This window comes from Oryza glaberrima, chromosome 5 (assembly GCF_000147395.1).
Source record: "Oryza glaberrima chromosome 5, OglaRS2, whole genome shotgun sequence".
Classification (NCBI taxonomy): Eukaryota; Viridiplantae; Streptophyta; class Magnoliopsida; order Poales; family Poaceae; genus Oryza; species Oryza glaberrima.
The window spans coordinates 14,148,053-14,209,000 of record NC_068330.1 but is presented as its reverse complement, the minus strand read 5'-3'; the positions used below and the strand labels follow the sequence as shown (position 1 = coordinate 14,209,000).

Below are 60,948 nucleotides of genomic sequence, written 5' to 3'. Positions count from 1 at the left end.
TGTAAGTCTTCCTGTACACAGCTTCAACCATCCTGTCAGCCACTTTGCTCAAATACGGATAAATTTGCTTTGCAGAGAATCCATCTTAGGAACGAGGCGAAGACTACGACTCTTGAGAGACTAGTTCCCCATCTTGGAACCCTTGAGGCCACCCGAAACCAGCTGCATGAAACTAAAGAGCTCGCCAGGAAGACTGAACATGATTTGAGAGACCGAATCACCGAGCTTCAAGATTCCAACTTTGAGCTGAATGGTTAGTCAAAAGGTAATTCTAATCCTTGTCTCACTTATTTATGCTGCTATCCTTGTGATATCAACCAACAAGAAGCGATACAGTGCAAGCCGCCAAGATATCTGAACTGGAAAAACGGATCCAAGCTCTGGAGAAAGAAAAGGTCGAATTGGCAAAACAAAGTGACTCGGCTCTGAAAGACATCGAAGGTACTGGTAACTAATACTTCAAAACACCACTCTCATCTTCATGTCTAGTCATTGATATAGATTTATTTGTGTAGACCGCAAGATCAAATCCCAAGCTCAATTCGACGTCTTAGTTAACAAAATCAAGAAGCTTGAAGGAGCCAGAGATGAAGTCGCCAATGCCACTACACCACTTGTCCAAGCCATGTTCTTCAATAACAATGGTCCGAGTGCATTTGATGCTTCCGAAATCTTCGACAAGCTGAGAATTGCTCCGGATACATATTTTAAGAATATCAAGGAAGCTGGAAGTATGGGAGCGAGCTTGGCATTGGCAATGACCAAGTCCTTGTACCCGAAGATTGACATTGACGCCGTTGATGGCTTTGCAGACGGGACAAGCGAAGAAGCCGCTCTCGACCTCATCAATGATACGCAGAAAGCTGCTGATAAGATAGCCGTTGATGTAGTTGAGAGATTCCAGGACAACGACCTCCGGCCGACTGGATCTAATGACTCTGATGATGAAAAAACTGATACCGATTGATGTTGTATTATAACAATGATGATGATGATGATGATGATGATGATGATGATGATGATGGGGGCACAATTTGTACAATACTGATGAATTTATGTTGTGCTTGATCTTTAAACATAGCTCCTGATTTCTTAAAAGCTTTTGTCAAACCTTATTGAGCCTAAAACCCGCAAAAGTTGTTAAAAAACTTTCAGTGCTCATTGACCAAGCCAAAAAATCAAACAGGGCAATGATAAATCAGGTAAGCAAATTGAATTGATAAAAATCACACTCCATTATTATTATAGTAGTCCCCGACTGATAACTCAAGGAAAAACTTGACGTTAGCAGTCAAAGAGGGAAATACAAAAGTAATGCCTAAGCATAAAAACGACGAAGATGTTCAATATTCCAAGAGTTGTCGATATGAGTACCGTCTTCTCGCTTGAGTCGGTAAGAACCTGGCCGAGTGACTTTGGAAATTATGAACGGTCCTTCCCACAAGGGAGATAACTTATGCCGATCCCGTGTAGTCTGAATTTTTCTCAGAACCAGGTCACCGACTAAAAAAGCTTGTGATCAAACATTGCGATTGTGATAACGGCACATCCCTTGCAAATACTGAGCCGACTGTATTAAGGCTGCTTCACGGGCTTCTTCTAGTCGGTTAAGGTCATCTACTCGGTCTTCTCCGTAGCGCTCCTCGCTGAAGTTATGAAATCGTAAAGATTCAAATTCCACCTCACTTGGCAACATTGCTTCCGCTCCATAGACCAGGAAAAACGGCGACTGGCCCGTAGCCCGACTGGGAGTGGTGCGCAGGGACCAAAGTACAGATGGTAGCTGTTCTACCCACTTGCCGGCATAGGGTTGCAGTTGGTCGAAATCTCGCGCTTTTATTCCTTGAAGTACCATACCATTGGCACGTTCGACTTGTCAATTGCTCATGGGGTGCGCTACGGAGGCATAGCAAATTTTGATGCCGAAGTCCTCACAAAAATCTTTAAATACTCCGCTGGTGAATTGAGTGCCGTTATCAGTAATGATCCTGTTGGGTACCCCAAACCGATGCACAATATTGATGAAGAAATCTCTAGCCTTGTCTGCCATGATTGTGATGACCGGTTTGGCTTCAATCCACTTGGAAAATTTATCAACAGCTACAAAGAGATGTGTATAACCACCGATAGCCTTTTTAAACAGGCCAACCATGTCGAGCCCCCAAACCGCGAACGGCCAAGATAACGGGATGGTTTGCTGCTCCTGAGCCGGTAGATGAGTCTGTCGGGCAAAAAATTGACAACCCTCACATGTTCGCACAATTTTGTCAACGTCGGACACAGCTGTGGGCCAGAAAAAACCCTGCCGATAAGCCTTGCTAACGATGGTTCGTGCAGCAGCGTGATTACCACAGATGCCTGAATGTATATCCTTTAGCAATTGTCTTCCCTCCTCCAAAGAAACACAGCGTTGCAGGATTCCCGATGGGTTTCTCTTGTACAGCTCAGTCTCATGAATGACATAAAGTCTGTTGCGCCTGGAAATCCGCTCGGTTTCATCTCTATCTTGAGGAAGTTCTTTTTTTGTCAAAAATCTTATGAGGGGCTCTCTCCAGTCGGCTTCAATCATGCTTACGTCTTGAGTGTCCGTGGCCTCGATTGTTTCCTTCCGTGGTACAGTTGGCTCGTAGAGATGTTCAACAAACACATCAAAAGGGGCTGCTTCTCGTTTTGAACCAAAATTAGCCAATCTATCGGCTGCCTCATTGTTGTGTCGAAGAACATGGGTGAGCTCAAGTCCATCGAATTTGTCTTCCAACTTGCATACCTCCTGTCGGTAAGTGGTCATGTTATCATCAAGGCAAGACCACTTTTTCATAACTTGATTAACAACCAACTGAGAATCTCCACGAACTATTAAATGCCGAATCCCCAAAGAGATTGCAATCCTTAGTCCGTGAAGAAGCGCCTCGTATTCTGCCACGTTGTGGGATACAGAAAAGTGTATCCACAATATGTAGCTCAGCCTCTCTCCAGTCGGGGAGATTAGAACAACTCCTGCTCTAGTGCCTGAAAGCCTTTTTGACCCGTCAAAATGCATAGTCCAATACTCCATCTTCTCTGCAGGCGTGTCTTCTTGGCACTCGATCCACTCGGCGACGAAGTCGGCTAAAGCTTGGGACTTGATCGAAGTTCGCGGCTTGAAGGATATATCCAAAGACATCAACTCTAAGGCCCACTTTGCGATCGCCCGTTCGCTTCGCGGTTATGAAGTATATCCCCGAGTGGAAACGATGTGACCACCGTGACCGAGTGACCTTGGAAGTAGTGAGATAGTTTCCTGACCGTAATTAAAACACCATATAATAGCTTTTGAACCTGAGGGTATCTTGTCTTGGAGTCAGCCAAAACCTCGCTAACGAAATAAATTGGTCATTGGACTTTTTGAACATGGCCTTCTTCTTCTCGCTCAACAGCCAGGACTGTGCTTACAACCTGGGAAGTTGCCGACACGTATAACAGCAGTGGCTCTTGTGGATGTGGTGAAGCTAAGACTGGTGGAGTAGTGAGAAGTTTTTTGAAGTATTCAAAGGCTTTTTGTGCTTCGGGTCCCCACTGGAAATTGTCAGTTTTCTTTAACAACTTGAAAAAAGGCATCCCCCGCTCGCCGAGTCGTGAAACGAACCGGCTGAGCACCGCCATGCAGTCGGTTAACTTTTGAACATCTTTCTGGGAGCTCGGCGGTTTCATGTTGAGGATGGCACTAATTTTCTCCGGGTTGGCTTGTATGCCTTTATGGGACACCATAAATCCAAGCAGCTTCCCTGACGGTACTCCGAAGATGCATTTTTCAGGGTTTAGTTTCATCCTGAAAGCACGGATGCTTGCAAAGGTCTCTTCTAGATCCGTAATCAAATCATACTTCTGCTTGGTCTTGACGACCACATCATCCTCATAAGCTTCGACATTACGGCCAATCTGAGTTGAAAAACATCTCTGGATCATGCGTTGATAAGTTTCTCATGCGTTCTTTAATCCAAAAGGCATGGTGATGTAGCAGTAGGCCCTGAAGGGCGTGATGAATGAAGTCTTTAAGCAGTCGGATTCCTTTAGTCGGATCTGATGATATCTTGAGTAGCAATCCAAAAAACTGAGTAGCTCGCAGCCGGCCGTTGAATCAACTACCTGGTCAATGCGAGGTAACCCAAAGGGATCTTTGGGGCAAGACTTGTTGAGGTCGGTGTAATCAACACACATGCGTCACTGCCCCGTCTTCTTCCGAACCAGGACTGGGTTGGCCAGTTAGTCGGGATGAAGGACTTCCTTAATGAAGCCAGCTGCTAACAGCTTGGTCAATTCCTCCTTGATCGCATCCTTCCTATCCTGTGCGAAACGGCGGAGTCGTTGCTTGATTGGTTTAGCGTCTTCCTTAACATGTAAAGAGTGCTCAATCACCTCTCTAGGAATACCAGGCATATCAGATGGTTTCCACGCAAAGATATCTTTATTATTTTAAAGAAAGGTGATGAGCACGCTTTCCTATTTACAATCTAACTCAGCGCCTATTACAGCAGTCTTAGTAGGATCAGAGGGATCTAGAGGAATTTTCTTGGTCTTGGCGTCGCTTTCTCCGCTCTTTGGCATCTTGGTTGCAGGCACTTCTCCTTCGCTTGCAGTGGACGCAGCCAGTCGGATTTCTTCTCGGGCGAGCGTGCTCTCGCGGATCTGGGCCATCTCGCAGCTTTCCTTGTCGCATGTGACGGCTTGCTTGATGTCACTCCGCAGGGATATTACTCCTCGAGGCCAGGCATCTTCATCATCATGTAGGTATAGTGCGGAACGGCCATGAACTTGGCCAACGCCAGGTGTCCGAGTATGGCATGATACGCTGTCTCGAAATCAGCAACTTCGAAGCAAACGTTTTCTGTGCTGAAGTTCTTCCGAGTGCCAAAAGTGACCGGAAGAGTGATCTGGCTGAGTAGTGTAGCAGATAGCCCCGGGATGACTCCGTGAAAGGGTGAATTACTCGGCTTTAATTCCGTGCGAGGGATCTACATGTCGTCCAGAGTCTTGGCGAAAAGGATGTTGAGTGCACTGCCACCATCAATGAGGGATCTTCAAAGCCGAGTACTAGGGGATACCGCCCCGGGTGGACCATTCGGTCAGGATGATCCGAGCGGTCAAACTTAATTGTTGTCTCTGACCACCGAAGATATTGGGGCGTGTCGGGCTGAACAGCATTGATCTCCCGTTCGGTTAGCTTTTACTTTCTCTTGGATTCATAAGCCAGGGGTCCGCCAAAGATGTGGTTGAGTTCCTTGCAATGGTCTTGAAAACCAGTCGGGGTATCATCTTCATCATCCTTTTTCTTTGACGTGCTTTGATCTCCGTCAGAGGTTTTGCGTGCGTTCTTGGCGTATTGTTCTACAAACTGTTTGTAGACGAAGCAATCTTTGGCCGCGTGATTGGAATTGGGATGATGCGGACATTGGGAGTTCATGATCTTGTCAAAAGTGTTGATGCGCGAACGTTGTCGGGAGGATGGTGTAGTAGTTGCCACAAGTTCCTTGGGCTTACGCTTGCGATCCTTGTGATTGGTACTTCCACTCCCCCCTGTAGTCGGCGTATCTTTCTTCGGCTTCCAAGTGGTGCCTGACTGCTTGGATGTGGTAATGGCATCTTCGGCTTTGGCATATTCGTTGGCTTTTTCGAACATCTGCTTAACCGTCTTGGGAGGCTTGCGCCCGAACTTGCCGACTAGGTCTTCGTGGTGAATGCCCTTGGTGAAGGCGGCGATGATGACGTCGTCGGTGATGTGAGAGATCTTGTTGCGTTGCTCGGAAAAGCGTTGGATGTAATCTCGAAGCGATTCTCCAGACTTCTGAATGACGTTGTAGAGATCAAACTGAGTACCAGGGCGTTCAAAGGTACCCAGGAAGTTGGCGATGAAGTGGTCGCGAAGTTCCGCCCATGATCCGATTGTGCCACGGGGTAACCCGTGAAGCCAGGACCGGGCAGAATCCGCTAGGGCCACAGGCAAATAATTCGCCATGGCTTTGCTGTCTCCTCCCGCTGCGCGGATTGCAAGACCGTAGGCGGTGAGCCAAGACTCCGGGTTAGTGGTGCCGTCATACTTCTCGATTCCAGTAGGCTTGAAGCCGGCTGGCCAATCCACTCGATGCAGGTTGCTTGTAAAGGCAGTGACTCCATCCACGTCGTCGTCGTAGCGATCTGGTGAATGGTGGGGAGCGTAGCCTCTTGCCGCGTGGCGCTGGTTGATAGTATCGTGAAGATCGACGGGGCGCCTGCAAGGTGGGGAGCGTGGTCGTTCAACTCGACGCTCCCTGTGTAGCTCGGGGGGTGAGTGGACAAATCGCTTGTCGTGACCCCTGCTCCTACGACTGGATCCCGCACCTACGACGCTAAGGCTTGGTTGGTGGTAGTCTTGGGATCGAAGATGAGGAACTCGGCTGCCAGTCGGCGTGCGGACGCTTGCAGAGTTAACCAGGACCGAGGCGGCGATCATGGTCTTGGTCTGGTTCAAGATGTTGACGACGTGATTGGCTTGATTGAGCGTGTCTTCCTTGAGGAGGGTGTCGAGGAGGGTGATCGCTGCAACCGCGTTCTGTTGTGGGGCGCAAAAAACCGCAGTTCCCTCGACGTCTTGCTTCCCAATAAGTTCTCGTGCTCGTCGCCCGGCATCCAAGGCCCGTCGTCGCCGGTCCTCAGCCTCCTTTGCAGCCCGTTCACGTTCCTATTGCTCACGCTACAGCCGTTCTCGTTCTTGTGCTTGGCGTTTCTCTTCCAGTCGGCGTCGTTCGGCTTCCTGTTGTACACGTAGTTCTTCTGCTTCTCGGGCTTTACGCTGTTCTTCTGTCTCGTTGTCAGCCATGAAAATGCCAAAGTAGAGAGGCCTGTAGTTGTCTTCAAAGCCTTCGTTGAAGTCGTCGAGGTTGCGGTAGTCGTAGCGGTAGCCGAAGTCATCGTACTCCACGATCTCGGTTGGTTGCGAGTCGATGCCGGGGGAGCTGAGGTAGCCGTCTAGTTGTTCCGTCGAAATTGTGCTGAGAGGCTGGAGTATGACGCCGACTTCCCTGGAGCTAGGCCGGGCCGGGGCTGAAGCCGGATCCCGCCTAGGCCTACGGGGAGAAGACGCCCTTGTGGTGAAGACAGCAGCCAAATCATCGGGGAGTTTCATCAGGATCGGCGGAAAGGCCCCATCATCTTGATCGGGTCGTGTTGAAGTAGATTGAACCTTGTCCGAGTGGTTTGAAGCCAACTCAGTGGATATGATCTTGGGGTAGACCTCGGCCGAGTTCGGGATACCGAACGGGGCGGAGATCTGGTCTCTTCCCGACTGGTTTGAATCCGAGTCGAGAAGAGAAATCTTGCCGAAGTAGTTGGTGATGAAGTCGAGGCTGCCGAATCGGAACGCCTGCCCGGGAGGGAAGACGAAGTCGTCGATGCCGGAAACGAAACCCATCGCACTGGTCGGCGAAGAACTTGACGCAGCCCCTACCTGGCGTGCAAATTGTCGAAACAAGATTTCGGCAATACTAAAAGGGGGTGGCTATCAAGCTGGAAAAGTGGATGGGTTTAGAGACAAGGAATTTTATACAGGTTCAGGCCTTCTTAATCAAGAAGGTGCAAATTGTCGAAACAAGATTTCGGCAATACTAAAAGGGGTGGCTATCAAGCTGGAAAAGTGGATGGGTTTAGAGACAAGGAATTTTATACAGGTTCAGGCCTTCTTAATCAAGAAGTAATACCCTACTCCTATTCGGGGATTGATCCGCCGAATGTATTATTGATCGTATGATCTGGGTGAAAATCGTGCCCCTAGAGGCACCCGGACCCCTCCTTATATAGGGGAAGGAGTCCGTATTACAAAATGCAGTCCATATCCTAACGGAATATGTAATTACAGATAATATACAACTGTAACCGACTAGGATCTCAGATATTTCCTTGACATACAAGTTTGGAATTTAACCCGAGTCATCTTAAAGATATTCTATCTATACATGGCACCCCATACCCAGTCGGACTATACATACCGTGTAGGTATGGGGTATCCATAATCTCCACATGTGTCTCACCTCGAACTCGGTGAAACGGCGGAGGAAGGAGAGGATCTCCTCGTGCATGGCAGCCACAAATATACATCGGATAACTTTGTTGTCGAATTTACTCCCTCCATATAATGTATGACGCCGTTGATTTTTAAACCAACGTTTGACCACTCGTCTTATTCAAAAATTCTATGCAAATATAAAAATACTTATGTCATGCTTAAAGAACATTTGATGATAAATCAAGTCACAATAAAATAAATTATAATTACATAAATTTTTTGAATAAAACAAAAGGTCAAACGTTTGTCAAAAAGTCAACGGCGTTATATATTAAAATACGGAGGAAGTACTTGGTAGATGATGGGGCACAAACACATAGCATACACAACCAAAAAACGAAAGTGACTTCATAGTCTACTTGGTAAGGGGGTCGACGATTCCATAGCTTCTCGAATGGTGAGATTCAGCTTTAAGGGAGGAAGGAAATTAAAAGGATCCTCATCTGCGTAGAACCAGGTCATCGCTGTCGACGACGATCCGCTCGACGAAGCACGCCAGCGCGAGTCTCAGGCCCCGAATCATCGCACGGCCCTCCACCACACCAACCGTCCAGTGCTCCGTGGTCTCGGTGAAGGCGAGGCACCGCCGCAGTCGAAGCCACGGATGATGCCACCGATGCTCACTCGCCGAGACCCGTCGTGGAACACGGAGCCGTCAAAGTTCAGCTTGCACCACCCCGGCGTCGGCAGAGCCTACCTCACGATCAGCCAGGCCAGCCAGAACGACGGTGGTGAGGACGGGAGAGCGGCATGGAGCAGCGGGGAGCTGCGGTGAGAGAAAGATCGAAGATGACAGCGGCGGAAGCAGAAGCAAGAGTGACGGAGGTGGGGAGTAGAGGAAAAAGCCATGGTGGTGATTGAATTGGGCGGGAGAGAAAGGGAGGGAATGGAGTGCGGGTGACGTGGCTATTTATGGTCAGCTGGGCTGGGCTGGGCAGAGGCGATGCGGAGTCCGACTCCGATTTGAAGAAGGCCGCGCGCTACGATATCGTGTGGCTTAATCCGGTCCCAGTATAATTCGGCAAGGCGGCCCACTGTGGCTTAAGCCGCGATAACGATTCAGGCCTAACACTTTTATGGGCTTTTGGTCCAAGCTACGGAAGCTTCTCAGTACATTAGTTGCGCCTACTGGGCCGAAGAGAATAGAATTTTTAGCTGGGCCTACACGTTTTGCTGGTCTTCACGATTTAAGTTTCTCCACGACTTAGTTCCATTATGGATATTCTTTTAAAAAAATATAGAAACATATTTTTGTTCCAAAATTTAAAGAAGTGTACTCCTGTCTACTATTTTTTTGAAAAAGGCACTCCTATCTACTATGGAAGAGCCATTTTGCTTATAAGAGTAAGCAAAATAGTTTTTCACGCCAAATACACTTCTATAGATTTGCACTGCAAAATGCTTTGATAATATTCTAATTTTATCCGTTATGAACATATACATGAACGAGAATTAGGCCCGTTTAAATCCCACCCTAAAATTTTTCGCCCTGTCAGATCAAACGTTCAAACATCTGTATGAAGTACTAAATATAGGCTAAAAATAACTAATTGCACATATTACGATTAATTTGCGAGACAAATTTTTTAAGCATAATTGCTCCATGATTTGGCAATGTGATGCTACAGTAAACATTTGCTAATGATGGATTAATTAGCCTTAATAAATTTATCTCACGGTTTACTGATGATTTTGTAATTAGCTTTTTATTAGTGCCCGAACACCCCATGTGAGTGCAACACTATATAATACCTGATGTGACACGCCAAAACTTTACACCTCTGGATCTAAACACCCTTAGGCCTTCTTCGGTTACATCTGGATTCAATCCCGGCCGAGAATGAGAAGTATAGTAACAAATTTGTGATAGATGCAATGAGAGACCGGGATTTATTCCGAGCCGGGAACCAATTTACTCATGATAGGGACAACAAAACATCTGGGTTAGTTCCACACCTCTTGACTAGTGGATTGATTCCCGGTCTCTTATTGTCCATATCATGAGTAAATTGGTTCCCGGTCCAAAATAAATCCCGGTCTCTTATTGTATCTATGTAAATTTCTTACAATACTTGTTATTCCCAATCCGGATTAAATCCGGGCGTAACCGAACAAGGCCTTATTGCCTTAATGGTTGCAAGATAGTATCTTGCGAAAAAAAAAAGTGTCCACATAAAAATTCTGTCGATCACATCCATGGGCCCACTTGTCATCCTCACGCTCTATGAGTTGGCCCCAAAAAAAAGTCAGCACCAGGAGAAGAGATCAAAGGAAACTAACCCGATGCAAATCCAGCGCCACAAATAAGCAGCGGAGACAGTTAAAACGCATGGTTAAAATTAGCAAGCCAGAGGGGGCAGGGCGACCAACTAATTTCGCGCCAAATCCATCGCGCGCGCGCGCGCACCGCGGACTCCTCTCCTCTCCCCTCCTCCGATCCACTCCTCCCTCACCGAGTCACCGTCGATCGCTCGCCGCCGGCGCGATGTGGTCGCCGTGGGTCCGCCGCGGCCGGGCCACCGGCCGGCTCACGCAGTCCCCGTCCTTCTCCCCCTCGTGCGTGGCGTCGCCGCCCAGCAGCGGCGGCGGCGGCGGCGGCGGTAAGGCCGACCACCAGGGCATCGGCTCCGTCCTCGACGACGACGACGCGGCGCCCGCGCCCCCCGCGCCGGGCTCCCGGAACGTCCTGCACCGCGTGCGGTCGTCGACCAAGCTCCGGGCGTGCAAGTCGTTCGCCGTCGCGGCGGAGGCGGCCGCCGCGGCGGTGGCGGGCGAGCGGCGCGTGGTGCTCTACTTCACCTCCCTCCGCGCCGTGCGGGGCACGTTCGAGGACTGCCGCGACGTGCGCGCCATCCTGCGGGGGCTCCGCGTCGCCGTCGACGAGCGGGACGTGTCCATGGACGCCGCCTACCTCGCCGAGCTCCGCGCGCTCATGCGCCGGGACCGGCCGGCGCTGCCGCAGCTGTTCGTCGGGGGCCGCCTCGTGGGCGACGCCGACGAGGTGCGCCTCCTCCACGAGAGCGGGGAGCTCCACCGCGTGGTGGCCGGCGCGGCGCGGGCGGCGGCCACGCCGTGCGCGTCGTGCGGCGGGACGCGGTTCGTGCCCTGCGGCACGTGCGACGGCAGCCACCGGCGGTACAGCGAGAAGACCGGCGGCTTCCGCGTCTGCACGGCGTGCAACGAGAACGGCCTCGTCCGGTGCGCCGCCTGCTGCTCCGGCGGCTGACACGTGGCGCTCGTTCATAGATAAAAAAAAAGAAGGAAATTGGGAAATCTAGCAGCTGGATAAATATTGTCCCAAACGGAAATGTGCTATTCAATTCCGAGGAAATGGTTCATCAAATCAAAACAGTGTGTGATTTTCGTACGCACCACGACGACGGTCATATTTGATGCAATTGTTTTGGCGTAATTTTGTGTTCCAAAGATTAGTTGATGCAAATGAAATAGAGATAAATCAAAATCAAGGTTCATATGTTAACTTATCATTGTTCTGTTCCCAGTTTCTTTTTCATGAAACAGTAGACGGCCGGCCTGCTATGTTTTTATGTAGGCCCTCTTTAGACCCCATAGCAAAATTTTACATTCGGTCATATCGAGGGCTTGTTTACTTCGCGAAAAGAAAATTTTTTGGGTGTCACATCGGACGTTTGACCGGATGTCGGAAGGAGTTTTCGGACAAAGATAAAAAAACTAATTTCATAACCGCGAGACGAATTTGTTGAGCCTAATTAATCCTTCATTAGCACATTTGTGTTACTGTAACACTTATGGCTAATCATGGACTAATTAGGCTCAAAAGATTCGTCTCGCGATTTTCCTCCCAACTGTGCAATTAGTTTTTTAAAAAATCTATATTTAATGCTCCATGCATGTGTTCAAAGATTCGATGTGATGTTTTTGGAAAAACTTTTTAGGAACTAAACAGGCCCGAATGTTTGGACACATGAATAGAGTATTAAATTAGACAAAAAAAATAACTAATTACATAGATTGCGTGTAAATTGTGAGACAAATCTTTTAAACCTAATTACGCCATGATTTGATAATGTGATGCTACAGTGAACATTTGCTAATGACGGATTAATAAAGCTTAATAAATTCATCTTGCGGTTTACTAACTGATTCTGTAATTTGTTTTGTTATTAGACTACATTTAATACTTCAAATATTTATCCGTATATTCCATGTGACACGCCAAAACTTTACACCCCTGAATCTAATCACAGCCTTACTGTTCGCAGATCATGGATGGAATATCTATTTCCATCTGAATGATCTTCTGATCTTATTCCCGCCTAGCGCTGTGTTCGTTTGAGAAAGTTGAGACATTTTCATGACATGCAAAACAGAGTGATGTATTATATGATTAATTAAGCATTAGAAAAAATAGATTATATAAATTTTTTGAAGCAACTTTTCTATAAAAATGTTAGAAACACACATTGTTTAGTAGCTTAATAACGTGCGTGCAAAAAGTGAGAAAAATAGAAGTTAAGAAAGTGCACATACTATTTAAAAGGTGCAATCCCTTTTGGCTCATCAATGCCATTTGGCTTAAGCCATCAAGCAGTGTTTGGCAAATGTCTAAGGGAAATGATTTCCCACCCCTCTTTAAATATTAACCATTCATTTTCCCTCATCCATTTAATCCTAATCCTTCATTTATTTCCCAATACCAATCCCACCCCTTATTTCTCATTATCCAAACACACCGTCAGGGATCAGGGTCAGTTGGTGAGGGCTGGGAGTATTTTCCGTCCAACCAGTCATAAGCATGTAGGGATGGTTAGGTACTGTTTCATTCAGTTTAGGATTATTGTAATTTGGATTATAATGAGCAAGCTAAAACAAATAAGTAGATTATTATGATAGATTATTATAATCTATAAACCAGATTAGTATAATCTAATAATCTCATCTGGAGGAGATTTTTCTAGATTATTGAGTGGCTAAAGACCCACTACCCTTAGATGCCTTCAATAATCCAGAGAAACAAACAACTCACAACTTATTCTGTATCAACTTATTATAATCCAGCTTATTCAATGTAGATTATTCTCAAAACATTGATAGCTAAATTTGAGCAATGGGATGAGCCGAGGAAATGACTAAAATCCCATCCCATTTTAGACCTCCTAAATTAACGAGGTCTTAGAGCTTCAGGCCTTCAGGGGAAATCACTAGGTTTGGCGATCATCCAGCGCAGAAAACCACAGGTGCTACACTGAAACGCTCATGTTTTTAGAGGAAAAGTTATATGTGCCTGTAGTCGTGCTGTGATTCATCTAATGCACGGAATAGTGCCATGCTACTGTAGCAGTAGCCTTATTGTTAGGTACAACATAATTGTACTGCGACATTTTTTACTTACTCTCCCTCAGTTTCTTTTTATTTGCCAATAGGTACTACTTTATTTATAAAATCTTTGATATATAGTGTCTTTTCAAAAGATATAGATATTTGAAAAGATGTCGTATTATCAATAGTACGTTAGATGCTATTCTATGTGTGCTCACCAAAACATCATGATTTAATGTTTTTATAGATAAATTTATATTAGTTAGCTGTGTCCAATAATAAGAAAGAAGAGAGTATGACTCATGGATCACAAATTGGAGCGTGCAGAACAATATGCACCTTTAAGTCGTTCCTAGCTAAACCGGCAAGGGCTTCATTGGAACATACTAAGAATTATATAAGGTTTGTATAGGATTAGTTCAATTACCATGAAAAATTAATCCGTAAAGTCTCTGTTAGCATAAACACGGACCGACGGACGGGTCCTGCCATTGATTATTATGCATATAAATACGTACGATTATTGAGTTGGTTAGCTCCCTTAAGAGTTTACCCACCTCCTTAATTGATCTTTGCCCCAGGAATCATTAATTCAAATAAATTGTTTGTATTAACTATTTTTTTCTCAACAAATGTTACTAGTGCTCTATATCCATGCAAACTATGCTGTCCAACAGTTAGTTTAAAATTCCAAGCCCATTGTCCTAGATTTGTTTGGAGTTGTAATAATGCTATCTAAGTATTGGTTGTTCTCCAGTACTCGAATTCGATCTGGGGACATTGCTCTTCAATTTCCCGGTAAACATGTCAAAACTAATGGCATGTTCTAAATACTCCCTCCATCGATGGAGATATCTCTTTTGTCATTAAAATCAAGGAAACATTAACTCATCCTACATTAACGTTCGCGAAAAAAAAAACTCACCCTACATTAACATAGACTACAAAAATTATAATTTTATTTAGAAAACCAAAAGTTAAAATATGCTTAAGACTTTTGGATTAATTAAGGGAGTAGCTAATTGAGCTTAGCTACTCTTTTTGATTAGCATGTTTTCAAATTGCTAAATAGTGTGTTTTATGAAAAACTTCATATATAACAGGTGCTTCAAAAAATCAAATAAATCCATCTTTCAAACTTTTAATAATTAATACTAATTTAATCATACGATAACACGTTTCTTATTTTGCATACAACTAATCCTGAAAGGAATGTTCTTTACTATATATATGTAGAGCTATTGAGAGGTGTGGAGCAAGGTGATCGTCGATCAAGATATATAAGATCGAGTGCTAGCTCTGCTAATTAATTCTTTTTTTAAAAAAAAACGAGCCAGCACAGCTGGTGTTATATTAAGTAGGGGATATACTATTTACATGATCACCAACGGTGAAGGAGAGAAAGAAGATAAAAAGAAAAAGAAAAGAAAAAGCAAAAGAAGAGGAAAAAAAGAAGAGGGAGAAAACCACTAATCAATCAAAGAGTCTTATGCCGATAATCTCGCAGTGTTTGTTGCTCCACATATTCTCCATAGTTTGACTTCATCATGAATCTTGTCTAGTAGCTGCAGCAGGGTTTTTTCTTGATTTTGAAATACTCGCCTGTTCCGCTCACACAATATTTCCCATGCTACCAGCATGTGGATTGATTTTTTTTTTCTTTGGCTTTGTCTTTCTCACCTTGAGATGTACTCCCGATTCACCAGTTCAACAGCGATTCATTTTCATCATGTGTCAGGTCAATTTCGTTGCAGTTCAGCCTACCTAGGACCCTCTCCCAAACCTGCTGCACAAAAGGACAATCCTTGAAGAGATGTTGAGCTGATTCTAGATTCTTGTAGCATGGTCGACAGAAATAATTGTTTGGCCATTGTCTGATATGTAGCTAATCCGCTATCCAAATCCTATTTTGCAGCAACAGCCAGGCAAAGTTTTTGCATTTGGAGGGAGCCCATTGCTTACAAATTAGTTTTGCTGCAGTTGAGCTCATTCTTCCGTTGAATTGTGCTATATAAGCTGACCTTGCACTATATTTCCCATTACTCGTCCATCTCCAAGTTATGGTGTCATCAACACCTTCCGCGAGGGTGTGGTGTCATTGCTCCAAACTTGGTTGAATACCTCAAGGTACTCCTTGACTAGCCAAACTGTGGGGTTGTGCCCGATGTCTTTTATCCATTGGTCATTTGTTAGTCCTTTCTGCACTGACCTTCTTTTTTTTTTTGGCATGCTTGTATAGAGTTGGAGCCAATTCCTTGAGTGGTTGTCCTCCAACCCAGTTTGATTCCCAAAAGCTCACTTTGTGTCCGTCTCCTATTGATACCTTGGTCACTGATCCGAATAGTTTTCTATCCAGCTCATCACAAGGTGGGGATGTCCCTGCTCAAGGTTTGTTTGAGCTCTCTCAGCTGAACCATAGCCATCTCACTCGCAGCGTTCTCGCAAATTTGTCCAGATCGAGCATCTATCTGATTGACTAATGATAGTAATAGTGCGCCCAGCCGTAAACAAATATATGTATATAATGCCCAAATGTAAATTAATTAATTAGAGGTGCTATCTCTGCCCACCAAACTTGTAGTAGCAGTACAATCGATGGATGTTTCAGTTTTATCTGCTACGCAAATTAAAGCTGGACCGTCGTGGTTTCAGTTTTCGATAGAACGAATAAATGTGGACCTTCTTGCCGCTACTTTGAATTCCCCTTTTATAAATTGAGACACGAAGGGCTTTTTTCCATATGGGAAGTGCCATCTTGTTTGTCCTTTTCTTCCTAATCTATATCCCGACATGAAAGGGATCCTTTTTTCTTCCCCTAATTAGCGTATCTTTTTGCATATCTTAGCTTGGCCGAGTTTCAATGGTACTTGTGAAAGGGGTCATTTATTTTCTGGTGCTGTTACATTTGAAAAAAAAAAACAGCCTCTGAAAATTAAATTTATAATTTTTGCCATTGCTTGCTCAATCAATCATTTTTTAATGTCTGTTTTTGCTGTCTGAAAGTTCCGAGAGTTACCCCGGTCACATACTCAAATCTCCAATAATGATTAAGTTTTGAAAACCTTGCTAGAAAATGGATCAACATGGAAGAAGAGGGATAGAGTTGGTGTATGGTGACCAACAAGATCTGAGGATGAGAGAGGAGAAATGATATATGGAGGTTGAGAGGACAACTCCAAAGCTTGAAGTTGGCGTATGAGATGACTTGGGAGAAATATACTTCTTGCGTTCGTGAATATATGTTATTTGACTTTTTTCAGAATTTAAGGTGTGACTTTGACTATAATTTATTCATTAGAACAATAAAACTTTTGTTTATAAAATATAATATAGTAAATTTCACATAACTTCACATACTTTACATACTTTGATTTAACCATTGTAAACTATAGATTTAAGGCGGCACATCCCAAGCTATAGATTTAATACAAAATATATCAAGAAACTACAAATTTAAGATGGAGTATCATAAAACCATAAATCTAATAATAGAGTTTTACAAAACTATAGGTTTATAGTTCAAATCCCTAACACTACTATTTTGTTGGAGTTACAAAAGTTTTGTGTTGAAATTAGTATTAAATTTATAGTTTTGTGATACTATATTTTAAATTTGTACTTGCACGATAACTTGATGCTAAACTTGTATTTTTATGATACACCCTATCAAATATATAGTTTTAATTTAATTGGATCAAAATAGTTTTATATAATTTACTCAAATTATAAGTTTACGATATTATAAAGTATACTTAAGTTTTAAGGATAAATATATGCATTATATTTGTGTTTCCAAACTACTTCTAACTATTTTAAAATGCATCAATAGTCAAAATTTAAAATATTTATTAAAATTTCAAACGACATATCTATATACTTATGGGCAGAGACCGGAGAGACAATTATAGACTTGCGAGTCCAACATTACCATCAATTTTTGTAGGAGGACTTAGATCTATCTTGTAGTACTATGATTTTCTTCTTTTAAGGAAAGGGGAAAAAATGATGTCTTAATTATTCTTCTCAGACATTATTATTCCACCTACTTTGGCCTAAAAAATACCCTTTGCCAAACAGAAAGCACATCGATCTGACCTTGACATGTCACATTCCAAGCACCTTAAACCCAACTTTGACTTCTTCCTTTTTCTCTTTCTTTCTCGCGCGCGGGTATCTCTGTCTATTAACTAAACTAAACATGCAACGCAACGAATTGTACCAACTCTGTACTAGCTCTAGCTACTACCATATAGAACGTGACATATATAACTACGTTGTCAATTTAACAAATACTACTTATATATTATTCCCTTCGGTTTCAAATAGCTGCCATTATTGTTGATCTGTATAATTTGAACTTTGACGATCAACAAAATTATAAAAAGATAGCTCATGGTTTACCACTAGTACAGATCCTTCTATCTGTGACGGGCTCTAATATGCTTAGAAATAGCGGGCCGTCACAAGGAAGTCATCTCAATCGGGCCGAAAAAGTGCCCGATTGAGATATGGTCGCTCAGACATGTTAGATGGGTATAAAACTTAAGCCCGTCACGGATGACACCTATCAGTGACGGGCCACAACTTTAGTCCCGATTAAGATAACATTCCATATCTCAAATGGGCCTAAAGTTGTGGCCGTCACAGATGACCATCATCTGTGACGTGCACCAACTTGAGGCCCGTTTGAGATAACAACTAGGCCTGTCACAGATGACTCATCAGTGACGGGCTATATACTTAATCTCTATCGGTCATTAACTAAAGCCCGTCACCGATGACTATTTTTCCATTTTTCATATGAAATGTTTATATTTATAAGTTGACTATAGCAAAATAATTTTATGGGTAGTAAATGATTTCAAATGGAAAAAATGTCAACAACAAAGTTGTATAACTTATCAATATTTACAACTTTTAGTTTGGTCATTTTTCAATATAACATTTTTTTAACAGTTTGAATTTGAATTTAAAAATATGACAACTTCAAACAACATTTTCAAATACTAAATGATTTCAATTGAAAAAGTCATCAACAACAAAGTTGAATAACTCATCAAGATCTAAAACTTTTATTTTTGTTATTTCTTCATCTGACGAAATGTTAGTAATATTATTCACAAATCTTACATATATGTGTTATAGTTTATAAAACCAGATAAGAGATATGTCAATTTTGTGAACAATGTTACTATCACTTTGTCGTATGAAGAAATGACCAAAATAAAAGTTTTAGATCTTGATGAGTTATTCAACTTTGTTGTTGATGACTTTTTCAGTTGATATCATTTAGTATTTGAAAATGCTGTTTGAAGTTGTCATATTTTCAAATTCAAATTCAAACTGTTCAAAAAAATGTTATATTGAAAAATGACCAAACTAAAAGTTGTAAATATTGATAAGTTATACAACTTTGTTGTTGATGACTTTTTCAGTTGAAGTCGTTCACTGATCTAAAATTTTATTTGAACTTTTCAAATGTTGAATTTCAAATTTCAAATTGTTTAAATAGAGTCAGATGGAGAAATGACCAAAATAAAAATTTTGCACCTCGATGAGTTCTACAACTTTGGTTTTGGTGACTTTTCCATTTGAAATCATTTAATAACCCCAATTTGACATCCTGGCCTAGAGCATAATAGGATTAATAGAATACTCATACCAACATGTTACAATTACTTTTTCGGAAGCCAATCTCTAAAGAACTTTGACGTTAAGTGTGCTTGGTCTGGAGCAATTTCGGGATGGGTGACCAACCAGGAAGTATGAACTTCCCACGTGGGTGCACACGAGTGAGGGCTAGCCAAAAAATAAAATTTATTTATTTTTAGAATATACTCATCTGTGACGGACATTAACTGGTCGTCTGGGTCAAAGCTATCGGTGACGGGCTTTACTTAGGGCCCGATTGAGATAGAATCATCCGTGACGGCCGTTTGCCCGATTGAGATAGCTCTTCACATCAGTGACTTCTAGCCTGTGACGGACGCCATGCCCGATTGAGATGGGGCTTGCCGCCCGATTGAGATGAGGGTATCCATTCTAGTGTACAAAAGTATTGTATATCTATGTTAAGGATACAAAACACACTTGGTGAATACCAAATATTTTTGAAGTATCGATCTATGCATTTTCTTAAAATGACGGCCGGCGAGCAGTTAAAGTTTAAAAATAAATGAATAGTATATCCAGTATATATATCAACATCGCCCAATGTTTAACGTTGGTTAGTGCAAATCAACGTCAAACAAAAAGGACGGAGAGGGAGTATTTGTCCAGAGATCAGGAGTAGATCGATCAGTACACGCACGTACGTACATTAATTACCAGATGTACGACAGATGAAGCTGTCCCTATTGGAGAAACCATCTTTAGTCGGTCGCCCAAAAACTACAATAGTCCCGGTTTAAATAGGAACAGAGACTAAAGATCATTTTTAATCCCGGTTAAAAAAAATTTAATCTTTAGTCCCGATTAGTAACTAAAGATCATTTTTAGTCGTGATCAAAAGGTTGTTGGGTCAAATTCAGACCCCAATTATCTTTAGTCCCGGTTGGTATAAACAACCGGTACTAAAAATAGGTTTTTAGTCCCGGATGTTTATACCAATCGGGACTAAAGATAAAACTACCTGAGCGGCGCACGCCAGTAGTCTCGATCTTATCTAATCCCTCCCCCTTCCTCTCTCTCTCCTCCCTCTCATTAACAACCTCCTCTCAGATCCGGCCTCTCTCAGATCTCAGCCTTCCTCTGCCCTTCCTCCCCCTTCTCCTCTCCTCCCCCTCCCTACCTCCTCCACCTCCCATACCCGAGCGAGCCCAGGCGGCCGAGCCCGGGCGACGGCGGCTGGCGCTGTGGGCGGCGGGCGGCGGGCGGCAGGCAGTGGCCTCCCCTCTGCCGGAGGGGAGGCGGGAGGCGGCAGCGGCAACCCTTTTTGTTTTTTTCGAATTTGTGAATCATTGGATCTGAGAACTTGTGAATCATTGGATCTGTGATGTATGTGATTTGTGATGTATTGATGTTTGGATCTGTGATGTATGTAATTTGTGATGTATTTCTTTTAGAATTTGTGATCTATTTTTTTAGAATTTGTGATGTGAATCTGATTTGTGATGATACTTTGATTTGGGGATAGGATTTGGGATATGTAGGGACATTTGGGAGGAGCAATGGAAAGAAACAATAAAAAAAATGGTGACCAACCGGGACTTTGCGCTGCCATCTTTTGTCCCGATTGGTAACATTAAAGATGTATTTTTAGTCCCGGTTATTTTAACCGGGACTAAAGATAGCGATCTTTAATCCCGGATTCATAGTCCCGGTTAGAAAAAAAGGGGACTATAGGGGGTTACCAGCCAGGACTATAAAGGCTTTCTCCACCTGTGTGTTTGCTTAAGCTTAAAACCTAACTGATACCATATATACCACGTATATATGCCTACAACTTGCACTATATTATTGTTATTAATTATCTGACACCGTACCATGCATGCATGCAGCGCAGGACATATATGCATGGCCGGTGGAGCTAGCTATCGATCGATCGAGGAAGAAGACGACGACGTACGTTGCCGTCGTTGGCTTAGCTGCACTGCATTTGCATATACACGTACGAGCGAGCGAACGACGACGACGCGCGCGGCGGGCGAGCGATCCCCATCTATCGCAAATCGCAATGAGGCGCGCGCGCGGCAGCAATCGAGCGGCGCGCATGCAACTAGCTACAGCAACGCGCCACCCTCTCCCGGCCTCCATCGACCGAGAGCGAGCGCTTGTGTGCGTGTATGTCTTCCACGTAATTGAAATAATCTTCGATTTTATATATATATGGGTGTGTCAATGGAACTAACTTATATTACAAGAGGTAATCGATCGAGAGCAAGATCGAGTCTGTGTGCGCTTGCATGTCTTCTACGTAATTGAAATAATCTACGACTTTATATGCGTGTGTCTGTGAGGGTGGAGCTACACACATTATAAGAGGGGGAGTGTCAATAACCTGGCTGAGAAATTCTTTTAGTTACAGTTTATCTATTTTCATTAAATGGGCATTTTCTCCATGCCAAACTCCCGTATTATCTAGTTTAAATTCGGTTGAAGTAGAGTAAAACAAGCATGTCTCCTATGTAATTGATAAAAATGAAGAACGAAATTAGCGATCGGCATAGCTGGCTGAGGCTGCGCACCGAAGGGAGCCAATAATCTTACGGTTCACTACACAGTTCTTCACATTCAATCAGTTCACGTAGAAGTTTCCAGCTTGCGGTACACTTCGACGTACAACTTCTGACGAACTCTGTCTTCCTCTGGATTGTCTAATCCCATCGGGATTGTCTATTTGTCTTCCTCTGTTTATGGGACAGGTCATAATTTAATTTAATCGGCTTGGTTACTAAGATATCACAAACGACGCAATCAACACGCGGTGTGTTAGGAAAATCTCTGAGAATGCTTTGCTTTGGTGTCAAATCTGCATGAGACCTCACATCAGTTTCCTTGTTGATGTACCATCTACCACGCTTTCTAAAGCTTAATCCTGCCTGACCTGACCAACTTGATGCATGGTAGTAGCTAGCATCCCCTTTGTCTTTGGCAGCTCATCCTCTTCAACTACCTCAACGGCAGAACTAGCTAGGAGTAGATAGCCAGAATTTTATGTAAAAAAAAATAACTGGACTATTGAGGCACATGAAGCAGTGTGAACGACGTTTTCAAAATTCAAAATTGAATTCGGGCCTCAAACAGAAAAACAAAAATGAGTTTGAAATTTGACTAGTTAGTAGTTAGAGATGCAAGCTGGTTTTGTCAATTAATCCCATGGGCAACACAAACTATGTACTCCCTGATCCATTCCATAATATAAGGGATTATTTTCTTTTGGGAAAGATTAAGAATGAAAAGAAAAGACTGCAATGCCTCTATTGAATGTGATTTTGGTTGTGACGAGTGGGTAGTTGAAGGTTAAAATAGGTAGAAATTTGAATTAGAATTAATGGAATGTGACAAGTAGTATAGCAAAGTCCCATTGTGGGACTAATAGTAGGAATAAAATCTCTTACTTCTTCCGTCCCATAATACTTGTCTTTCTAGCATTTAAAAATTATCCCAAAACAGTTGCCATTTTGAAGTACTACATGTCATATCAACCACTTCCAATTCAAATTTCTCCCTATTCTACCCCTAACCACCATCCCACATCCAATTATCCATTATTAGTTAAGGGGTATTATAGTATTTTTTTTTCAAATATTAGTATATGCTAAACAACCTATAACGATAAGTATTTTGGAACGGTGGTAGTATATTATGGGATGGAGAGAGTAGAAAGTGAACATTTATTGGGTGAGGTGAACAATGGCCCACTCAATATATTTCATCGCAATTAACCAGACCGCATCCTTTGTCATTAGTGTTGACCATTTGACTTGCATAAATGAAGTTTAAAATTTTCATTTGGTGAAACCTCTAATCAAATTTTCCCAAACTGTAAAGTTCAACATCTCTTAAACATTTAGATTGGATAAATAATGATTTTATTGTAGATCTGTCTTCACAACTATTTTTTGCCATCCAATTTTATTTTTCTTATTTCAGGCATCCGAAATTTTTGTAGGTAGCAAACACTTACCAAAAAAGGAGCGCTTTTCCAACAAATATTGGAAGTAATTCACTATTTTTATTTTTTCTAAATAGCCTCAGTCTTGAGCCATATTAGCACATATTTCCAAGAGTAAAATCACGCAACCTGTCCAGAATCTAGTTTTTTAAACAATAATTAATCGTACGAAATTCGCTTATTTACATGGTTTATATATATTAATGATGGCCAAAATATTACAGTCATACCAGATTTTGCCAAAGCTGAACTCCCCCTGTGATCGAAGAACACATACCAATCTTGTAGCGTTAGGCAATGTACAAACTTCACAGAATCAAATCTCCTACCCTTCCGTTTCACAATGTAAGTCATTCTAGCATTTCCCACGTTTATACCAATGTTAATGAATCTAGACATATATATTTATCTAAATTTATTAGCATCATTGTGAATGTGGGAAATGCTAATATAACTTACATTGTGAAACGGAGGAAGTAATTCAGAAGGAATAACTAATACCTTGGCCCTAGCTATACCATAGCAACCTGATCCTATCTCACCATTTCGTGATAAAAGCGCCTCCTTTAATTACAAACCTCTCTTTTTTTTCTCTTTCTAGACAATTAATTGCTAGTACAAATTAAAAGCCCCCCTCTAGGATTAGGACACTGATTAAAACCCTTCTTTTGCGAAATCCGTAACAATTCTACTACTATCATGTATCCTCCTGTGACTTCTCACCTATCGCAAGAACCCCAACCACTGGATGAAGTGGGCATAGTACATGCATACTCCTAAGCAATAGTAGCACTAGTTAGGTCGAAAAAATCCAAATCGAGCCAAGCACAAGAATTTATTGTCGCCGCGTGCCGTGGGCGGCGTGGCTCTCGCTAGCTCGCCGCAGTGGTCACGCCCAAATCATCTTCTCGCCTCTGCTTCTTGCTGCTGCCTAGCTTAGCTTGGCTTAAGCTTATCTCTCTTGCATTGCTTTCCCTGCCTCCTCTGCAAGAGCTCCATCATCATCGCCATTGCTGCAGGCTTCTCTCTCTTTCCCTTCTTAAGACCGTCCTGCTCTTCATGGAGAGGATGAGCAGGGTGGCGGTGGCTGTGCTGCTGCTGCTCTGCTTGCAGCTTCAGCTTGGGATCAGCGGCGGCGGCGGCGGCCATGGTGCTCGGCGAGGTGTGTGTTGTATTTTTGTTTTTGTTTGTTCAGATGATCAGCTTGTCCAAGAATGTTCTGGTTTCTGTTTAGCTGATTTGTGTATGTTTTGAAATCATTGTTATGATGTGGTGTTGATGGAACGGCGAATTGGAATGAAGGCGTGCGCCCTGCAGCTCGGTGAGAACGATTGATGTTTTCTTGGCTCACTTTCATGTTCGTACATGCCCTGAATTTCAGTCTAAATTTTGACAAAATTCAGAGACTCTTAATTATAGGCAGCAGTAATAAAGTTTATTTTCAAAAAACCGCAATAATAGAGTTTCCTTTAAGGAAATAATAATTCACAGTGTTATAATTAGGTTGCAGCTTGGGCATAATTTCTTCTTCTCTTCCATCACAAGTTTCCCCTGCATTTGAACAAGCATAGGCCAAATTTGCCTGAATTATCCGTGAATGTTCATCACAAAGACATTTTTCCATAGAAATCAAAGTAGATATAGAATGGTAGGAAAAAATTTTGTGCTAGGAATGTTGTCGTGGCTGTCAGAGATGGACAGCTGAACAACCAACCATTCGACCCCATCCGGGCTGCACGCATGTTCTTGTCCAATTGCTCGTCAACTTTAGCCTCATCTCTGCTCAATCATTCGCAGGTTGATCCATGCCAAGAAGTCATCATCATCTTCGCAGCAGCAGCAGCAGCGGAGCAGGCACGCCGGCAGCAAGGCCGGATGGCCGTCGACGTCGTCGACGCCGTCGAACCCGTTCGGACTCCCGATGCTGCTGCCGCCGCCGCCGCCGCTCAAGGACTGGCCGCCATGGCTCGACATGCCGCCGGTCCAGGGCCCGTCGAGCTCGCCCTCGCCTTCGCCTTCCCCTGCGCCTTCGCCAGCGTCGTCGGCCGCGGTCGCCGAGCACGCGGCCCCGCCGCGGCGCGGCGAGGAACACGCGCGCCCCCGCAGCATCGCGTTGCCGCCGGCGTCTAGCTCCGGCGACGCCGGCGAAACCAGCCGGCCGGAGGTGACGGACGGGAGCGCAACGAGGCGCGGCGGCGGCGGCGGCAAGACGAACTACGTTCTTGTGGCGGCGGCGGGGGCGTCGGTGCTTCTTGCGGCGTCGGCGGCGGCGTTCGCGGCGTGCTACCGGTCGAGCAAGGTGGTGAGGAGCGTGCGGCCGTGGGCGACGGGGCTGAGCGGGCAGCTGCAGAGGGCGTTCGTGACGGGGGTGCCGGCGCTAAGGAGGGCGGAGCTGGAGGCGGCGTGCGAGGACTTCAGCAACGTCATCGGCTCGCTGCCGGAGTACACCATGTACAAGGGGACGCTCTCCAGCGGCGTCGAGATCGCCGTCGTCTCCACCACCAAGACGTCGCCCAAGGACTGGTCCAAGAAGTGCGAGGCACACTTCAGAAAGAAGGTATTACTACTGCCTCCCTTTGTAAATATTACTATTATTATTGTTTATTTTATTGTTACTTGGTTTATCATTAAATGTAATTTAAATATTTGCAAAAAAAAAGCTAAATAAGGCCAATGGTCAATGACGTTATGTATTAAAAACCAGAGTAAATAATTGTCAATTAGAGTACATCCACAAATCATATCTAGAATCTTTAGCGTGTGTAAGATACGTTTCCCTTGATATTATTTTAATTTTGACTACCAATAATGCAATACTTGATTATTTTTTTTCCCTAGGTCCCTATGAAATTGAACTGATTCACTGATTCCTGTGAAAAAGTTTACGAGATAACGGTGCCTAACATTGTGTCATTTGTGTTGGGGGGTTGTTCCAGATAACGAGCCTGTCGAGAGTGAACCACAAGAACTTTGTGAACCTTCTTGGCTACTGCGAGGAGGAGCAGCCGTTCACGAGGATGATGGTGTTCGAGTACGCCCCAAACGGCACACTATTCGAGCATCTCCACGGTAATTTTCTTTGGAACTTTGGATTTCTACCTACTTCGACACCCCGACCTGTAGCAAGCACGAAAAATGGCAGCTGACATTGACGGTGGGAAATGCAGCGAGGGACGAGGGGCACCTGGACTGGCCGACGCGGCTGCGCGTGGCGGTCGGCGTCGCCTACTGCCTGGAGCACATGCACCAGCTCGCCCCGCCGGAGATCGTTCGGACGCTGGACGCCTCCACCGTCTACCTCACCGACGACTTCGCCGCCAAGATCTCCGACGTGGGCTTCTGCGAGGAGGAGATGGCGGCGGCGGCGGCGGCGCCGGCGATGGCGGACAGGGAGAGCGTGGTGCACGGGTACGGGATGCTGCTGCTGGAGATGATGGCGGGGCGGCTCGCGGCGTCGGAGGGCGGGCTGGTGCAGGGGTGGGCGGCGGCGCTCCTCCGCGGGGAGCGGCGGCTGCGGGACGTCATGGACCCGGCGCTGCGGGGCGCCTTCCACGCCGAGACCGTCGACCGCCTGGACGCCGTCGTCCGGTCCTGCGCCGACCGCGACCCGAGGCGGCGCCCCTCCATGGCCGACGTCGCGGCCCGGCTCAGGGAGATCACCGCCATGCCGCCCGACGCCGCCACCCCCAAGGTGTCGCCGCTCTGGTGGGCCGAGCTCGAGATCATCTCCACCGAGGCAGCCTGACCAGCGTGCCAGTATTTGTAACTTTGCTCTTGAAATGAACCTACTTTGCATCCATCTGTAAATATGACATGAACAATGAGGGGATTTCATATGTAGTGTGCGTGCAGATTCTTGTGAGGTGTTTAACGAGATTGAAATGTAAAACCTTGTGTAGTTTCACAAACCAATCTACCTGAGCTGTACAGCTTCTGCATAACATTCATCCTGCACATAATACCTGAAACCAAAGCATATACAAGTTCAACGAGTATCAACAAAAGTAAAGTTGTGTGGTAGCATCACAACGTCTAGTATATAACTGAAACCAACATCTTGACAAGTTTGAAATGACTTGCCAACAAGGATGACAATTGACAAGAACATTGCATTTGCAAATACACATGACAGGCTGGCAACTTTAATATCACCTGAACATGATAGAAGTATTAGAGCAGGTACAATAGCAGGATTTAGCAAGCTATAAGCCAGCTGCAAACATATTTTAAGAAGATAAATGAGGAAAGAAAAGAGCAGTAGGCTACAGATTTGTAGCCAGCTGTAGCACGGACTCCAAAAAGGAGTGTGTGTATGATATGTGGGACCAGATATTAATAGTGTACTATATAACTATTGTATGAATGAGCTAATAGGTTGACTATAGATAAATTAGAGCTAATAATTGGCTATACTATTAAACTTGCTCTTAGGCAGGCAGTAACATCAGCAGAATCGAATGGATAAACACCACAGGTAGAATACATTAACATTAACAGGTTTAGCTGTTCAAGACATTCAATGCCAGAATCCACCCACGCCAAATGCGACGCATAAACTGACTTGACAGACTGACGACAAAAGCACAGAAGAAGCCTACGACTGACGCTACATATATGTTGGTATCCTTTCGTTCAATCTGTGGCAAATGGTCTTGGCACAGCCACAAAAGAAACCTCCCCAATAACTGACAAAACAAAATAATCCCCTCTTAAGAAACCAGTGCTTGGTTTATCATTCCCTGGGCCCATGACGCGGTGTCCCTAACTTCATCATCCAAATCGTGGCACTCCCTCAGGAACTCAACATGGAAGAGGTTGCTTTTGAACAGATCCTTTGAGCTTGAGCCGAGTGTGTCCGCAAGATCCCCCAGGACAGCAACTGCAGCCTTTGTCACGCTCTCATCCCTGAAAGTATAAACACAAATGTAATGTATGTAAGCACTAAGCAGGTAAAAACTTAACAATATAATACAACATAAATTGCAATGTGCATGACATTAACCTGCTGCGGTCCTTGTAGACAGCTTCAGTGAACTGCAATAGATGGCTTGCATAGGGTATCATCAACTGAGCTTTTGCACCCTTTATACCCTGGAGTATGCCAGAGTAAGCTTCAAAGATTCCCCGTCTGAGCTGGTTACCATAATCAACCATATCCTCATCTGTATGGTCCAAAACAGCAAGAAGTTCGGCAGCTCCTTGAAGCATTGGCATAGCATAAGGAAGGTATTTCTCAAAATTATCACCAATAGCAAGAGCAATGTCTCCAAAGCATGAGAAAATCGGAGGCTTCACAGAACGATTAAGCATCGAGTTTGACAGGTCCTTGAGAAGAACAGTCATAATCCCATCACAGAAGGGCAAAATTTTATCTTCCAAGGCACGGCAAATATCACCCACCACTCCAACAGAGATGGAACAGACTTGGTACTCTTCATAATTCTGCAAGCCAGCTTCCAGATACTTGAAAAACTCAGGCATGTATTTCACAAAATCTGTACCAGTGGCATAAGCAAGAGCACCGATGGCAAGCATCGCTTCTTCGTGTACAGTAGAGCTGTGGCAAGCAAAAACACGCAGAAACAGAAACATCAACTGATCAGCAGTCTGGGCAATTATTGACTTAGCATCCGAGCTGCTCAATTTCTGAATGATGACCTGCAGTACACCACACAGTAATGCCTGAAGATCACTTTGCTTTTCCTTGTCACCAGATGAAAGTATATGGAGATCAAACGTCAGATTCAATCTCCTCATGATCTCCTGCAGTAACTGACCTATAATGCCTGACGTTTCAGATATGTTGCTGACTCTCACAATCTCATTCAATGCTTCATAAGCTGACGCACGAAGCCTGAAGTGGGTGGTATCAGCACGATCCGCCGCAGAAAGGAGAGCAGCAATGAGATTAGGAAGAAAAGGTGTAAGCACAGATGAAATCGACTCTGCGTCTTCATAACCTTGGGCAAGAAAATATATGGCTCCACAGACTTTCTCAGCCACATTTGGAACATCCTTACTACTTTCCAGCAAGACAGTCATGATACGAGTAAGGTTTGCGCTTGTTATAATTGGATTTGCACTGGCTGGAGAATGCAGGAGCTCAAATACCCTCCCAAGAGTCCATGCAGTGGTGTCCCTTACCTGACTATTCGGGTCTTTTGTTGTGTTCAGCAGGAAGTCAAGCCCAGCCTGTACCAGGGGAGCAAGTTTCTCCACAGATGGACCTTCAAGGATAGAACCAAATGCAAAAGTAGCTGCCTCACGACAATGCCAATCTGGTTTTGTGATGTTACCCTCAACAAAAGGCATCACAAGAGGCACAATCGCATCACCAACAGTTCTAGCAATGAGCCCAAGGCATGTCCCACCACTCATGGAAATGTTCCATACATTATCATCCTGATCTTGATCTTCCTCTTGCTTTAACAGAGTTTCTAGCAGCATCGGAACAAGTGAAGGGAGGGCCTTCTCAATGAAGCGATAATTTACAGTAGAATTAGCATCATCAGATCCCTCATATTCTTCTTGGAGCTCAATCTCTTCATCACAAATAGTGCTCCAGAACTCAATAGCTTGAAGTGCAACTGCTTCCTCATCTCCTTTGACAGCATTAGCTGTCAGGTTGAAAATGGTTTGCATATAAGGATCCAAGTGTACATAATATGTGGAAGCAATTGCAACAAGGCATTCAAAGGCTGCCTGCCTGATCTCCACTTCCTTCGATACAGCAGTATCACAAATTACCTTCATGATATAATTCCTTTCCATTTCATTTGCAAAGTTGCTCTCAGCAAAATCAAGAGCATTATATAGGGCTTTAACTGCTGCAAGACGGACTTCAGGGCTTAGCTCTGTCTGGTTCATTCCCTGGACAACAGCAGTTAGAACAGCATTCACCTGATCCTGCTCCAAGTGTTCAGGAGAAATCTCCTCACAGACATACCCTAAGGCCTCTAGAGTTGCTTGCTTTAGTGGAGCAGGTGCACCCTGTTGTGTCATGTTGCCCAATAATTTGGCAATGAGTTCTTGCCATTCACGCCGGGGGATCTCAATGGATGCAACCTTGGCAATGACTTGTGATGAGGTATGCCTAGCATCATGCACCGAAGATCCTAGCGTTATCAGCAAGGACTCCTTTATCTTCTGTTTGATTGATGGATCCAGGCTGACCCATTGCTGAATCAGTAGTTCCTTTTTTGCAGAATCCTTTGCATCCAAGGAGTTCTTAAGGATAATACCAGCAAGTCGTCTAGACTCTGGTGGTTTTTCATTATCCGAAAGTTCCACTGACAAGGAGAGAAGGAAGTTGGGAAGATTCTGCTCCTGGAACTGCTTGAGGTTCCCTTCTGCTACTGCCCGAAGGTTACCATCTGCAGATTGAGCTGATAGCAGGATTTGAGTGATATTCATGGCTGTACCAACTGTCCTAGCAGACATCAAAGAAACAGATTTTAGCTGTTAATCATGTTAAGCGAAAAACAATTACACAAACTTAATGAAAGGGCACATCAATTAACAATCCTAGCAACTAAAGGCCGTTGGGCCAGTTTGACCTAGCTTAGGGTCCTTCAGAATTCCTTTCCATCCACAGATACTTGCAAATTATGGTTACAAGATGTAGAACTATCACCATGCAACATTTATGTTATCCACATTAGCAACACAGTTAAGCTCTGCTAAAGATTATTCAAATTTAATTTACCCTTACTTAAAAATTGATTGTTTCCCATAAGAAAATCAAGTTACTCAGTTAAACAGTTGGATAAGCACCTCATTTGGCCATGAGTTTCATCTAAACAAGGGAACCAAGCTAAGTACAATTAACAATGCAAAGCTCAATTAGATTAACTATGCTGTGGGCAATTAGATATTCAACAGGCAGCTGCACAAGTACACTAAGTCAGCGGAACACATTAGATAAAATACGAATAACCAAATAAAAGGGCAACACCCTGACATACAATGAAGAAATTACTAAACCAAAGTAAACAGGTTGAATAGGTGAATATGCTATTAGTATCAGTATCTTGAACAGGCCAAATCAGTTTGTTATCAATCAACCATAAGAAAAGCAAACATATATGCTGTGGTATAAAAAAAAACCGGTCCACACAACATAGGCACAACATAAGCATGTGAATAGCCACAATAACCAGACCTTGGACATCCACAGGTATTATGTTTACACTGAACAGCACCACCCAGAAGCAACTCACAGAACAAAAAACACAAAATAACCTAAACAGCTAGCACAAGCGCAGGTAGACCTGGGCAGTATACAATGACATCTCGTGCCCTGAAGACCAACAATAAGAGATGGAACAGTATATTCAGTGCAAGGTCATCAGAAAATCAAAGGGGGTAAAATAGGCCCAATCAAATAGCGGGCGCTCATCTACACAAACTTAGTGGATGGAATATTGCAGAAAGATCTGTATTACCTTTCTTGCAACAATGAAGAGAAAAAATTAGGTCAAAGCGAATCCATACACACTTCCGCAGCACATGTTGACCTAAATCTTAACATCTAAAACCGTCAAAATGAGCACCCCTTCCCCTCCCTTCCAACTAGGGCAAAATCACTTGCAACACGCCTACCGCGAAATATATAACATGATAGTAACCTACCCACAGGAATGCTTATACTAGCATAAATAAGCAAAAACAAGGTTAAACCCCACCCTTCCCTCCTTCAACCAGCGAGATAATCCCCACAATATACGGCAGTGAATCCCAGGCGAACTGCAAAACCAGCGTTTCCATTTTACCGAAAGCAGAAGATTCGAGTGCCGTAGCTCACAGCGCGCGCAAGTGAAGAGAAAACGGATTAGGGTAAACTCCCCCCCATGAGAAGAAGAAGAAGAAAAAAAAATCATGGCACGGCGGATTCAATCCGTCAAAGAGAGAAGTAGACCGTACCAGCGGGAGATACCTTCCCGTGCAGATCTGGATCTCCGGCTCCGCTCCTCCGCTCCCCTCCGCTCTGACGAAGGAAAGAACAAGTGCCCTCCGGTCAGAGCACGGCGATGCCTGCGACGAAGGCGGCGGCGAGAGGAGGAGGAGGGGGATGCTGACGCGCTCGCCTGATTCCCGAACGGAATGGATGGAAGGAGCAGGAACTCTGCTCCGGCGGGCGGAGGAAGGGGGGAAGCGAGGAGGTGGGGGGATTTGAGGGGGGAGGAGGCGGCGGAGGCGGCTAGGGTTTACGACGCGGGCGGGCTCCGGGGTTTTGGAGGTGGGCTTTTGGGAGGGAGAGACGCGGGAGGGACGCGTGGCTTCATCCCAGCGGCCGCGACCGATCGGACGGCCGAGGGGGATCCTATCCGGTGGTCGCCCTTGCTGGGGAGATCGGACGGTCAGTGGTGGAGGTGCCTCCTTTTGAAATTCAAAAGGGACAAGAAAAGGTATACTATTTTGTACTCCTAACTCCTGAGGTTAATGGGGTTATTTTATTGCTAGTCATACGTCTAAATATTAGGCAAGTTTGATTAGCTTAGGCAGTTGTATAGGGAGTAGCTATACAACACTCGACAGTTTTTTAGATGAAAAACTTTTAAATATAACTATTATGTAACTATAGTGTAATTATATTGTAACTATTATGTAACTGCTATGGAACTACAGTATATTTAGTCTTTAACTCAGGTGTAACTCCCACTAAAGTGTAATGGAGCAAGTGTGTATGCTGCAGGTTTTGGGTTCGATCCCCATGGCGCGCTTGCAAAATTTTTCCATCTTCCTGCACCACCAGGCACGAACTGGGCTTACAAATTGGTGCAGACACGAATTGGGCTTGCAAATTTTTTTCTATCTTCTAGCACCGCCAGCACGAATCTTGGAGCCGGATCGAACGGACAAAAAAAGAAAAGTTTTCAGCGCTGAAAACTGTCGACAGTTAACTAGCAAAAACGTGCTTTTAATAAAGGGTCTATCTATATAAATCATGTGACACAAAATCAGAAATGTATCTTAGGCTTACTAATGACCTAAGATGTGACAATAATTTTGAACACTTAGGCTGTGTAGTTGCATGGTTAATTAAGTATTAATTATTATTTTTTGAAAAATAGATTAATATGATTTTTTAAAACAACTTTCATATAGAATTTTTTTGCATAAATCACACCGTTTAGCAGTTTGAAAATCGTGCGCGCGAAAAACGAGTGAGGTGGGTTGGGAAAATAGGGGGAAGAACACGGCCTTAATCTTAGACAAATGTGGCAAAAAAAAAATTTGGCAAATAGAGGAAAATTTTAGCAAATGAGTAAATTGACTGGAAAATATATAACAAAATTCTAAGTTGTGCGCAAGAGTATGTAGTGACCTTAGGTCACGGACAAATCAGGGATAGGTGGGAAAATAATATGTTCCCAAAAGTGAGATGACTCGAAGAGTAAAGTCTCATCTGTTGTATGGTATTATGATATCTCTGACCTCGTGTCTGATTACAAGATCGTGACCGGCTTATATAGCATCCGGAGGTACATGTGAGGTTACAATCCTACCCCTAACTATACATAGGAAGTTACAACAATACCTCTGTAAAGTTAGAAACCCTAATAGTATGGCGCCAGCTTGTAGGAGTGGTTAAAATGGTCCCCGCAGTATCTTCTTGAGTAATATTCCTCACTCAATGATATAATTTTCAGGCTTCATCCGCCATGGTCTAATGGTATTTTCCTCTTGTGGTAGGCTAGAATACTCCTTTCCAGACTAGCGTTCTTACCATGTTTGTCAGTCTTTTAGTATTTACTTGTCACATTAGGTCGAAAAGTTTTGCCACGAGTAAAAACCTCTTTTCCAAGTGGGTAAGAGTGTTTTGATCGAATATGAGGATGGTGTTTGCCTCTTGCTACAACAGAGTATTTGGAATCTAGATAAATTTGGTCAAGCCTTCAAAGGTGTATTAAATTATATTTGTCTCATAAATTTTTAGTTTTTTTAGTCTTAAACACCATTATGTTTGATCAAATTACGTTATATTCCGCTAAAAGGAAGTTTTTATAGGTTTAAATGTTTCACTATTATGTTTGGTCGAATCTACATATCTCAAGTTGGCGGTAATGTCGCCGTTTGATTGGACCAAGTAGCACAATGATTAGGTGGCATGTGTAAGAAAAAAAAAAAGGAGAGAAACAACAAACGTCGCATGTACGCATCCGCCTCCCCAGCGCTCCCTTTCCTCCATCTATCCAGCAACGTGCACGTACCGACGTACGCTTCCGCTTGGGCCATTGGCCCAAACGGCCTCCCCAACATAACCGCGCACAGCAACAGCAAGCCCACTTATCTCCTGGTTTTATCTTAACTTTCTTTAATGAAAAGCTAACGTTCTGGCTCACGTATATGTGTACGGTAACGTATACGTGAACAACTAAAAACAAAAATCATGAATAAACAACTAGCAAGACAAACTACAAATTTAGGATCTGTTTGGTACAACTTTAGCTTCATCCCCACCTCTCTTGAAGTCAGAGAGTCCAACCAAATAGTTTCAACTTCAATAAAAATAAAAAATTACAGTGGAGCTGGCTAAAGTTTTCTACAAAACAAACTAGAGAGGTGGAGTTGATTTAGACAGCTCCACAACTACACTCCAGACCCAATTCTTGTAATTAAATTTAAAAGTTAAAGTCTTACCAAATAGACCCTAATTAAAAGTGAAAATATAAACTAAAAGACATATAAAATAATAGATAAAATCATCGGATTTGAGCCCTCACTCCCACGGTCCCACCCATAGTCAATTCATACTCCTAATCTCTACTATTATAAAAATTGAAGATGTTTCCGCGGTCCGTAATCGGTGTTTGAGTCGGTTATAAAAATTGAAGATGTTTCCGTGGTTCGTCATCCGTGTTTGAGTCGGTTTTAATTTTATGTTTTGGTTTTAATCTATATCTCTTCTCTATCTCTACTATTATAAAAATTGAAGATGTTTTTGCTGGTATTTTGGTATGTCATCCGTGTATGAGTCGGTTTTTAAGTTCGTTTGCTTTTGGAAATACATATCCGTATTTGAGTCGGTTTTTAAGATCGTTCACTTTTGGTAATACAGAAGGAATCATATAAGAAACATGTTTAAAAAACTCGCATGCTAACTTGAGACGATCGGACTCCTAACTGTAGCTCATGATTTTCTAAAAATACATATATCCAAGTGAACTCCCACGGTGAATTTCATCTTAACTAAACCATATAACAATAATAAGATTAAAATTGACTTCACCCGTTGCAACGCACAGGCATTTTTTCTAGTAAAACATAAAATAGATTATGCTAGCTATTGTTGATAAAACTTCTGTTGAAAAAAAATATATTATGTTCTAATTTTTTAGATCATATAAGTTAGATAAAACACAAATTGCAGCAAAACATGAATTGTATTGAAAATTCATAAAATTTATTGAAAAATAGGATTCCGATTTTCTTAAAAAAATGTCAATAAATTTCACTATGATATGTTAGAGCATTGTAAATATTTAAATAATTATTACAGCTACACACGCAGGCTAATTAGCAAACACGCCAAAGGGTGCATTGATTTTCTAGTTCTGTTATATTTCACTAACAGCTAGGTTTTAAATGTTTGTAGTGGCATGTTTTAAAAGTTGTTAGGATAAGAATTTATGAAACTCAAATTCAAGTGGGAATGTTGCGAGAACACTATCCAAGTGGGTTTTATGAAACTCAAATTCAATATCGGAATGCATGTAGATAAATATCATGGTATTTGTTGATTGTGCTTATATTTCATATTGTTTCACCAAATTGCAAGACCCAGAAACTTTTTGGAAAATAGTTTCAACTAAAATATAAAATAGTCCATATTTGGTCTCTCAATTGTGGTATCAGTTCATTCATCTCTCAAATATGAAATCGGTTGCTGCTGGTCTCTCAAAACCATATGTACTATGACTTATATAAATCATACGTATTATGTCTTGTGGTACACAAGCACATGTTTTATTGTCCAAGTGTTTCATAAAATCTCACCCTTATTCAAATCATAACTGATTTTAGAGTAAATTTCAGGTAACCAAGGGTATTATGGTCATAGTTACAGAAACCACAGGGATTTTAGCATATGGCACATAACCCTTAGTATTATGATTATAGTGTTTCATAAAACCACACACATTGACCAAATTGATCTTTGACCCCATCACGTTTATGAGTTCTAAAGTCAAATATGAATTATATGATCCATCGTATAAAAGTCTCGTAGTCACATATGTCAAGCATTTTCTTAATTTTGCTATAGAAGTAACTCAAAATAGTTAATGGTGTGGTTTTATAAAACTATAAAAACATAATACCTAGGGTTATGCGTTACGTGTCAAAACATATGTGGGTTTGTGCAACTTAGACTATGATACCTTGGTTTTATGAAATTTACTCTCAATTTTATTATGTTTGGAGCATTATTTTTTTTTAAAAAAAAGTAGTGAAGAGTTAAACCAATAACCTTGACTAAAAATCATCAATTAAAAAGTTATTAGATTATACTTTAAAATTCTAAGTGTATGCTCAACAAACATGTATGGGTGGGTTTTCTGAAACTTTAGAAACATAATACATGGTTATGTACCACCAATCATAATATTTGAGGTTTTATGTAACTTTGACTATACACACATGAAATTTACTCATTTCTTTATTGGGATGGTTCAAAACAACAAGATTGTTCCGTTTTTCTTTTATAATAGATCAGTTTCGGTAGTTGCTGCATGCATGGTTTGATTCGATGTACTACTGTTTGATTTATTACATACATTGGAGATGCCAATGACATGGCATTCCGATTTGTTAATGTAGACTCAACCAAAAAAAACCACCCTAGTTTATCGGTGGGACGAAATGTGAATGATCTTAAGAGTATGAACAAAACTATGACCAGGTCATCTTCTCACAAAGAGATGTCTTATTTCTCCTTTCTCTTCCCTATGTTTAAAAACATAAGGAACTCGAGATTTATTTCCTCCAAGCTTGCTAGTATCCACCACTAGTTGGGCACTACTAAGCAGATGTCCTCACTTATCATCTCCGTCTAACTTCTACTATGTTGCTTCCTCGTTTGGGGGTAGTACTCAACTTACCTACCTGCAGCTGCACAACCACAATAGAGCTCTATTGCTGGTTACTTCAGCTACAGAACAGCAACAGCCGCAGCCAGCTAAACCATTGAGGGCCTTTGACCTCTCTCAACCCCATCAGTGTAGTTGGACCAATTTGAACTCAAACATAAGCTTCCTTTGGTACACATGAGTTTTTTTCCTTGATTTGTATGAAAAATGAGCTCCTTGATGTAAAATCCCTGGAAATAACCATGAAATTCCTACCCGTCCAAGGATGCCCACTACAGATATTGTACTGCTGGATCGCTCAATAAGAATTTAAGAAGTGAGCATAGCTCACCTGATGGAAGGTGTGTGTTCAGCTTCATCCTCCAAGTTCAGCTTCAGTAAGCAGTACGCTTCATTCTTTTTTAAGATGAAAAACCCTACTACCTAATAAACTAAACTAGGAATCGTGAATTCGCGATGCAGATGACCTCTCTTCCTATCGTACCTCACCTGCAGTGCATATCTCTGCTCGGTCGCCACTGCCACGCCATGCCAGTCCTGATGTATATGTTACATTTAACTTTACAAGTTGCTCCCTTTTCTTTTCCCATATATACCAGGACTATACAATTAGAAGGTCCGAAAGGCAAAGTGTACATTGATCGACAGTCTCGTGTACGATACCCTACACCAACTATTGTCCTTGTTTCACCACCAACCGGTGATGGCAGCACTGAAGATTTACAAATTCTGTATGTACTCTCGTAGTCTCGTCCAACAAATAGCTCCGACGAGGATGAACAACTCGTATCGAGCTCCTTTTCAGCCAAAAATATACAAGGAACCGTAAATATGTAACAGCTGCTTCACCCTCCCAGTCAGAGTCTTCTAGCGTCTCCTTCACCAGAGCCCTCAAAAGCATTTGAAGCTCCAGCTTCACATGAGCATAAGTAACTTCAGAGCCAGATAGGCTCACAGCATGTGCATCATCCATAGTTTGAACTTGCGCACGTATAGATATATGACGCATGGTCCAATCAGATCAGTTTCGGAGAGTCGCTTGCAGAGTTTCATGTAGGACTCCAGGCTGCCAGATTCCTGTATGTTTCTCCGCAGGGCGGTCAGCACAGCTGCTCTGTCTAGGTACTCTGGATACAAGCCCATGTCAAGCATCTTCATGAGTGTTTCCGAGGCCTCCAGATAAAAGCCGCCTTTGACATAGCCTCGTAGAAGCCATGACAGAGACTTCTTCCTTCTTCCAGCACTGGTTGACTCAACTCCAGCGAGCAATCGACGGACGGCAGCAACTTCTCCCTGAGAAGCGCAGATGGCCAAAACAACATCATAGAGCTGTGTGTCAGGTTCCCTACCAAGAAGCTTCATTTCCCAAAGTTGGTGCTCAGCTTCTAAGCCACAACCAGCGCAAGTGTACAATGAAAGGAGCCTCTCGTGCACAAGTCCTAGGACATCACTGCTGCCTTCCTCAATTGCCCATTTTGATAAAAGAACACCATCACTTAATAATTCAGATTGGTAATTTTCAATACTATGCATAGTCTCAGAGTCAAGTTTGGAAATCGAGCCCTCCTTCACCGATGAATTCAATTTCCGCAATGCCTTTGAGAATTCCTTTTGTTCTTTAACCAAGGCAGTCAACCCAATAAGATAACTATACACTTCAGGTTGCAAGCCACTCTCCTTAAATTCAATGATCAATTTAACAGCATCCCGGTAATCCCCATCCATCTATCAGAAGAAAAGTAAAATAAAGCATTAAACAAATTGGCACCAAGAGATATATGTGAGATAGCATGGGATAGTGTTCACAAGCAGGAAGGACATATTAAGTACATAAGCTACCACAGACATATACCAAAGAAAATAGAGAATGACTAGTAACTTTGTGAAAAGAACTGTCCATTTAGTATTTTAGTAGCATCGGGACACAGCTTGTTTTTATACTGGTAATGCCGTGAACCTAAGTCATCCCGACAAACAAGTACTTGTTGACACTTAAATTATCACACCATTGCCCCCGAAAGAATATTGAATGCTTGTTAAGTATAGAATGATCCTCTAAGAATTCAAGTAGCATGGGTCAAACAAAATTTAAATAATATAAGATGAATGCCATCAGTCTAAGTTACCCAAACCAAAAGGACCGCTTAGTTATGGAAGACTAGAGAAGGGTTAAAATACAATAGAACTAGACTGGTTATAGTATACCGCTCTAATATCAAAATGTTTCAGTCAAGTTCATCCCTCAAAAAAGTAAAATCCTTCAGCGCACTTAATACTCTTAGGTTTCTTGCTGTAAAGGTACAGAAAAGATGGATCCCAATAATAAGAATCGCTATTTCATAGTGCTGCAGGTTTACTATTTAATATCTTGCTGTGTTGCAGTAGTATTCATTATTCAACGATAAAAAACAATTTATTCAAAATGATGCAGCAGAAAGCCCTAAAGCAGTGATACACTGGTCTCTGCAGGTACTCTCAATGTATTCTGAAAAAGAAATTTAGAGACACCTCAAGTAGGGTTTGTTTGGCTTGTAGACCCAACTTATACCTGCAAAATATTGAGCCCCAGTTCAAGTCTCCTAAAGGTTGGTTTTATCATTTGCCTGCCCCAAGGAACATCGTAATACCACAAAAAAATTATAATTCAAAATTGGACATTTTCCGCTGCAAAATTGTCCCCACTCTCTTTCTTAAAAAATAATCCATGATGACTAACAAATCCTTGTTTGATTCATTATCAAAGGCGAGTTCGGTTGGTACAACCCCAGGAATGAGCGTGGGTAATCCATGGGCAGCCAATGACCATACTGAAAATGCTTTTTTTTTTTCACTAGCTTTGAAGAAAAAAGGTGCATTAGTTCAGTTAGTGGATCAATGGGTACCTATAGGTGGACTCACTCCCATCACAACACAACCCAGAACTCACCAGCAATGTGGGGCTAAGAAAAAAGATCACTTATGTCTACTTAGCAACCAGCTTCCAAATTATTGGGCAACCAAAAATTTGAAACCAATGTGGTCCCTACTTGTCATAGAGATAGGTGGATAGGATTTTTCCAGCAATAATCTGCAAGGTGCTAGCCAAAAATCTAGCAAGTTTTCTTAAAGCATGGCCAAATGCCCAAATTACATGGGACCAAAATCGAATTTTGGAAGAGAACTAAACAACAGCTCAACAATGGGAATAACCAACAATTGGATCAGGAAACCTGACACACCCAAACTTTTGTGATGAAACCAACATATATATTACCAATGTTAACTCCTTTGTTAAAACTTTTTGAGGATGATACGCATGCTGGCTAACAAAATAATTATATGAAACTCAATAAACTACAGTACATCTAAACAAGTGATCAATGTGGGGATTTAGTTGTTATGATTATTTTATAGGATAACACGTGATTAATTGATACGTTATTCTAACAACATATAATACAAACAGCCATGAGATATCAGATCTACCAGAAGCGCATATTATAATGATCGGTTTAAAGTACTGTACACCTAATGTGCACATTGATTTAAAGACAAGAAAGCTGATATCCCAACCACCTATTAAATACTACAAATTATCTTCACATATAGTAGTAGTGATGTAGAGCAGGTCAACAATTCAGAATCAAAACAAGGATGCGACCTAACCGATGCCTAGTACACAGATACACATGATGTATTATGTCAACCTCGTGATTTCGAGAAGTCTAAGTTCTCAGCACAGTAGCAGTAGCACACAGTTTAAAGAACCAAGAGATACAGTAACCCAGGCTAGTACACATCAACCGCACAAACAATTCAATTGAGATATACAAGCATAGAAATGGGTAAAAAAAATCACTTAAAAAAAGAGGGTAAAATTGAAAGGGGGAAGAAATCCAATTACCATCATCCTCCACGCGAGGTATCCGACGGGCCCTCCGCGCTCGCCGTCGCTAGCACCGCCGTACTCCCCTCCGTCGCCGACGCCGACGCCGACGCCGACGCCCCCTCTCCTGAGGACGTCCCTGACGAAGTCGACGGCGCTGCCCCTGTCGCCGCGGTCCCAGTAGAGCGCGACGGCCTTCTCGACGAGGCTGAACCCGGGGCGGAGCCCGACGCAGTCCATCTCCCCGAGCAGCGCGGCGACGTCGGCGACGTCCCCGCCGCCGCCCACGAGGCGCTCGATCCACCCGCAGGCGATGGCGGCCATGAGCTCCATGGTCTCCCCGTCGACGCGGTTGGCGCGGCGGAGCCAGTCGAACACCTCGAGCGCGCAGTAGGCGTCGCGGCCCTCCTGCGCGAAGTAGACGAGCACCAGCTGCAGCTCCCGCGGGGACAGCGCCGCGAGCTGCGCCGACGCCGCCGCCGCGGCGTCCTCCCCTTCCCCCGCGAACGCCGGCTCCCGCTCGAGGTGCTCGATGGCGGCGGCGAGCAGCCCGCCGCCGCCGCCGCCATCGAGGCCCAGCTCGGCGGTGGTGTCGGCGACGACGCGGTCGAGGCGCAGGGAGCGCGGGGCCGGGGGTGGCGGGCGGAGGGAGACGCGGGGGCGAGGGGAGGGGAGGGAGATGTGGGGGAAGGCGGCGGCGCGGGAGGAGAGGGCCATGGTGGGGGTGGGGGATTGGGGTGGAGCGAGCTAGGGATGGGACTGGGAGGGCATTGGGATTGGGGGATTTGGGGAGGTTTGGGAGAGGCGGAGAGGGAGAGAGGAGAGGAGGAGAAGCGGAGACGTGGGCGAAGGCGCAAGGTCGAGGGGAGGGAGGGAGGAATGAATAGGGTGGGGCTGGGGAGTGGATAGCTGGGTGGCCGGCTGCACGGACGGCCGACGCTTGTCGCGTGCGTGCCGCTTGGCGTTTGGCGTGAAAACGCTCGCCGGTATCACCTCCACCTTCGTAAATGCAGAACCAATAAAAATATTTTTTCCTACCGGATAATTTTCTTTTCCATTTTCAATTGATAATAATGCTGTCAATAGTACAGCTACTCGCTCTAAAAATTCCTCCATCCTAAAATAAATCAACATATTAATACTTAGATATGATACTTCATATTACGTATTAGTATAACAAATCTAAACATATATCCATCCAAATTCGTTGAACTATAAAGTGTCACATCCAACTATAGATTGATTTATTTTGGATGAAAGGAGTAAAAGATAATATATACAAAGAAAAAAAATACAAGAAATATCATTAACAAGCGCCCAATTTTAAGAAATACATCAATAAGTGCAAGTTACATGAAATGTCATCGCATAAAAGTAACATTGTTTTAGAAGTACCATCGCTAATAGGGTCATCCCTCCAGTAAGTGCTATATAATGAAAAGTACATTTAATGGCGTGGGATGGATGGGACCCTAACGGCGATAGCATTTCTAGGACAAATTTGCTTGTATGATAATATTTCTGGGACAAAGTCGCTTATGCGATGACATTTCATGTAACTCGCACTATTTGATGGTATTTTATATGACTTCAGTGTTTGTCATTGGCATTCTCTTAGATTCTCTCTATGTATAAGTACCTCTATGTAATGTCCTATAGTACTACTTTTTATCTGTGTAATGTAACCAGCCACTAGTGTGTCATCGTAGGCTCTTTGGATTAAGCAACACTGCATGCAGACATGAGAGGCTATGCTTAGCTGGTGCTTAATCTAGCGCTCGCTTTTATCTCTCTTTACCCTCTCTTTCTTCCCAATCATCTTGTATTTGACGTGTTTATTATTAGAACCAACTAAAATAAGCTATTGCACATGCTCTAACTACTATATTTTCGGTAATTTTGATCGCTTCAGGTATGTCCACAGGAATATCCACCTCTACAAGGGTGTGTTTGGTTGCTCGAACAACCTTAGCCTAGCTCGTATCCCCATCTAAGCTAATCGCAACCAACTCTAAGCTTATGTAATTGGCCTTATTTGGTTATCTGCATTAGTTTAGCCTATATGAGCTGATATGTTATTTGGTTGTTGTATCATATGATGCTGTATACAAAAGATGTTGTTTGGTTGGTCGAGTTTATCCATTTTTTTCTTTTCAACTTTGTTGGCAATTTCAGTTTAACGGTAAATTGAATGAATTTCATTGTAGCATAGGAGTAGCTTTTATAAAGAATTACTGGATTTTGTTACCAACTTTGGAGGTTTGGATCTCAATCCAACGAGAGTGTATTCTAAACTCTCGAGGAGACATCCCCTCACTGTTTGTATCGTATTCAAATGGTTATGAAAAAATTCAACAAGATATATTAATATATGATAGATCACTTCACAAACATGCTTCAATATGAATGTGGGTAATGCTAGAATGACTTACATTGTGAAATGGAGGGAGTAGTTAAAATCAAACTTCTATATAAGCTACGATAAAAAAACAAATTAAACTATTGCTAGTCAATATAAATTCAGAAGTTAAATTTAATTTTATATTTTTCTGAAGTGATTTATTAGATATTAATCTATGCTGTTAATTTTTTTTTCTATAAATATCTTTACCTATTATAAAAGTTTAAGATGTTTTTGCCAAATTATTTGGTCCGTCAATTAGAATCCCAATCGCTTCCCTCGTCGTTTTTTTTCAGCCTAAGCATATGTTTCCTTTTTTTGTTCTCATGACCGTAACGCATCGTCACCTACTATTCGTTTTTTTCGTGTCTCCTTTTTTTTCGACTCGTTTTGTCGTGTTTTTTTTGCTGTTTTTATCCGGTTTCTTTTTCTTCGTTGTTTGTTTTTTCCCGATTCGGTTTTTTTGCTAGGTTTCTTTTTCGCTTTTTTCAACCGGTTTTTTTACTCATCCGATCTGTTGCATGCTTCCGTCGTCGGACCAAACCCTTACGCCGCCGCCACTTCGATCTGTCTCCCCATGCGTTTTCTCCTTCAACTGATTGCAAAAATTGATTCTCCACTCCTCTCTCATCATTTTTCTCATGATTTCTCCTTTCGATTCGGTTTTAAATATCTAGATTTATCAGTCACTAATTATGGTCGGCCGACCTTTTTATCCCAATTTTGTGAATTCATTTTGATTTTGGGAAAACCAAAAGAGGATATTGAGTGTATAAGTTGAGAGATAAAAAAAAGATTCGACCGAATTTAATAGGGATTGCTCGCGATCTTTCTCCAAGCCCGCTGATTCCACCCCTCTCTTTAAACCACCACCGCCGAATTCCCTCACAGCCATCATCGTCGCGATTGCCACCGATCCCCCACCTCGGGTTCATGTCGCGGTGACCGAGCCCCCGCCGACCATCGTGCCGTGCCACCCTGCCTTGCCCTAGCGCCATCGCTGATTCGTTTCATTGAGATCTAGCCGCCGGCTTCGTGCCGCCCGAGAGCAGGAAGAACGCGGGGTTGGTGTGAGGGATCCTCGGCTCGATCGAGGTGCAGCCCATGCTAATTAACGGTGCCGCCGCAGCCATCTTCATCATCACCGGCCTCTACCCTCAGATGGGAAAGGAAATCTTCATGTTCATGTGTTCCTTTTCTCCTGATTACAGGTCATGTCATTGTTTTGGCTTATGTTTGATCGTGCATCACGGCCTTCATAATTTCTGATTGTATTTGAGCTCTATCTCCGGACACCCTCATGTTGTTCGATGAAATGCCCGTACACATACACGGCAAGAAATCATGTAGTACATGGAGCAGATGTTCATGGGTAATATATGTGTTCATGGCTTTTAGGGTAACTTTTTTTTTCTAAAATTAATTGCACTGTTGTGCTGCACATACAGCAATTACTGAATTGGGATTGAACATCTTAAATTTTTATGTGTTACATGTAAACATGCCATTACATGATCTGGTGGCCGCCACTGCCCTTTAGCTACAACATATATTTGGATCATTCATACATTTATATATTTCTGAAAGTGGTCCAGGTCATCAAGGTTGTCTAAAGATATCGAAACTAATTCACGGACTAATTCAAAACCAATATTATTTTCTTAAGATCATAGATTTAGACTGTATATATGTGAATTGATGGCAACTATTGAATAAATATGGTCAAATATCTCATGAACCCGCCCTTTTTTTTCAGAATCCTTTTTTTGTGAAAAATTAAAACCATCTCATTATGGTAGTACTCGAGTTGTGAAGTTACCGATGAAAACATTCAAACTGAATTTGGTTGCTGCATTTAGGATGTCATAGGTATTTTCTTTTTTAATCTCTCTCGCTGATTTGGTTTCATTCATTTAGATGAGTATTGAAAACCTTTCTCTTGTGACAATTTTATTCAGTTATGTATTTCATTCAGCTGATGAATTATCCTTTGATCATAGCCATTATAAATGAAATATAAACTGAATTGCACTATCTGCATGATATAACTTCTACAATTGGATTATGTTTTTCTGATTTTGGCATATATTGTATATGAATTTCGTATACTTGGATAACCGTGTTTCTGGTTTTTTTAGGGCCTTAGGGGGTATGTTTCTGAAATTTACCGTCTGGAAAAAATTCTGACATTGCTTATTATATACTCAGATTTTCCAGAAAAATGCTTATGTATTGCCAGCCTTCTAGCACATGAGTTTGGATGCTTGTTATTGACTGACATAATGATAACTTGCAATATTAAATCGGAATACAAACAGTGAGTATAAAAACTTTTGTATGAATGGAACCGTTTGTGTTATTAGAGTGAGGTTTACATTTGGTCAATATTATATTCCCGTTTATGTTCATGAAATTCATCTTGTTTCTGTTCAGTGCAGTACTCCCTTATTGATTCCTTCCTCATTTCTGAACAAAAAGGACTCACGAATCTTAGATGGCATCATCTACACTATTGATGCATCATCTGCACTATTGACCTCCTTATGTTCATGCGACGGATATTTTTTCAGATCAGTGCAGTACAATCCTACTTTTGATTAGTGATGATAAATAGAAGTTTGATCGTTGAACTGATCAATACAAGATCCTTATTTGTAAGTAGCATCTATTGCACCTAATTTTGTATATGCAGTACATTAGTTAGGATCATGTATATTTTGGTATTGCTGGCAAATATAACTCTCACCTTGGATCACAAATGATTTCAGCTAAACACCACCTATATAAGTTTAACAGATATTTATCTAAACTCAAAACTGAAAAAAAAAATGTGTTTAATGTCTGAAACTTGCAAGGTGCTACTATGATCTCTGAACAAATAAACGGTCTGAGTTTCCTAGCAGCAAATTGATTTGTTCAGAGATTTAGGTGGGGGCACGCCATAATAAATCGTTGAGACTAGGTCATATAACAAATTAACATGATTTTTTAAAGCAAATTTTCTTTATATTTTTTTACATAAAATACACAGATCGGAAAAGCGTGCGTATAAAAATAAGTGAGTATAAGTTAGGAAGATGGAGTAAAAAGCACACCCTTAACCCACTAACCTATGTTTTGCCTCATTGTACCTCTTGAACTACTAAAATTGGTTTGGTCGAGCATTTATCTTCTTCGTCTCTTTTTATACGAGTCATATTCTAAAGCTGATATTTTGCAGGGCCAGACATAACACCATTATCAAAGCTCTAAAATATTTTTAAAAATTTTCATGACTATTGTTTGAAATTTGAAACCACGATGTTTAAATCATGCTTACTGCTTTGAAATATATGTATACGGTGGTAAAAAAATATGAAAAATACTGAGAGGTAGGTTATAATATATCTATATATCAATCCTACCAAATTTGCTTGCAAAATACGAAGTATATGGTTGTATATCTTTATCTACTTAAAACATTCATAGTGTTTTTGCCGTGCATCGTAGAAAAGTGTGTCTCACACAATTTTTCATCCGACATGTGAATTGTTGGTCCGTATCCATGTCCCCTGCAAGCGTCAAACTCTTCCGCCCACGTGAAACGGAAACAATCACATATAAAAATTCATTTCCAATCCGAGCACGACAACATCACGCACCCACTGCCTGTAGCCTCAAGCAGTGACATGTGCCTCCCCTATCACAAAAACGAGACTCATGACGGTCAGTTGTCTTTTGAGCTGATAGAGATTTTTTGCTGGTGGGTCTCACGAATATGTCTTCAAGTGTATAGAAATCTTGTGACCGCCAACAGTTCGTAGAATATACTTTACTCCCTTCGTTTCATATTATTTATTTCACTCAACCAGTTTTAGCTATTAATTATTTGGCAAAATTTGCTACAAGACACGCAAAAAACGTGTAATTGGTTGAGAGACACCGTGAAAACGTGACACGGCTGATGGACGCTACAAAAAATGTGTAATTGGCCATAGGACACCGGTCGCATTATTTTATTATTTCCGGGTCAAAAGAGGTGATTTCAAAATGACAAGATTGCCCCTGGAGCCATATTCCCCCGTGCCAGGAGCGGCAGACGGCGAGAGATCCTGTGTCGGCGGCGATGGCTGCTGCGCCGCCCCTGGGGTTCTTGGACACGTATGGCTCCATCTCATTGTAGAGCCCTCTCATCCAGCCCATGTCCTTCTCCGCCGCCGCCGCCCCGCTCTTTGACCAGAACCCATAGTACTGGATGTTGTAGAGCGCCTGCCGGTGCGGGAATGACGTCACCGCTGGCGCGACACGGACCATCTCGCCACCGTAGGGGTCGAGGATGAGTAGCCCGGCACCGTCCTTGAGGAGCCAGCTCCAGGTGGTCTCCCAGACTTGGCTAGGCATGTTCTGGCTGGGCATGTTCTTGGACGTACGGAGTCAGACTTGGCCTTCAAGTACTTGTCCGGCTTGCTGGTGCCCCTGTCCAGGAGCATCTCCAATGGCTTCCCCGTGCCGTAGAACGCGAAGTAGAGCATGGACTGGATCCACATCATCTCGATGCGGTCGCTCGCCGTCACGCCGAGCTCCGGAAAGGTGTCGGCCATGGCGGCGACGAGGCCAAGGCGTGTGCCGACTACCGAGGTACAGGGACTCGAACTGCGCGTTCTGGTTCTGCACTACGACGTGGAGAAGTTCCCGCCACCGCCGCCTCGGATGGCCCAGAAGAGGTCCTCCCCAATGGCGGCCCTGTCGAGGAGCCTCCCCCTCGGCGTTCACCATGGTGGCATCGACGACGAGGTCGGAGGCGAGGCCGTGCTTCCGCAGCATCAGGCCGAAGCCGCCGCCACTGAGGAACCCGTCGACACCGACCGTCCCACTCGGGGCGTCGCGCTGCCCGTGCGCCATTCCTCCGCTCCGCCGCGTGTGTGAGGAAGAAGAAGGATAGGAGAGCAATGTGGGCCCCCACTTATGATTAGCAAATAGTAATCACCCTACTAATTAGGTACAAATTAGTCCATGACGCGTGGGGCCAGGTGGTTAAAAAACCTATTAAAAATTAGATTAAACATACACTGTCTATGACATGTGGGACCCACTGGTGTTTAAAGAAGGAAAGAGAAGGGGCAATCTGGGCATTTAGAAAAATATCTCACCTCTTTTGAACCAGAAATAATAAAATAATGTGACCGGTGTCCTATAGCCAATTACACTTTTTTTAGTGTCTATCAGCCGTGTCACGTTTTAACGGTGTCTCTCAACCAATTACATGTTTTTTTCATGTCCTGTGGCAAATTTTGCCTTATTATTTTTATTTCACGAATTCACCAGTTGCATATATAATAGTTCATTTTCTTAAAAAATAGCTACCATATGTGCCCATGCGCGAAAACCCTATTTTCGCATGTGGTTTGTGCTGCCCATATGGAAAGATACTAAAAATTATTTTTTATAGTGATAAGCGCCGTTATAGCAAAAAAAAAATTATTTAGACCTAGCAGCCTGCAAGAGCAGGTTTTAGCCAAAGGCGAAAATCATTTTTTATAGTGATAAGTGCCCTTGCAGCAAAAAATAAAATCTTTATACCACACTAATAAGTAATGACACCTTCAACTATTGATTATCTCTATGTGAAACCCACATCTCTATAATATGTTCCATCCACGACGTGCCTGAGACCTACCCAGGTTCATGAAAAAAGACCCCCAAATATCCATCATCTAACTCTCTGCCACCGTACACGAAAAAAATAACATATGTAATTTGGATTTCCTATCGCAATGCACGAGCATCTTTGCTATTTTTTTTTAAAAAAAAAGAGAAATGAGAGAGATGAAAGGAAAAGGTTCACTTGAGGTCCCTTATCTTGTCGTAGAGTTTCGAAATTGTCCCTGAAACTAAAATACCAGATATAACATATCTATAATCTTGCAAAACCGGGTCACATTAGGTCCCAAGGCAGTATTGCTCCCCGGTTTTGGTGACTTGGTGGCTGAGTCAGCGTGGGACCCATGTGGGTCCTACATGCCAGCCGATAATCTTCTCCCACCTATCTCCCCTTTCTTCCCGTCTCAACCCAAACCTTTAGGGCAGCCGGCAACAGGTGGGGAGAAGAGTGGCGACTGACGGCTGCGTCATGGACCTACACGGCGAAGAGCGCGAAGAAGCGAAGTAGGAAGGGCTCCCGATACGTCGTCCCCTCGGGTTACACCACTACATCGTTGCATGGCAGCTCGCCGCGCATCTGCACCACGTCCACATCATGGTCGCATGTCAGCCACACTGTCGGGATTGGCAAGAGGATCTCCAAGAGTTGGGAGATGGAGTACGTTGCGACGCCTGAGCATACTCGCGAGCACCACTGACTGCATGAGTGCCCGTGCATGCAAGCGAAGAGGATGCCAGACGCTGAATCGTGAGAGAGGTGTGTGGTGGCGTGTGACCAGCAGGGAGAAGGGTGGTGGTTGTTGGGCGGCGGTGGTAGGTAGAAGCCCGACGACGGCACCTGGCGATGGGTGGGGAGAAGGCTAGCAGCAAACAAGAAGCTTGGCGGTGGCAAGCGTTAGGGAAAAGGGCGCATGCATCGAGGACGATGCGACCGCAACGTGAAGTAGATGGAGTTGACCTCGAAGACGATGTGGCGGAGCCGCGCGTTTGCCTCTGCGGAGGAGAGGCGAAGCTCGGGGACACCTGAACACATCGGCTTTTGAGCCGCTCGATGGGGGCGACTATGAGCTTGGGGGATAGGAGTTGGCCATCGTGACGAGGCGGAAGCCCGGGATAGGAGCTTGGCCAGCGTGATGAGGCGGAAGCCCCAGCCCTCACGCGTGCCGGTGAAGACGAGATTGCAGTTGTAGTTGGGACCCGCGCCACACCCCGCACGTGCGCAAGTCCATGACGTGAGCGCTCCCGGTCATTGGGAGCCACGTCAGATGGCGGCCTCCGCCGTCGAGCTTTTCCCCGCCGACCGACACCCTTCTCCCCACCCATTGGCGAATGCCCTGGAGGTTTGGGTTGAGATGGGAGTAGAGGGGAGTGAGGTGGAAGAAGATTGCTGGTTAGCTTGTGGGGTCTACGTGGGCCCTACACTGACTCAGCCACCACGTCAACAAAACCGGAAAGCAATATTACCTTGGGATTAAAAGTGATCCGTAATCCGTTTTGCAAGATTAGGGGTTCTGGGTCGTTTAAAACTCAACGACAAGATAAGGAACCTTAGATGAACTTTTTTGGGAGATGAAAAAACTCCAGCCTCATGGGCCTGTGCATATGACCCATAGGCAGGCGACACCGCGTGCACGACCTCCGCCTCCCCAATCCGTCCCGTCTCCTCGCCCTCCGCCCTCGACTCCCGTCTCCTCGCCTGCCGCTGGCGCCGATCTCCATCCTGCTAGCAGAGGTGGCGCCGGCGTCCTTCTGCTCCCGCCGCATTCGCTCACCGGTGAGCATCCTAATCCATCCGATCCGGCCTCGGCCTCGAATTTCGTCTCCTCGCCCGCCGCTTGCGCCGATCCCCATCCTGCGAGCAGAGGTGGCGCCCGGCGTCCTCCTCCTTCCACCGCATCGTCGCTCGCCGGTGAGCATCCCTCCCTACCCACACCTCATCAGGTATTCTGCGTTATCCCTCAAAAAGTTTGGGGGTTCAACCGAAACAGGGTTAGATCTGCCTCTGCCCAGCTCCACCTACTTTCAAGTTGTTAATTTTGATTTCCGTTTTTAGCATATGTAATTTGGTTACTGAATCTCATCCAAACACCCTTAGAACGAAAAATGTAAGCTCACATAATTTGTACTCATCCAAACTCACATAAATTTCTTAAGAAGAATCTAGACCACAAACTACCCATAGTCACACAAAATATCTTTTTATCAAGGTATATTCTTATAAGTAATTTTTATTCCACAAAATTTTCTAAAGGACATACTGTGACACTTGGCATTAATCTAATTTAACTTTTTTTCTTTATCAGGTTATAAATTTTCTAAGACATTTGTGCCACTTGGCATGAATCTAATTTAACATTCTTTCTTTATCAGGTTATAAATTGAAACCATTGAACGCACTTTGTCTTTCCGTCCCTAAAACATTGTGATATATCTATAATATTTTAATATTTTTAATTTTAAAAATAATTTAGACTAATAATATAGATATTTAAATTAGGTAATTAATAAATTCAAATCAACTATAGTTTAGAATAAAAAAACAAAATGATATATGCCAAGTACAATCTAATAACAATAGAATGTTAGAAACAATATGAATTTAATATTTTTATAAATTTTAAGTACGATTCATACATAAAATTAAAGAAAAATATAGATTTATATATAAGTGAGAACATAATAAAATGCAAGGTAAAATTATTAAAGGAAAAATATTATTAATAAACAATGATGTTGATGTATTTCTAAATATTTTCACATTTATTTATTAAGTGTCAATGATTGAAATGGATGATTTACCATGTGACAGATTAATTATTAAAATCATAAAATTATATTGTTTTCATCCGTTGCAATGCACGGGTATTTTGCTAGTTTAGATGATACGCAAAGAAATGATGTAAACTCGAGGGTCGAGAGTTTAGAACAGTAGTTTCCCCAAACCAACGGCTCAGACCCCCCTCCCCCGCGCCGCACTGCCGCCATTGCTTCGCCGCGTGCTCCACCAACCCGTCCTTCCCACCGACGAGCCCGTCCGGCGAGCCACAGCGAGGTACCAACCTGTCCTTCCCACCGACGAGCCCGTCCGGCGAGCCACAGCGAGGTTGCAGCCTCTCGTCTTCCACCACTATCCCTTCCCCGCGAGTGTTGTTCCCCGTCCCACCGCCGCCGCCCCGGTGCCCCTCAACCCGGGGAATTCGCCCCCATCTTCCCCCTCCCCACCTCGTCCCAACTGGTCGAGGGGTCGCCGCCGCCGCTGCCCCCGCTTCCGGACTTCACCAGGCTCGCTAGAGTTGGAGGGGAAAGTCACCGTAACACGAATTGCGGAATAGATCGGGGAGGTCAAGGATTCGCATAAATTTCGCCCTTAATTTTCGTTCGGGTACTGTTTGTTTGATCTTACTATCTGTGAGGGAACAAATCGATCCATTAGGTTACTTGCTGATGTGATTTGATTGTTTGTTTGATCTTACTATCTGTGAGGGAACAAATCGATCCATTAGGTTACTTGCTGATGTGATTTGATTGTTCTAAATGGCAACTCTTTTTCCCCCAATTATTTGGGGGTTTTGTTCTATTAAATGTCCATGTCCACCTTTTCGTCAGCCCTTGCCTATGCAATTGCAAATAAAACCTGCAGATTCTGTGATAGCAATAAGAACGGAACTTGCCGTTGCTGCAAATACACTTGTAGCTTCATTCCCGTTGTTTCATTGTTCTTTAGGTGTGTTCAGGTTGGTGGTGAAGAAAAGCCGAAGACTATAAATATAGCTTATCATTTTATTGCTTGTGATTTCTGTCTCCTTGTGCTGATTTTTGGTGTTAAATTTTAATGGTGAAATTGACATGTTGGGAAATTTGATCAGCTGTCATATTATTATTATATCTATGGTGGTGTTCTTTTTCCCTGAAGATCAAGATGAAGATGAAGATTAAGTTTTTTACACAAAACGAGGTGGTATTAACGTATGATTGATTGAGTTTTAATATTACAAACTTGAAAAATAGATTAATATGATATTTTAGAGCAACTTTCATATAGAAAGTTTTCGCACGAAACGCACCGTTTAGCAATTTGAAAAGCGTGCCATGAAAATCTTAATCTTCATCCAACTCTTGTTGGAGAAAAGAACGGGACCTATGTTTGGGGTCTAGTGACTGTGATAAGCATAACCTAATTATATTTGTTGTCACCATTACTGAATTGCAAAAATTATCCAAATAGTATACGATTTGTTTATTCACACCTTTTGTTTACCATTGTTTTTATTTAGTTTGGAATCTAGAAAAATTATGGTGGCAGTTATTGTATAAGCACCATCCAGTCAGCCATTTGTAGCTGATCAGTTCCCTTCTTGTAACAGAATAAGATAATACATAAAGAATGGCCGCGCACAACACATCTATGACATGTGAGGGTGACTATGAGGTAATAGAAAATATATTCCGAGTTCTCTTTTGTATCCCTGCTTTTCTATCAGAATCCAATTTACACTAGTTTGGACACATTGTGGAGTTACTGCCTTGTTTACTAATGCTAGATGCACAAATGAGGTCCTTTTTTGGCAAGGGGAAACACAAAATTTGAACTAAGTTTATGTTCATTCAGTAGATGCTAGATACTCTCTGGCACAATATAGTTATATTTTAATTGATGGATGAATTTAGTTTTCTTGAATTTATGCTTATACGTTGGTCAGATTTGTTCATCTTGAATTTATGCTTTAACTTGGGTCAGATTTGTTGATCATGACATCTTCAAATTTTGTAATCTTGAAAGTACAGTTTTATTTTGGTAAAGTTTGGGTAACTTTTAACCTGGATTAATTTGATTCAACATAGTTTATTTGCGAGCCTGAACTTTTTGGGCGATATCTGAGTATGCAAACTTGATAAAGTTCTTATAGAAGACTGGAATCAGTCATAGAACTGTTCAGGCTACTGATGAAGAAGTAAAACTGAAAATAATAACAGAGAGTGTAAAGGTTTATTAGGCCATTCACAGAGATTATTTTTAAAATCACCTTCCTATCTAGATCCAAATTTAGTGGCATTGCACTTCATATTTGTCATTATGATGAGATGTGTTTTGCAGACTGAACAGAAAAAGCAAGCCGCTGCAGATGTCCTTTTCCACTATTCACAGTTTGTTATGGTTTGCATTGGTGAGGGTGTTCGCCCAACTGATCTGAGGTTGCATCTTATGAAGGTATATTTTATTAACCTTCGCTTGACTTTTTGTGGTTTGTTAATGATGTGCATTTTTCGTTTGCAAAATTGAGATATATAATTCTCAATTTCCCATGGTGAATTTTTTGTACGATTTGATGTGGTGGGATGTGTCTGCTTAGCAAGGTTGCAATGGCAATGCACATGTTGACTAGGAAGCAGCAGGGTTGGGCACTTATGTGGCATCAATCAGTGCCTAGGCCCCCATTAGAGTTATTGAGCTGCTCCTACTGAATTTTTATCTCCCTGTCAAGTGCCCTCCTTCCTCTAGCTAATTCTACTTAAAATTGCTTCTGTCCAACCAATCTCCAATGAATATCTATAACAGAATTAGTGAGTAATGACCATGTTTATTGATTTTCTGTCTTTAATACATTTTTTCTGTTATTAAATGCTTTTACCAATTAGGTTTTCACTGTATATGTAGGAGATCTTTATCTCCTGTTACGCTGTTTAGCAATCACTACTGTACATGATTTGTGCCTTGCAAGATTTCTTGTTTTCGTCAGTCTTTGCAGGCTTGGGATGGAATGATGAAATCAATCATTTCCAATTTGATTTGCTTGATTTAACTTTCTTTCAGTTCAGATTTACAGCCAGGATGCAACTGTTGGGCACATAGCTTCATATAGGATATATTGCAGTCTGTGTTCTCAGTGCTGTTTGGCTTGAAAATATCATCCCCATTTTCATGCAAGACAATTAAACTCAAAAGGCTCTGAATTAATGACCAACCTTCTAGGTACACAACACAGAGGAGGCTTATTACTCATTGTGACTACTGTAGTGGCATGCTGTTTAGCAGTGTTTGAGCCCTGTAGACTTTGATTTAAAGTGGATACCCTTCCAAAGTCTTACGCAGTACTTAGGTGGTGTTTGGATTCAGGGACTTAACTTTAGTCTCTGCATTTAGACACTAATTTAGAGTATTAAATATAGACTACTTACAAAACTAATTACATAAATGAAAGCTAATTTGCAAGACAAATTTTTTAAGCCTAATTAATCCATAATTAGAGAATGTTTACTGTAGCATCGCATAGGCTAATCATGGATTAATTATGCTCAATAGATTCGTCTCACGAATTAGTCCAAGATTATGGATGGGTTTTATTAATAGTCTACGTTTAATATTTATAATTAGTGTCCAAACATCCGATGTGATAGGGACTTAAAAGTTTTAGTCCCATCTAAACAGGGTCGACCATTGTCTTAGCACTAAGCTAAGGTGAGGTGCATGTCATTACAGGTCACTGCATCAGTCAGTTTGTAACATTGGTAGATGATTTGGGTAAGTGAAAGTACATGTTCCAGCTAGCACAACTGACACTTGAGTACTTGACAGTGCACTATTAATTATTCCTTGCGAGAGTTGAATCTGTTTTATTTTAACAGTTCATGCTTGTAACTATTAGAAAATTAGATTCTCAGCTGTTTCTTTTTTCTCATGTGCAATAGTGTTTAAAATGCTCACTGTAGCCTATAAGGCTCATAATATGCTAACTTTGGTCCTATTTTTGCTTTTCAGGAAGTTTCAGGAATGGCCACTTCTCTAACGAAAGAGCCACAGCAAGCAGCTGCCTCTCCGGATTCTAGTGAACCATCTTCTTCAGGGACAACGAAATGAGACACGAATGAGATCTTCTAAGCTTCTTCAAGAAGTATGATAGGAAATATTGCAAACTAGTAGGTTCACAGCTTGTGGTCTGAGAACTGTTTCTGGTGCAGTGATAGGAAGTATTGATGATGATATACTTGTGCTGGTGATGCTTCTTATGAGCACTTGATTTGAATAAATTAAATGTAAATACTTTAGTATGTTTGGCCCACAATTTGTAATGAAGGAACATGGATCGTGATGTTTCTGATAAAATTCTTGAAGTGCCTAGCCCGCGTTCATGTTTAGTTTTTTTTTTTATCGCAATTGTGGTGCTATGCTGTAATGTAATGAATAATGTGCAAAAATGTGGATGATGAATCAGAGCCGCTCCTGTAGTAGTACACACATGTGCCAATGCTGTAAAAGTGGCAAGCTATACGCTGCAATTTGAAGCAATCAGGAGTAAGTGAAAGTATCCTCCCTCTATCCAGCGTAAATATTTCACAGAAATCTACTTGGATTCAAGAACAAGCAGAAATCCATCTGGTTGGGAAGAGGAGAAAGAGTCAAGGAGATAGATTAAATATTGTGGCTTAAAGCCTATATCAAGTGTGTACCAGGAGATGACAGAAAGCAGAGATGCCTGTCCTAGGAACGAAAGAGCTGTTCAGAAACAAGTAGGCGGGGCATATCTGCTATAGCAATTAGCATGAAAAAAAAATTCTACATTCACCTAATATTCAAACTTTGATCACCAACTAGTAGTAGTAGTACTAGTATTTCAGTGTGGTTTATGTAAGTGAATAAAAAGCACATCATTTCCTCATACCTCAGAATACTGTTCATTGGGCGCAGCAATGACAAAACGAACACAATTTACTCGCGTCTATTTTCCTTCGATTTCAGCTCTGGTTTGCACCGTTCCTATTTTGCTCCACAAAAGATCGCAAACAAGTAGGTTCACAGAACAGAGCATTTATTCACTTTCAGATATAAAACTGAACATCCACAGCAAAGTATATCATCAAACATCCCAAAGCCTGTCAATATCATCATGTATTAAAGAAAAAAAATACCCATACCTATATATGTTTACGTCAAAGTAATGACAAACCGAAGAATTCTCCAAAACCATCGCTCAATTTGCTATGTACCCCCTGCAGTGGACAAACTTTACTCGAACTGAACAACATCCTAAGTTCTTACAAGTAAACCTATACCTCCGATTTCTCGTGTTGTCTTGCACACTGTTTCCCTTGGATTGAAGAAAAACCGCCAAGGGCAGCAGACGATTCGAAAGATCAATTATCAGACACTATACAGAATGCCTCCAGTATCCTTCGCTGATGTAAAAATATCCTGTTACTGTTATGCAATGTTCTTGTAGCTCCTATGCACATTTCATCTCTTCCTTTTTCCCTTACATTTCTGAAGAGGAAGACGATAGCTCAACCTACAAAAGCAAAAGGTAATGGATTTCCAATGAGAACATGAGATGACAGATGAGGCAAAAGTGCACCAGTTCTAAAGAAACAGGATTAATTTCTTCAGTGCCGATGTTTTGTATACTTGCCTGAGTTTCTGAACACCCATCTGGCGTAGTCGAGCACCGATGGTCTCTCTCGTGGTTGCGGCTCCGACACCCTCAACGCCTCAGGATCCCAGCTCCCCGACCACGAGTCGGTGCTCCCAGCTGCCGTGCGCCGCGAGGAGGACACTGGTAGCTCCATTGCGGTGGAGCGGCTGGTGGTGGGGAACACGGCCCAGCTCCCAGAGAGTGTGGCCAGAGAAGAGCGGAGCCAGCCGCGAGATCCCCCAGCATCATCGTCGGCTGCAGCCACCTCTTCATCAGCGAGAGGTAGCACCGGCAGCTGCAGCTGCAGCTGCACCTGCGTCTGAACGCCACGCGAGTCAGCGCCGAGGTGGAGGTGGCGGCCGCTCGTGCTGCCAGTGCCAGGGCTCCAGCTTCCGGTGGTGCGGCGCGACGAGGAGCACCCCGGCGCCGCCACCGCTGCGACGGCGCGGCTGCCGGAGCACGCCCTCCAGCTGCCGGAGAGCCTGTCCAGCGAGGAGCGCAGCCACCCACGAGATCCCCCCACTGCCTCCGCCACCTCCTCGCCTGGCGGCGCGGGCACCGCCAGAATCTGCGACTCGATGTCGTACTCCCCTGAGCAGAAGGTTGGAACGAGGCTTCTCTTGTCGGTGCGGCAGCGGGTGGTGATGGGAGCATGGCACTCGGGGCAGCATAGCAGCGGCGTGACGCGGCTGCGGAGCCAGGCGACGAGGCAGCGCTGGTGGAACATGTGGGAGCACACCGGAAGGACGAGGTGCAGATCAGTTGGGAGAAGCAGTTTGTTGCAGATGAAGCAGGTCGCCGTGCTGCCGCTCATCGCCGGCTGCAACGGCGAAGGTGGCAGCGAGAGCAGCTCCAATATCACCCGCTCCACCTCCGGCAGAGACGGCGCAGACGGCGGCGGCGCCATCGCAGCAGCTGAGGTAGCCGAGGACGCCATCAATCCAGCCGTCCCCTGCACTGCCCCTTGTGCAGAGCTCGACAATGCCACTGGAGGGCCTCTGCCGGGATCGCCTGGAGCTGAAGAGGGCGCGGCCATTTCCGGCCAGGACCTGGCACTGGCAGCACTGGCCCTCGGTGAAGAACCGACAGCTGCAACTGCCGCGCGCCACATCTGAGACATTGCTGATGGCGAAGATGACAAAGCCCTTGGGGATAAGCTGCGGCGTGGGGAGAACGATGAGCAGGACAGGCGGCGCCCACGGCGGTAGCTGCGTCGAATGACAACAATGGCGACGGTCACGATGGCCGTGGTAATGACGACGAGGACGACAATGGCAATGCTGGAGCCTATGGACGACGACGATGACGGCGGCGTGGCTGAAGGTGGCAGGCTCGGCACAGAGGGATACACTACGAGCTCCGGTGGTGGCGGCGGCGGAAGTGGGAGAAGGGGACCGGGTAGCATACCTGCATCAGTGCAGCTTTTTCTCTGATTAGTCCCAAATCAGATGCTAATTCGTAAAAATTGACTAAATAGAGATCATGCGTAGGATGAAGGAACAGATCATGGGTGAAATTTCGTGGAAATGAAGTGATAAAACAACTGGAAATTTGGAATCTGGGACTAATCACACGAGCAGGACGCAAAATTCGATCAATCACGCAACCTAATCTCCCCAATTCCCCTCCATTGCAGCTAACAAGTTCAGGAGAAATTCCACATCAGCAGGTAGCGACAATCCAATCACGCATGGAGTTCCATCAGGTGATCCGTTCAATTCCACTCCCAAATCAAACCACACCACACCACACCAAACCAAACCAATCCAAATCTCAGGCGCAGCTGGTGCGAAAAACCGGAGAATCTCTAGGTGCGGAGAGGGGCACGGGCAATTACCGACCTGATGCATCGGCGGCGGGGAGGGGACGAGGACCCCCGGAGCAGCGTAGCTGGTGGGGCGGGGGGCGCGGCTAGACGCTGCACACGCTTCCCTCCACGAACCTGAAGGAGAAGGAGGAGGGGGTTAGGTCTAGGTTAGGGTTCGGGAGCGGCGAGGCTGCACTTCACGGGTGGAGGAAGCACCGCCATACATCGACCTCGCGGCAGGGCCAACACGTACATACCTCTGCGACGCTCCCGGCGGCGGCGGTGGGAGAAGGGGGCGGAATCCGGTGGATGCTGCGGTGGCCGCGGCCGGAGAGAGCCGAGACGCGGCGGTGGCGGTGGCGTGAGGGATTGGGTCGGAGGAGGAGGAGGCGAGGCGAGGCGGAGGGGGATTTGGAATGGCGCCTGCGCGGGCGGGAGGAAGAGGAGGAGGAGGGGAGGGCCCACATGTCAGTCTCCTCGGGGCAGATTAGGCGTGGTGGGCTCGGCCCACGGAGGCCTCGCTAGAGTAGGCCACATCTCCGGCCCATCCACGTGTATGAGCCTGGACTGGATATCTCGGCCCATCCAAACAAAGGCCCTTCTGCCAATTTATTCTTCATAGTAAGAGAGAGAATTGCACATCAGGCCAGACATATTATCAAAGTTTCATTTTGAACCATCTCTTAGTCGGTACTATGCCGACTAATATAACCCTTGAATATTATAATTTATTTATTCAAAATATATAAATATTGTACGTGTTATGTTATCATATTACTTGTTAAGTATATATGAGATGGAACAAAAATGAATCAAGCGATGGTAATTGCGGTGGTATTTGTGATATTTATGTTTTGATAAATCTAGAAATGTTTATTTCCTGATAAACATATTACACTAAGATTAACATAATTTGGATAATGATTTTAATGTTTATCTATAATCATTAAGCAATAAAACTTAGTTGTACAGATCAAGCATACATCAGGCTAGCAATTGGAGCTGCGTCTTATATAGCTGATCTATTCTTATATTCTGATTGATAACACAATTAAAATTAAAAGATAAACAATACAATAAAAAACAAAAGAAATAGAAAATATGCGCGCAGTACAGTAAATGCACGCAATATTTATTATTTATTTTTAAAGGAGTTATGAATAGATCTTTAAGCAGTTTTAAAATTTTATATCTGTCAAGCCTGACAAAAACATTATGCTGGTAAATGTTTAAATTACATATAAAAGAAAGCAAAATAAATGTTTGAAACGTGGTACGTGGAACGCTGGTCTTGAAAAATATGGTACGAAGGGGTATACCCTCTTCAAAACGTTTGTTCGAAGGGTGAAGCACGTTCCATGGATTTTCGGGATGATAGTCCGGAATGATATGGAAAATCAGGATGCCTTTGTTCTGCAAAGAATAATTTGAACTAAATATATGTAAACTTTAGGGCTTATATGGACGAAACCATTTGAATACAAGACTTTTCGTAATATTAATAAACTCAAAGGGCTAAATTGAAAAAAGATGAATCTCTTCTCCTTTCACCACATCAGGCCATCACCCCACGATGGAATCCACAATGGGCATGTACGGCCAGATCAACGTCAACAATGGCAGAGGCATGGAGGACAAAGAACTCGTCCTGCGTCATTGCAGTGCATCACCCACATATCTGACACTGGGTTTCTCACATTCTGATATTCATTTTTTATTAGTTTTGATCGATTGAAGAAGACAACATTC

At 43.3% G+C, this 60,948-nt stretch overlaps 6 protein-coding genes and 1 pseudogene across 9 annotated transcripts; 3 read left to right on the top strand and 4 right to left on the bottom strand.

Moving 5' to 3' along the window:
- Positions 1–10,435: 10,435 nt before the first annotated feature.
- LOC127774781 (uncharacterized protein At5g39865-like) lies at positions 10,436–11,602 on the top strand. Its single transcript, XM_052301074.1, has one exon. It carries the CDS (start codon positions 10,560–10,562, stop codon positions 11,298–11,300), a length of 741 nt encoding a protein of 246 aa, XP_052157034.1. The 5' UTR covers positions 10,436–10,559; the 3' UTR covers positions 11,301–11,602.
- A 12,090-nt stretch (positions 11,603–23,692) lies between these two features.
- Positions 23,693–26,932, top strand: LOC127773142 (probable inactive receptor-like protein kinase At3g56050). The gene is made up of 5 exons (XM_052299168.1): positions 23,693–24,153; positions 24,294–24,312; positions 24,789–25,548; positions 25,928–26,060; positions 26,159–26,932. Exons 1-5 carry the CDS (start codon positions 24,051–24,053, stop codon positions 26,734–26,736), a joined length of 1,593 nt encoding a protein of 530 aa, XP_052155128.1. The 5' UTR covers positions 23,693–24,050; the 3' UTR covers positions 26,737–26,932.
- Positions 26,933–27,436: 504 nt separating this feature from the next.
- Positions 27,437–32,194, bottom strand: LOC127773140 (importin subunit beta-1). 4 transcript variants are annotated; one of them, XM_052299165.1, is made up of 3 exons: positions 31,914–32,194; positions 27,994–30,420; positions 27,437–27,896 (listed from the first exon to the last, which is right to left on the bottom strand). In XM_052299165.1, exons 2-3 carry the CDS (start codon positions 30,402–30,404, stop codon positions 27,701–27,703), a joined length of 2,607 nt encoding a protein of 868 aa, XP_052155125.1. In that variant the 5' UTR covers positions 30,405–30,420; positions 31,914–32,194; the 3' UTR covers positions 27,437–27,700. The 4 variants fall into 4 exon arrangements, with proteins under 4 accessions (XP_052155125.1, XP_052155124.1, XP_052155127.1 ...); XM_052299164.1 differs by having other exon boundaries at positions 27,994–30,415; XM_052299167.1 differs by having other exon boundaries at positions 31,927–32,194.
- A 4,513-nt stretch (positions 32,195–36,707) lies between these two features.
- Positions 36,708–41,817, bottom strand: LOC127774640 (pentatricopeptide repeat-containing protein At2g30100, chloroplastic). Its single transcript, XM_052300920.1, has 2 exons — positions 40,965–41,817; positions 36,708–38,806 (listed from the first exon to the last, which is right to left on the bottom strand). Exons 1-2 carry the CDS (start codon positions 41,661–41,663, stop codon positions 38,033–38,035), a joined length of 1,473 nt encoding a protein of 490 aa, XP_052156880.1. The 5' UTR covers positions 41,664–41,817; the 3' UTR covers positions 36,708–38,032.
- A 5,520-nt stretch (positions 41,818–47,337) lies between these two features.
- On the bottom strand, positions 47,338–48,228 carry LOC127774200 (berberine bridge enzyme-like Cyn d 4; annotated as a pseudogene).
- A 2,332-nt stretch (positions 48,229–50,560) lies between these two features.
- Positions 50,561–56,216, top strand: LOC127774821 (uncharacterized). The gene is made up of 4 exons (XM_052301112.1): positions 50,561–50,896; positions 53,352–53,416; positions 54,083–54,196; positions 55,745–56,216. The coding sequence occupies exons 2-4, from the start codon at positions 53,372–53,374 to the stop codon at positions 55,841–55,843; spliced, it is 258 nt and encodes an 85-aa protein (XP_052157072.1). The 5' UTR covers positions 50,561–50,896; positions 53,352–53,371; the 3' UTR covers positions 55,844–56,216.
- A 1,048-nt stretch (positions 56,217–57,264) lies between these two features.
- Positions 57,265–58,797, bottom strand: LOC127774199 (uncharacterized). The gene is made up of 2 exons (XM_052300466.1): positions 57,390–58,797; positions 57,265–57,269 (listed from the first exon to the last, which is right to left on the bottom strand). The coding sequence occupies exons 1-2, from the start codon at positions 58,795–58,797 to the stop codon at positions 57,265–57,267; spliced, it is 1,413 nt and encodes a 470-aa protein (XP_052156426.1).
- Between the last annotated feature and the right edge of the window lie 2,151 nt (positions 58,798–60,948).

Bases quoted from the DNA above. Each gene is read 5' to 3' on its own strand.
- LOC127774781 (XM_052301074.1), top strand. From the start codon at position 10,560: ATGTGGTCGCCGTGGGTCCGCCGCGGCCGGGCCACCGGCCGGCTCACG.
- LOC127773142 (XM_052299168.1), top strand. From the start codon at position 24,051: ATGGAGAGGATGAGCAGGGTGGCGGTGGCTGTGCTGCTGCTGCTCTGC. The intron at 25,549-25,927 runs GTATTACTACTG...GGGTTGTTCCAG, and splicing joins AGGCACACTTCAGAAAGAAG to ATAACGAGCCTGTCGAGAGT. The intron at 26,061-26,158 runs GTAATTTTCTTT...TGGGAAATGCAG, and splicing joins ACTATTCGAGCATCTCCACG to CGAGGGACGAGGGGCACCTG.
- LOC127773140 (XM_052299165.1), bottom strand. From the start codon at position 30,404: ATGAATATCACTCAAATCCTGCTATCAGCTCAATCTGCAGATGGTAAC. The intron at 27,897-27,993 runs GTTAATGTCATG...TTATACTTTCAG, and splicing joins GTCTACAAGGACCGCAGCAG to GGATGAGAGCGTGACAAAGG.
- LOC127774640 (XM_052300920.1), bottom strand. From the start codon at position 41,663: ATGGCCCTCTCCTCCCGCGCCGCCGCCTTCCCCCACATCTCCCTCCCC. The intron at 38,807-40,964 runs GTAATTGGATTT...TTCTTCTGATAG, and splicing joins ACCTCGCGTGGAGGATGATG to ATGGATGGGGATTACCGGGA.
- LOC127774821 (XM_052301112.1), top strand. From the start codon at position 53,372: ATGGCCGCGCACAACACATCTATGACATGTGAGGGTGACTATGAG. The intron at 53,417-54,082 runs GTAATAGAAAAT...TGTGTTTTGCAG, and splicing joins CATGTGAGGGTGACTATGAG to ACTGAACAGAAAAAGCAAGC. The intron at 54,197-55,744 runs GTATATTTTATT...TTTGCTTTTCAG, and splicing joins TGAGGTTGCATCTTATGAAG to GAAGTTTCAGGAATGGCCAC.
- LOC127774199 (XM_052300466.1), bottom strand. From the start codon at position 58,797: ATGCTACCCGGTCCCCTTCTCCCACTTCCGCCGCCGCCACCACCGGAG.